Source organism: Cupressus sempervirens, chromosome 5 (genome assembly GCF_028749045.1).
Source record: "Cupressus sempervirens isolate cs-2001-9-10 chromosome 5, ASM2874904v1, whole genome shotgun sequence".
NCBI lineage: Eukaryota > Viridiplantae > Streptophyta > Pinopsida > Cupressales > Cupressaceae > Cupressus > Cupressus sempervirens.
The window spans coordinates 610,659,761-610,731,849 of record NC_143122.1 but is presented as its reverse complement, the minus strand read 5'-3'; positions in this window follow the sequence as shown (position 1 = coordinate 610,731,849).

Genomic DNA, 72,089 nt, shown 5'->3' with positions numbered 1-72,089 from the left:
ATTCATTAAGCATCAGGTGTCCCAAAATTCTATTCAAGGCTCGTGGTGGGGTAATGGCTTACCTTCTCTTTCCCATCTTCAATTTGTTGATGATTCTTCTCTTTCCGGTCTTGCTAGGATCAAGGAAGCTGAAGCCTTTCAACATGCTTTGGACGTTTATTTGGCAGTTTCAGGCTAGAAATTTAATGAGCACAAATCTTCCATTTACTTTTTTAACACTCCTGATTCTATTCAGCACAGGATTGTTGGTATCCTACGATTTCAGATAGGATCACTTCCTTTGACTTATCTTGGCATTCCTATTGCTATTTCTAGGTAGCCACGTCTCTTCTGGAAAAATTTGATTACCAAGCTTCAGGATAAGGTAAATGATTGGACTCATAGATGGCTTTCTACTGCTGCCTGGGTTACTATTCTTCCAGCTGTTATCCAAGCTCTTCCTACTTATAGAAGCATGGTTCACGCTGCACCTATTTACTTTCTCAAGGAGTTTGATGCTCTTTCTCGACAATTCCTTTGGAGTGGTAATTTGCATAGTACTAAATGGAGCTTGGTTAATTGGGCAACTGTTTGTAGGCCTAAAAAGGAGGGTGGTCGTGGTCTTCGATCTGCTCTATTGAGTAGTCAAGATTTGTCTGCTAAAATTTATTGGCAATGTTGCTTTGGAAAACATCAACTTTGGGCTCATATTATCACTCATAAATATTTTCATGGTTCTGATCTTTGCTCTATTTCTGCACTTCCTCTTGAAGGTCGTGGCTCAATGGTTTGGCATACTTTGAAAACAGGTGTGATGTTGGTGAAGAGGGTTCTATTCTAGATATGTAAAGGAGGTTCTCAAGCTTTGTTTTGGTCTGATGCTTGGGATGGATTCCCTTCCATTTTATCCATATACCCTCATCTTTAGCCTCTTTGTGACTCTTTTCTTGCCGCTAGATGGGATAAAGTGGCTCATTACAAGACTCCTTATCAATTGGGACCTGTTGTTGGTTACAGATGGAAGCATTCTTCTGATTGGCCTCCTAGAGGTACAGACATGGATCATCAAGAGCTTTTTCAAATTCTGGCCTCTAGAGAGTGTTCTTCTTTGCTTGGTCCAGATGTTTTGGCTTGGGGTGGTACCTTGTCTGGTAAATATCATGCCTCTGCTGGGTATCAGGAGATAACTAGACAATTATTTGGGGATGCTGAGGTCCCTTGGTGGAAGCAAGTTTGGAATAAAGTTTCTTGGTCAAAGTGTAATTTTTTCATGTAGCTAGTGGCTTACAACCGTTGTCTTACCTGGGATAATCTTTGTAAATGTGGATTTTGGGGCCCCTCTTATTTTGTTTTGTGTGGTAATGGAGAGGATTTTGTCTCCCATCTATTCTTCCATTGCTCCTATTCTACTCAGATATGGCACCTTTGGTGGAGCGCTTGGGGTTGCTCTTGTCGGCATGCTTCCTCTTTGCCTAAGTTCTGGGCTTGCTTGGGTAGTGCTCCCTCCAAGTCTTCTTCTCTCCATGCTGCTTGGATTGCTGGCCCATCTTTCATGCTTTGGCATATCTGGTTGGAGAGGAATTGTCACATATTCCAAGATGTTCGGCTTGGTGTTTTGCATCTTTGGTGGAAAATATCACATTCTCTTCAGGAAACTATTCTTGTGAAGTGTGAGCTTGATGGGGGTATGGATTAGGTTGATCTTGCTATCTGTAATCGCCTCAATTTTCATCTAAAGAATGAGCCTGCAACTCATAGGTTTCCTTCTATGTCCAAGCAGCTTCACCATCAGAGTAAGGGTCGAGTTAACCGGGATGGGCACTAGACTCCTCCTCCTTGTGGAGTTCTGAAAATTAACACTGATGGTTCTTCCCGTGGGAATCCTGATCCGGCTGGTATTGGCGGAGTGGCTCGTTCTAGTTCTGGGGATGTTAACTTTTTCTTCTTAGTTCATAAGGGTGATTATACTAACAATCTCATGGAAGCTCAGGCTATTTTATATGCTGTGGAACAGTGTTGCTTGCGGGGATGGAGTAAGATTATCTGTGAGTCTGATTCACAGGTGGTAGTGAACATGCTTTCTTCGCAAGAGCTTGAGGATGTTAGTTGGCAGCTGGCCACTATTGTTAAGAAGATTCTTTTCTTCTCTTCCTCTTTTCAGTTCATTAGGTTCATGTATATTCCTCGTGAATGGAATAGAACTGCTGATTGTTTAGCCAAATAGGCTTCTAGTCATGATCTAGGTTGGAATATTAGGGATAGGAGGCAACTGTCCTTTGAGATGGTGCAAGAATTTGATAATCTTGTTGCTCAGGATCGAGCTCCTTGTTGAGCTCTCCTTCTTGTATTCCTTTCTGTCTTAATAAATTTTTACCCCTCTTTTTGTCAAAATTTATTTTAATTAATAAATTTTATATTAGATTAATTTTTTCTTCAAATATAACTTTTTGGTTTTTATAATTTATTTAGTCAATAGAATATTTATTAGACATTTTTAAAAAAAAAATCTCTTATTTATTTTTAATAATAGATTTTTTGATAGATTTCTTTTAAATGATTTTTTTTCATATTTGATAAATTTAATTTAAATAAATAATATTTATTAATCTATTTAAAAGATTTTAGTAAATATTATGTTATTTAAATTAAAAATTATTAATAATCTAATTTGCTCACATAAGATTATAATTTAAATATCCACTTTTAATTATTACTTTTGTTTTCTTATTTATTTAAAAAATAATTACTTGTGATCTCCACATTAGATTATGTTGTGATATCTATTTATTAAGCTTTTAATTTTTCAAATTGGTTTAGGTTTTAATTTTTAAATAACTTTAAATTATTATTTTTATATTAGTTTAGTTTTTTCTTTAATAGAGATGTCGTTATTATAATTACTTGTGATCTCCACATTAGATTATGTTGTGATATCTATTTATTAAACTTTTATTTTCTAAATTGATTTAGGTTTTAATTTTTAAATTACTTTAAATTTTTATTATAAAATTAGTTTAGTTTTTTCTTTAAATATTATTTTTTCAGTTTCTATAATTTATTTAGTCAATAGAATATTTGTTAGAGATGTCATTATTATAATTACTTGTGATCTCCACATTAGATTATGTTATCACCTCTATTTATTAAACTTTTGATTTTTTAAATTGATTTAAGTTTTAGTTTTTAAATTACTTTAATTTTATTTTTGTATATTAGTTTAGTTTTTTATTAAAAATTGTTTTTTTAGTTTGTATAATTTATTTAGTCAATAGAATATTTGTTAGAGATGATGTTATTTTTCATATTTTTTTTTTTTGTGTTTCTTTTATTAATTTTTTTTAATAAATTTTTTGATGGTTTTTTTTTCCTAAATGATTATTTTTTTCATATTTGATAAATTGAATTTAATTGTAAAATATTTAAATTATTGAACATGTTTCTTAAGCAATATTCAAATTTTCTAAATATTGAAAATTTTATATCTATGTTTTGATCTTCAACTTTTTTTTTTATATATTTTTATTTTTAAAAAACTTATATTTACATTATTTAATGTTCATTCTACATTTTTCTCTTAAATCTCATCTACTATCGGCACACTCATTGCATGTACAAAAGCATGTGACTACTAAATTATGTACAATTAAATTAATCATTTATGAAAAAAAAATCATAAAAAAAAAATTCCGTCAAAAAATTTATTACAAAGAAATACAAAAAAAGAAAAGAAAAATAGCGACACCTCTAACAAATATTCTATTAACTAAATAAATTATGGAAATTAAATATATTAGTTTAGTTTTTCATTAAATATTATTTTTTCAGTTTCTATAATTTATTTAGTCAATAGAATATTTGTTAGAGATCTCGCTATTTTTCATTTTTTTTTTTGTATTTCTCTTATTAATTTTTTGTAATAAATTTTTTGATGATTTTTCTTTTTAAATGATTATTTTTTTCATATTTGATAAATTGAATTTAATTGTAAAATATTTAAATTATTGAACACGTTCCTTAAGCAATATTCAAATTTCCTAAATATTGTAAATTTTATATCTATGTTTTGATCTTCAACTTTTTATTTTTGTATTTTCGTTTTTAAAAAACTTATATTTACATTATTTAATGTTCATTCTACATTTTTCTCTTAAATCTCATCTCCTATCGGCACACTCATTGCATGTACAAAAGCATGTGACTACTAGTTAAAACTAGTTTAGATTTAGAAATATTGTTGACAGTTATTATTTACTAATATAACACAATCAATTTCAAAGAAAACTTTCTAATTGAAAAAAGAAAAGTGAGCATATGAGAGAAAAATATTTCAACCAATGAAGTTTTAGATACATAAGATTTTTATAAACTAGCAGTCACATGCTTTTTACATGTGACAAGTGTTCCGATGGGAGATGAGATTTAAGAGAAAGATATAGAATGAACATTATATAATGTAAATATAAGTTTTTTAAAAATAAAAATACAAAAATAAAAAATGTTGAAGATTGAAATATAGATATAAAATTTACAATATTGTGACATTTAATAAACCATACATAAGAGCCGCTGGCATATCTCAGATTGCAGTTCAAAGGTAAAACCACGAATACCCACTTGAGGTCAACACAACTTGAAACTGCATTCAAACAGATAATGTCTAATGACTTTTTTTTATACTCACAATCTAGTGAAAGATTTGTTTATTTCAAATCTTATCCTGGCAGCTCCATTTTTCTACCTTCGGAAATTGTTGTTCAAGACATCTATGCACATCTTCTATATTCTGAAACTCCAGTTTCTTCTTTCAAACAATTCTATCCCACATGTTTTGTAAAGTGACCTTTTAGATCTGGAGATTATGAAATTGTGAGCATAAATACATCACCTCCAAAATGACCTATAATAACCACACAAAGATTAATATTCTTTTAATTAGTAATAAGTGTATCCATTTACAGTTGTTAGTCTAAGGCAAAGACTATAGTTTTCGACTTGTCACTTTGCATTAATCGTCATGTGCCCATTTCACAATTTCTTCGTTTGACTTATGGTGTATCAAAAATGTGCCATTAAACAAGATTATTTCTTTTTTTATTCCTATTTTCTAATTGGGCAACTTGCTCTTTTTTGGGAGTCTTTTTTTTGGTAAGAAAAAATACAGAATTTAGGTCTACATTCCACCTATTGTATGCATGACCTTAATAAACGACACTACTTCTAGAAAACTCGTATCTGGATATGTGGCTCAATAGAGAGCAATGAATCAAATGTAAAAGACTCTTACTTGTTCACTTGTTTGTCTTCTCATTACAACATTTTAATCATCTCCAGATACTCTACAATTTTTGTTATATTCTTTGTATGTCATAAATTTCTATTTTGATGTGCCTGATTTTATTTCCAATTTCAATATTAGGAATTATAGTTTCCTTATCGAGTCTATTTTTCAGAGAAAATTTGTTAAAGTCATCTAATCCATTGCGCTTTAAAGTTATCTGTAAATATTTTACTTTATTTTTTATTTGGGAAAGTTCAGCTGTGATGTTCTTTCTTCTATTTCTTTTAGCCCTTTTTCCTACAACAAATTATTTTATAATTTCAAAAATCATAAGTTGACTTACTAGTCAATTATTCAAGGAAAAATTGTCAATCTTTCAATCATGTACTTCTCCATCCCTCTTCATTGAATTTATTATCAAGGCTTTGGATTCTTTGTTACTGTGAATTCTTTCATATGTTATTAACTCAATACCATCATTTCTATCAACATCATCCTATTGAAGACCATGGGTTGTAGAAAAAGATGGGTTTCTATAGTAGAATTAGTATTTATCATCATAGGTTTAGTGGGTCTATTAAACAAAATCTATTTTTAGCATTTGTGTTATTTGTTATTTTAGGTCTTCATTCATGGGTTTTCCACAAATAAAGTACACTCTATCTGTGATTGGGTATGTATTTAGGTTATCTTGTAAGGGATACCTGCAAAATCAGTTCATATTTTTCTTTTGGGCTCCTCAATGGCTATGGTACTAGAGGTAGGGGCTCTGCCATTATCCTCAAGCATCATAGCATTTTAAGGCTTCCAATATAGTGGTTTGTGCATTATTCCTACATAGAAAGACCTTCAAAGAGAACATGACATTGGGCATGTCTACATGTAGGGGCCTAAGGATTGGAGATCTTGAAAATCATATATTAATTGCATATAATGGGAAGAAATTATGTCTCTCCAAGGGCATTATCTATGAGGTACAAGAGACTATTGCGATAGGTATGTTTCCAATGAACTTAGTTTCCATTTTTCTTCTTATTGTACCTCTCCTCATTAATATGACCATATGGTAATGCTTACATGATTTTTAAGTTGTATGTGATTGCCTCTGGTTCTTTATCTTCATAATTGTGTTGTTGTTGGTTTGTTCCTTTTAAGTCATGGGGTTTGCTTTAAAATTCACATTTTCCAGGGACAACTAACCATTCATATATTAGATTGAATTACTATCACCAACATCTTATATCATATGTTTGAGCCAAGGTCCAATTGGTTGGAAAGTAATATTTTATTATGTTTTCAAAAATTATTACCAATAATAATTGATTGCTTATAGGTTGGGATGGTTTCTTCTATGGATGTGTGCTATCTGATCCAAATGTCATTGCCCACAAAGGCTCACTAGCCTTGGTAGTTAAATTGATAGCTCACAATTATTTGAATAGGTCCTTGTATGTTAGTTCAAGAGTCATGTTTTGCGAGTGATCATATCTTCCTACATTATGTGCCAACAAGTTAGCAATAATTTCCCATCCTTTGGAACTACTATTCCTCAACAACCATAGGAGGGGTAGAACAACAATGATTCGTTCAACACATGCATGCCTTTCTTCACTATGAGAGAATAAATTCATAGGAATTATTGTAATTCCACTTATCTAAAAAAATATAAAAAACTAAACAAGTACCAATATTACACCTTCTATTGTTATTTTTGGCATGCTTACGTTGGCCTATTTAAAAGACCTCACAATCTATTATAGTTACTTATCCAATTAGCAATTGCTTTGTAACTGCTAGAAGTTAATAACAAAACCTGAATGCAAATTAGCATTGCATTGGCATTATTATGTGAGTTATTGCATGATGTTTGTCAAGTTTTAATATTGTGGTTATTGGTTTTTCTTTCACATTTGTACCTAATGTATAGTTGCTCCCAAAAACTAAAACTAACACCCTCCATCATAGACATCTTCATCCCAACATGCTTTTCTCACAAACCAATATTTAATCTCAATAGATTCCCTTGACCACTAGTTTCAAAGCTTCTCCAATCCCAGACTATAACAGAAGCATGAGAATAAATTATATGACAAGATTTCTAGATCTTGAGAAGAATGTATTGGGAAGATGCACCCTTTACTTGTGTGATTGATGTTTGCTTACGAAGGACTTTTCATGGCTACAATATAGCTCTTTAGATATGAAGAGAATAGTATGTGTGTGTAAGACGAAGCGACTGAAAGAAGTTCAAAATCCACAACCACCTACTATAGTGAGAAAGGAATGTATAATATATGTTCACAAAAAAACGTAAACTACAATTGAAAAACCCAAGAGCCATCTTGGTATATTATTAAATGCTAGTATTGACCTCAAGTCTCTTGCAACTAAAGAAGAGACAAAAATGTACACAATAACAAAATAAACCATGTATTGTAAGGCATTTCCCTTGCGGTTGTTGGTGGAATGCCTCTCATCAATCAACAAATTCTTAAATCCTCCATGACAGCAATACAATTTTCTTTATCATACTGGAGGCAGGGATTGTAGCTGCTCAAAGGTCTTGTTTCTATAAGATAGACACACAGAATAGACACACAAACCATTTGAAAAAATTTCTTAATAAAATGTGGTGTTAATGAAATGGAGCACTCACAATGGCTCAATATTTCTTGACAATGGGAAACATTCCATACACATTAAGGATTAATATATATCAGACATCAAGAAGCAAGATTAGTTTAAATTTTCTATATGCATCAGCTTTAAAGACATAGTGCAAATGTCATTTAGACTATAACTGCAAAATTTGATAATATAGGGTAAGTAGGAAAACTACAATTTCAAATCTGTCATTTATTAATACACAAAAACTTGTCTCAAACGTATTTACCCAAAAACCTTCATTCCTCATAAAAGCAGCCCAATCCACTAGAAGGAATCTGTGATGATCCTCTCCTTACAATAATTTGATAGAACTAATTTTAAAATTTGATAGAATTATTTTGAAGATCCTTTTACTTTTCTTTATCTAAAGCTCCATTTGATAATACTTTTCTCCATCTAAAATTCCATTTGATAAACCCCATTTGAGTTACAGTTTATCATGATTTTTCCTCTAAAATCCCTCCATCTAAAACCCTAGTTGAATTACCCAACTAAAGCCCTATTTAAATTACACTTACACTAGCACTTGCACTAGAAAGAGGTCCAAGGGGTACGCTGATAGGTTTTATTAGAAAAAAATATATGAAAATATGTAAAGTTAAAAGAAAGATTTCAAATTACCATATCATTATTTTTATATACAATTGATAGAGACATATACACATGACTAAACTATTGGAAGTTGAGGCATTGCACAACTTCAATAATATATTTAATGTACAACATCCCAATTCAAGAGTTAATTTGAATTGTGAAATTTGAAGCATTTTTGTTGGTTTTCATTTTCATATAATTTTGTATGCATGGAAAAAATGCTTCAATGAGTCATACATTACTTACAGAGATGAAGCATATGGAAAATGCTTCAGTGAAAGATGAAAAAAGAAAGAAAGAAAAAGAGGAAATTGAGAACTTGAAGCTGCAAATGACAGAGATAAATTATGTGGAAAATTCTCATACTGAGAATAGGGGAAAACAAGAAAGAAAAAGTGGAAAATGGGAACCTAAAGTTATGATTGGCTGCAAAAAATCCTAATTGACTGTCCCCAATGATTGTGGATATTGGAAATATGGAAAATTTGTTCACTATTTAATGACCTAATGTGCAACCCAAAGACGTCATGGTGAGTGAGAAAATGCCAAATCATGGACTGCTTGTCCTTTTAGATCTAATTTGCCATATCAAATTTGGTTGTTGTTACTACTTGTTCAAAATAAATGCATAGAACTATGTTGAAGAAACACTTTATCTATTATTTTTAAAATATGACAAAATTAATAGAGTCATTTTTGTGTTACCCACTTACTATTAATACCAAACTTATATAACAAAAATCATTTATTGAATTGGTATTCGAGCATGTTATCCTTATTAGTTGCATAACATAGGTGACTTCTCTTGTGTGATTGCATAGCAACATTGTTAGAAGTCATTTCTTGAAGAACAATGTATTTCTATTACCATTATAGAGAAAAAATAAGAACAAAACACAAGAACAAAAACAACATTATGAAAAGAGTATATATCCTTTCGTGCATGTTGTGTAGGTGAAAATATAAGCATGTTGAAGAGTAAGATTCGTAGTGTGTTGTTTCTTGTTTGTAGATGAAAAATTACCAAGAGTAAATGGTTGATTATTATTTTGTAATTTATTTGGTAATATTGAATGTAAGATTTGTTAGATAATAATATCATAGGTGCAAGCATAAATCAAATAGAGAGCACAAAAAAGAAGAAGATATATGTCATTAAAAACCATAACATAATAGATATAATTGACAAAGAACAACTATGTACTCAATTTATGGGAAAAGACAAGTTTTACAGGGGTCTTGAAACCCTATTTACATGTAGTACTAAATGGTATTAACCTATATAGGTCACACAAGTGAAAGCAATATTGACCAACATTTTATAGTGTGTAAATGTCACTTGTACTATTTCAATGAATTCCAAAATATAATATCGTCTAAATGTGAATTGTACCATTACAATTAATTTTAGCATATTAGAAAATGTTGTATATGTAAAGACAAATGAAAGATATCTAAAAAAAAGTAAGTACAAAAGTAATATTTCTTTTTGAACAAGAATGGATAGAAAATAACCTAATCTTGAACAAAGAAAGCATATGTATTTTTGCATTTCTTTTGGTTTAAATAATTACATAGAAAATGCATTTTAATTTTACACTCTCCACTTTTAGTGTCAAAAAAGAAAAATAGACAACATAAAAGAAATATGTAATGCAATAAAATGATGGCAAAATTAAAGTTTTTATTAGATAGCACATAATAAAACCTAAATTTATAATCAAATAACATACAAAATAATTGAGTATATAAATAAAAAAGAACTAAACTTAATCATGATTTTAAAAATATTTCAATTGCATTGATAAATATGAAATGCATTTATAATTTTGAAAATTTTAATATTGCAAAAATCTATACATTTTTCTTCTTGCACATTTAACGTGAAACTATGAGTGACAAAGAAAATAGTAAAACAATAATTATAAATAAACTACATTGTCATTATTATAGTTCACATTTTAAAAAAAAATTAGTTTTTATAGTAGAAATCAAACTAATAGAAAAAGAAAAATGTATATATGAAAATTGATTTGGGTAGGGGAAAATTTATTATAAGAATTAAACTTTTTTCTACAACTATATTTAACTATAAAAATAAATTTTAGTATATTAAATAAATAAATCAAATTTAATAAAGTTATTTTATCAAATAGACATATTAAATATAATAAAAGGTTAAAATGAAATTTATGTATTATAAGTAAATAAAAAATGATAAGATTTTTCTATCTATGAAAACAGATTTTGATAGACAAAACCTTATACTTAAATTTAATTTAATTATTTTATGAATTTTTAGAATCATTAAATTGTCAGATTATTAATTTGATGTTGATTTTGCATATGAGATAGTATTCAAGTAGAATAGTTCATTATTAGTAGGAGATTTATAAAACTTATCAATATGGTGAGATTACCAAGCAATTGGAAGCTTTCCGTTAGATGCTCTACAAATATATTGGTATTCATTACTATGCACATACTTTTGAAAAGATTAAGTTGTACGGTAGCAATATAATATAGCCCTCTATGAAGATTTCTATTTATTTCTTAACTTAGAAGCTTCTCTTGTAATCTAAGATTGAACTATACTTAAATGGATAAGTATATGCATGTACAAGAAATTCCTTGTACTCTGAAAGTAGAGCCATCGAGGCTCAATCACAAACACGCAACATGGTACGATGGCCATCTGGATAGCCTTGCCCACACAGATCATAACGTGGCATCGTTTAACCCACACAGATCATAACGTGGCATCGTTTAAAGTTTTGATTTGCATGCAAATTAACACCTACTAACTCCTCTGCTCTATGCTCTCCACTCTTTCTTAGCTTTCACATGAAAGTTTTTACTAATACTTTGGAATAGCTACTAACAGTGGCAGTCATGGTCAAAATGAAGATCGAATCTGGGAAATTGTAGAATGATTGCCAACCGAGGAAAGGTGGAGAGAGGTGGAAGTTATGAATGCCAGCAATTTGGATACATCTTTGTAAGGTAGTGGATAAATTTGTACCCTAAACATTTTTTAAGGATTGATTAGAAAAAGAATTGAGTTGGTGTTCTTAGCAGAGGGGCACTCTGGATTGGGGCGCAATTGCAATAAAATCACATTGAATTGGTTTTATATTCGCAAATCCCTTCGTGAGTTAGGAAACACTCCGTCTTTGGTGGGATTCCACTTTATTCAGAGCCCTACATAAGCTAGATCCCATGGAGATTTTTTCTTGACCTCTCAACTGGGACTGGCAAAGTAACCTGCTACTTACACATTCTACCAAAACTCAAGTCTTCAATGGAATTCAAGTACCAATTATTATTAGAGTCTAATGGAAATATTAGACTTTCCTAAATTGTGTGAAGAGGGCAGTCCTCCCACAGAGTTAAATTCCTATTGTCACGAAAAATACTAAATTGGGGACTAGACCAGATTTCCGATGTATGGTTAATGAACAACCAATTGCATCTGACTCCACTCGTCCTTATATTTATTTCGGAGCGGCATTTGTTGATTTAAATGGAGGAGGAAAGAGCTCAGTCAGTAAGTATAGAGTCTGAGAATGGTCAGCGATAGGATTCAAAGCCGCCATTTACAGAAACAGATGGATGTTGGAAGCATCACAAGCAAGTAGAACTGAACAGATTGAATCAAGAGATTCAATTTCTGGAGATCAGTTTAAAGCTTAGTAGGTTACTTCATTTAGCTTTTTCTTGACTTTAATGGAAAGGCTACTTTCTGAGCATGCCAAATTGGAATAAGACAGAGATAGCAATCCTTTGTTTAATTGTAGAGAACTTGGGACAGAACATGTCACTCACAATATGGATTTTCACAATCCCTACCCTCAATAACAGTACGCCCTTGCAACCCTTTCTAGAATACAGCATACCTTGGATGTAGACAATGACAATACGCAAATTAGTGGTCATACTCCACATCGTTTACAGTGGAAGACTCGGTTGTATTGGCATATCGGGTGGCTTGCTTGGCTTAAAGCAAAAATAACTGATGGGAGCTCAAAAATTCAATGGTTCCTAACACTCCATGCTTTGACTGGCATGAAGCGAGCATAGAAGATCAAAGGTTTGTTCCTTTTGATTGCCCTACAGACCATGCCACTCATCCATGATCTTCGTCTCTCATCTCAGCATTTCACAATCCTATTTACAACCTGACAGTAGCTTGCGGGCTTCAAATCAACTGCTTTTATTCGTGTCCTATGTAGGGATTTTGGAAGTTGTAGTTTAGGATCACAGTCAACCCAAAGAGCGGGTCATCGCAGCCACTGTTCATTCTTGTGAAGGGATATCTGAAGGTTGGTTCTGTAGAGAGGATTTCATAGAAAATTTGAGGTTCTTTGGGAAAATAGTTTAACTTCTAACTCTCTTTAACATTATAATTTTCTTCATTCTCTAAAATATATATCTCATCTTGTGATAGAAGCTTGTGACAGAAGTACAAAATTCTAGTGAAAAATGGAGACAGGAAAGAAGGAAAAAAGGAAAATAAAAACCCGAAGCTACAAATGATGACAAATATGAAGTGAGAATGGGGAAAAAAGAGGAAAATGGGAACCTGAAGCTGCAATTGTCTCAAGCTAAAGCTGCAATTGTCTGCAATAAGTCCTAGTTGATTGTCTGCGTTGATTGTGGATATTGGATATTGGAAACATGGAAAATTGGTTCACTATTTAAGGAACTAATTTGCAGACCGAATAGGTTACCCTATGTGCAAAACTGTCAAATCGTGGATCACTTGTCCTTTCAAATTAGAAATGGATGTTGTAGTAGATTTGGCCTGTGATATCAGATGTTGCTGTTGTTACAACTTGTTCAAAATGCATTTAACCTTGCCACACAGGTCGAAACAACATTCATGAGAATCAGGAATCAGTAACATGAAATCTTAGAGGAGATCAAGTTTTAACATTAATGAAAATCGATAAAGTGAAATCTAAGAGGAGATCCAAATTTAAGTTTTAACATTAATGATGATAGATTGAGCTAAAACAATTATATCCTTTTGAAATCATTCATCCAACAAACTCAATGCATATAATCAAATGCAATAACATTTATCAGTAGTGAAAGCTATCTAAGCCATCCAAACCATGATTGTGAAATTGTTCACCGGCAATTATTTTACGGTGTCAGACTATTTTTGAGACAATTTCTGATTACAAGTAATCTCACAAGAAAAGCCTATCTGCTAATTACAACAACTTATATACAAATAATCTCACAAGAAACGTCTATCAGCTAATTACAACAACTTATATCATTTATCATTAGTTTTGAAATAATCTCACAAGAAACGCCTATTGGCTAATTACAACAACTTATATCATTTATCATTAGTTTTGAATTTTGAAGAGAACTTGGAGAAGCCTATCGGCTAATTACAACAACCACCTTTAATCTAAATAGAGTCATTATCTTTAATTATAAAGATAAAAAGTAGGAAATGCTACAAAAATTGAATGTTTAAAGTTACCTCTCCTTTAATGATTAATAAGACTGGTGATTCTTATAGTGAATTTTAGCATTCCAAAGTTCTAGCAAATCTGGAACAACACTAGTGTTTTTGAGTGTAATCCTATTGATTGGGATCTATACAACAAAGCATTTTGTCCTTGTGTGGAATTGAATATACAATAATATGGATCACTTTCAAAGGTTACCAGAAGACTTGGTGAGGGAATTTGTAATTAGGGTGTCATACATATTTCACAATAAGCTCAGGTGTGTATCAAAAATGTTGTCTTGAGTGGGTTGGGGGCAGAGAATATGATGATTAAATATTTGTGACAGGAACAAAAGATGCTTCTTCAAAATTTCAGCTCTATGATGATGAGCATGATTTGAGTGTATTTAGATGGAGGTAGGTGTTCAGAGAGAGGTCAAGAATCACAACACAGAGTTCCTACAGTTCTCTTGTGATCCTTGAAATTTGATATGAAGCTTTAAGTTTCGTGCCTTCATGGAATTCACTATGTTCTAATTCAATTTGGTGGGGTAGGGGAGGGAAGTGTGGAAAGTTTAACCCTCTAGGCGTAAGAGCAAGTGTTGAAACATTAGAGATGTTGAATTTTTGTTTTAAAAAAATGTAAAAATAAATCTAGTCTATGATGAGTTATATTCAAGATCAATCTTTTCTTCTCCAGGGTTTTACAGTTGTGCAAGAATTGTAGCTCGAGAAAATTGTAGTATTGAAAATGTGCATGTAGTCTACAGTTTATCTAAGGACCCAGGCCTTCTAGACTTTAGAGTAGGGGAATTTTGTGAATAATTAAATCACAACTTTTAAAATTTTCATTCGGGACTAACTATTGCCGAGTGCTAGTTTTTCTCGGCACCTTAAGGAGCCGAGTGACAGGAGGGTGTTGAGTGAGCTCAGCACATGAAAGAGCCAAGTGAACTTGGCACTCAAAGGGGGACTTGGCACCAATGGATGCCAAGTGAGCTCAGCTATAACTATAGAGTTAAAACAAAGACCAAGATGACTGACAAACTTCCAACGTGAATGCTACCACCACTAAAAATCAGAGATCCAAAACTTGAAACATTCAAGTTTAATCTTCTTAAATGAAATATATAGAAGAAGAAACAATGGATTCACGTATGCCTACTTGCTTACTATTTAACTTTGATTCAAACTATTACAAAATCTAGGAGCATTAAACTTCAACCAAAAAATCCTAAAATAACCCTAAAACTTCAAACTAATAAATACCTTAAAAACTTTGAACTAACAGCTCTAATGGTTGCATACAATAATGCATGGAGCAATCAGTGCTTCACAGGTCGAATCCAATAAACCACAAACTTACAGAATAACACAAAGAAGTACATGCAATTACAGGCACTAAATTAACTTCTTTCTGTCTCTGCACTTGACTTGATCTGCTGATCAACTTCTCTCTTCTCTGCAACTTCTTAATCTGCTCAATTGACTAACTGAATGAGAGAGAGACATTCCTTTTTTTTGTCTTCTACCAAATATTTTCTCCCTCATTTCCAAATTTGAAACTCACCTACTTGCATTCAATTTTTTGTCTATTTTGTAGTCTGTCAAGAGGTAGGTGAGTGTTTGGCTCCAGGGACAAATGACTGAATGCAATTAATATTCCAACACTCCCGCTTTGTCTTGAGCCAAATAAACAAGGATCACTGCTGATCCAAATCTACTACACCAAAACACTCTCTTAGGTGTACAAAATATCCAAGGCCTAATGCCTTAGTAAAAATGTCTGCTAGCTGCTGCTCAGACTTGCAATATTCCATTTTGATATCCCCATTCTCCACCAACTCTCTGATGAAGTGATATTTGATCTTTATATGCTTGCTTCTCCCATGGAAGACTGGATTCTTGGACAATGCAATTGATGAAATGTTGTCACAATAAATTGTGGTTCCATCCTCTTGCCTTTCATTCAAATCTGTTAAGATCCTCCTTAACCAAATTTCTTGACATGTTGTTGCATTTGCTGCTATGTATTCAGCCTCTACTATAGATTCAGCAACAATAGGTTGCTTCTTGGATGCCCATGAGATTGCACGTGATCCCATATGAAACATGTATCTGGAAGTGCTCTTCCTATCATCTATTATTCCAGCCCAATCACTATTTGTATAACCTATCAACTTGAATTCATTTGCTATAGCATACAAAATTCCAAATCCCTTGGTACCTTTCACATACCTTAGGATCCTCTTTCCCACTTGCCAATGGAAATCCTTTGGTGTTTCTATAAATCTAAAAATCAAACTTACCGCATGCATCAAGTCTGGCCGAGTTGCAGTGTTGGATCCACTCTCTTGTTAGAGTCTTCCTTGCTTAACTTTAGGCCAATTGCTATTGGTGTGGGGGCTGGCTTACTGTTCTGCATTTTGAGTCTCTCCAAGATTTGCCCTGCATATTTTTTTTGAGAGATAAAGATGCCATCATGCATTTGTTTTACTTCTATTCCTAGAAAGTACTTCAAGAGACCAAGGTCTGTCATCTCAAATTCATTTTTCATGGCCTCTTTGAACTCACCAATTAAAGCCTTATCATTACCAATAAAAATCAAATCATCTACATACAAGACAACAATCAACACATTTCTATTTGCTACCTTGATGTAGAGAGTAGGCTCACCATTGCTTTTTCTAAAGCCATTGCTCATCAAATATGAGTCAATCCTACTGTACCATGCCCTTGGAGCTTGCTTGAGCCCATAAAAAGCTCTCTTCAATCTATATACTTTGAGTTCTTTACCTACAACTTCATAACCAGTTGGCTGCTCCACATAGACTTCTTCCTTCAATACACCATTCAAGAAAGCAGACTTCACATCTATTTGAAATACCTTCCATTTGTGTTGAGCTGTAATTGCTATGACAACACACACGATTTCCATTCTTGCAATTGGGGCATATGTCTCATTGTAATCTCTACCATACTATTGTTTGTAGCCCTTGACTACCAGCCTTGGCTTATATCTATCAATCTTGCTTTCAACATTGCATTTGGTCTTGTAGACCCATTTCACTTCAATCACTTGTTTTTTGTGAGGCAATTTAGTTAGCTCCAATGTCTCATTCCTTTCTATAGCATCTATCTCCTCATCCATGGCCTTACACCATTTCTTCTCCTCAATAGCTTCTTCAAAATATATTGGATCACTATGAGAAAATAATGCAAAATTAACACTCTCATCATAATCTTCATACCTTTCATCTTGTTATATTTCCCTAAGACTCTTGGTCTTTCTTGGTAATAGGGAGGAGAGTGTGGGATCAGAATCTTCACTACTGCTGCTTTGCCAACTAGCTCAGTCTTCATTTTTACTTGGCACTGACACTCGCTCATGCCTAGAGGAGCTTGGCACTGACTGAGGTTGCCTGTCTTTTCTTCTATACGCTCTTTCTTCTTGTTGTTGATCAACATCCTCTTCACTCATAATTGGCAAATTACTTGAGGTGCTCGGTGATTAATCAATTGGTCCATACCATGACTGATTTTCAAGAAATTCCTCATATCTTAAGAGAATCATCTTGTTGTTCAATGAGTCATACAATCTATATGCTTTTGATTCTGAGCTATACCCTATGAAGATGCACTTCATACCTTTGTCATCCAATTTCTACCTTTGCTCTTTAGGCACATGTGCATATGCAACACATCCAAACACCCTTAGGTGTTCTACTATCCATCTTCCTCGTGACCATGCTTCTTTTGGAATTCTATCACAAATTACCTTGGTAGGATACCTATTAATTAGATAAATTGTTGTTGCCACAACCTCTCTCCAAAATTCAGTTGGGAGACCTTTCTCTTCCATCATGCTCCTTGCCTTTTCAACAATGGTCCTGTTCTTTCTTTCAGCTACTCCATTTTGCTATGGTGTATAGCTACCTGTTAGCTCTTTCTTTATGCCATGTTTCTTGCAAAAATTTACAAAAGAATTGGAGGTATACTCCCCTCCTCTATATGATCTTATGACCTTGATATAGTGTCCACATTCTCTTTCAGCCTGGGCTTTGAACTCAAGAAACTTATCAAATGCTTCAGATTTAGATTTCAAAAAATAAACCCATGTCCTACGATTGAAATCATCAATAAATGTCATGAAATAAATACTCCCCCCAATGGAAGTAACTTGCATAGGACCGACTAGGTCACTATGAACTAACTCTAATGGATATCTAAGCCCTCTTAGAATTTTTAGAATTAAAGGGAAGCCTATGTTGCTCACCAAAATTACAAGCCTCACACTTGTCACATGAATTTTCCATTTGTGTTAAACCTTCTACTATTCTTTTATTTGAAAACAAATTTAAACTAGCATAGCCAAGATGATCATACTTGAGGTGCCATAGCCATGAAGGGTCTTCAATCACACTCCTTAGAGCTGATTGTGTGGGAGGTGCAACACCAACTTGAAATGAGAAACAGGTCTCTATCCTCAAGAGAAACATTATGTTCTTTGTCATTTGAACTACTGCAAGTAAGTTCTTGCTCCAATCCTTTTCATGAATGAAACACCTGTCATTCTCCATCAGCACTTTGTATCCATTTTGAATGAGCTGACCAATTCTCATCAATATGTGTTTCATACCAGGGGAAATATACACATTTTTTATTTACTTCTTCTCACCTTGCTTGGTGCAGACCATAATAGATCTTTTTTCCACTACTGGTAGGGTTCCATTGTTACCCATTTTAATCTGAGATTTTAAACTCTTGTCAATGAATGAAAACAAGGTTTCATTACCACTCATGTGGTTGCTACATCCACTATTGAGGTACCAAACCTCAGGGCTTCCTTCTTCACCAACACTACACATGAGGAAGGCAGTGGCATTAATTCCACTTCCCATGTTCACATCACCCACATTTGTTTGTCCTGACTAATCATTTTGCTTCTTCCAGCATTCACTTGCATAATGCCCATATTTATGATAGTAGTAGCATTCTACATTACTCCTATTTGAGTTGTAGCTTTTCTTACCTCCTCTTGAAGTATTTTGTGAGCTACTTGCTCCATCTGCTCTTCTTGAGCTTTCTACTGCAACATTTCTTTGTCCTCCATTACCTCGACCTTTGCCTTTGGAGTTTCTGCTTGAGCCATTTCTTCCTCTCCCCCTTCCTCTTGGATTTGACTGAGCCTTGAATGCTTGCTCTTGGGAAGAAGAAGATGCAGATTTGTTGATCCTATGCTCATGGATTTGAAGAATACCCGTAAACTCATCCATTGTCAAAATAGTGAGGTTTTTTTCCACTTCTATGGTCATGACCAAATTGTCATATTTATGAGGTAAAATCCTCAATATTTTTTCCACTATCCTCTACTCTTGATAGTCTTCTCCATTTGACTTTACTTGGTTAATCACATTAAGGTCCTTGAACTAAAATTTGCAATTGATTCATTTTTCTTCATCTGAAGGTTTTCAAACTCCCTCCTTATATTTTGTAGCTTTACTGTATGGACTTTATCAGTTCCCTTGAAGTTTGTCTCAAGGATGTCCCATGCTTCCTTTGCATAATTTGCTACTGCAATTTTGGGAAAAATTGTCTCTGTCATTACTGCCTCAATCAAACTTAATGCCTTTGCATCCTTTCTCCTTGACTCTTTCAACTGAGTCTTCTGTGCATTTGTGAGAGTAGCATACTGAGTTGGGTCTGTCACATCATTGAACCTATTAATCACAAATCTCATAAATCATTCGCAACCATTATGGTTTTCATTTTCTTTGCCCAAGTATCATAATTTTGTCCATTAAAGAGTGGTGGCTACCGCCATATCTTTCCTGCATCTCCTGCCATGTCAAATATCCCAGAAATTTTTTCCCTAACTCACTGTGGATGTGGGGCCTCAAGGCTCTGATACCATGTGAATAATTAAATCACAACTTTTAAAATTTTCACCCGGCACTAAATATTGCTAATTGCTAGTTTTTTTTGGCACCTTAAGGAGCCAAGTGACAGGAGGGTGTCGAGTGAGCTCGACACATGAACGAGCCAAGTGAACTCAACACTCAAAGGGGAACTTGGCACCAATGGATGCTGAGTGAGCTCGGCTACAACTGTAGAGTTAAAATAAAGACCAAGTTGAGTGACAAACTTCCAATGTGAATGCTACCACCACTAAAAACTAGAGATCTGAAACTTGAAACATTCAACAATAATCTTCTTAAATGAAATATATAGAAGAAGAAACAATGGATTCACGTATGCTTTCTTGCTTACTATTTAACTTTGATTCAAACTATGACAAAATCTAGGAGCATTCAGCTTCAACTAGAAAACCCTAAAATAACCCTAAAACTTCAAACTAATAAACAACTTAAAAAATTTGAACTTGTAGCTCTAATGGATGCATACAATAATGCCTAGAGCAATCACTACTTTACAGGTCAAATCCAATAAACCACAAACTTACAAAATAACTCAAAGAAGTACGTGCAATTGTAGGTACTAAATGAACTTTCTTCTGTCTCTGCACTAGACTTGATTTGTTGATCAACTTCTCTCTTCTCTAGTCTTCTCTGCAAGTTCTTAATTTGCTCAACTGATTGACTGAATGAGAGAGAGACATTCCTTTTTTTGTCTTCTGCCAAATATTTTCCCCCTCATTTCCAAATTTGAAACTCACCTACCCGCATTCAATTTTCTGTCTGTTCTGTAGTCTGTCAGGAGGTAGGTGAGCATTTGGCTTCAGGGACAAATGACTGAATGCAATTAATATTCCAAAAAATTTACTCTTACAGAAAAGCTAGAAGAATGTCTAGTTTCTATATGGTATCATCTCAAGCACAACATTTGTTGGCCATCATGCTTTCGGATTTAGGGTTTGTTGATTATTATGTAGTGGAGAATGAGAAATAATTACAAGAGAATTATTAATGTGTTTTCCTTGGAGCTTGCTCGGGCTGGCATTGAGCACTCAAGAGGAAATGAAGGTATTTTTTGTTAGATTAATATGAGTCATTTGCTTCCCTCAAATGATCTCGAGGGAGAAGTAAAACTGTGAAAAAGGATAATGTTGTGATATCCCCGTCAAAATAACAATCATATAATTAAAATATCAAAATATAAATAACAATATAGTTTTGATTTATTATAATCATACTATAATATTGCATCATATATTACTATTATAATATGAAAATATGAAAATTAAAAATTATTATATTTAGATTAATAAAATATAAAGTAAATATATTACAGAATATATTACATAACATATCAGACACACAGATAGAAGGAATAAAATATATTTTCTTCACTGCTTTTGAGATGAGAAGCAAGTTTGTATGAAAATTAATCAATTATTGCATAGAGAAAACACGCAACTCTAAACCAAATCTGTGACAAGGAAACAGTTATTGAAAAACAAATGTGTACGAAAATCAACCAAATCTTTGTATAGAGAGAACATGAACTCCAAAACAAATCTGTGACAAGTACTTTCAATGTATGGCCTGGCTTTTGCATCTGTCATTTGAACGATCCTCAAGGCACTTCAAATGATGATATATACTTATATATCATATTATGAAATGAATTCTGTAAACTTTGCTTTCCTAAAATTTTCTTGGACTATGAATTGATAAATATTTGGACATGCATTTACTTCAATGGCTTTTCCATTAAAGGAAAACACTTATTGATAAACAAATTTGTATGAGAATTAATCAAATGTTGTACAGAGAATATTAAGTCAGAAGATTATTGAAATATAGAAGCATTGAATCAAGTTAAAAAGTTGCAAATGGCCATCATTAAGATGTGAAAGTATTTTGAGAAATGATTTTATGGAGTGCGAAATTAGAAGGTTTGGAATTGCTCAAGACCAAAAAGTTAAAAAGAGAAGAGATTGCTAAAATAATTGAAAAATATGGAAGCTCCACATTTAGTGAGCAATAAGAAGTTAGCCGATGAATTCAGAATATTACACAAAAGTTCCCATTCCATTGAATCAAGGAATAGTTATGCTAGACTGCAGGTTGCAATGAGTTCAAAGCGTCCTTGAACTCTCAGTATTTTTCTTACGGAATGCCAAAGACCATATAGCTAAAAATATTCCTCTTCACCATTCTACCGAGGCACAAAAATTACATGGAGGGAATTGTTTCATCACAGGAAAGCTTTGAGTTGCTAAGAATAATGTTGAGCACTTGGGCTGCAAGCCACAACCCTCTTAGCAGACATAAAGATAGAGCTCTGCACCAAAATGGGAAGCCTTGTGATAGTGTGTTGGAATGGATATAAGCATATTGGGAACATGTAAGATGGACTGATAAAAGGGTTTTAAAAAATTCCAGGCTGATACACAAGGCTGCCATCTTGCCCATGTTGAATATGGGAACTTTAGAACAGAGTATCCACATCCATTAAAGCATATCAGATCGAGATGATGTCATATTATAGAACTGAAAAATGGCAGTGGACAATGCGATGAAAATGTGTTAGCTTGCACATGATGGAGCATCATTTGTTGCACACTTATTATTAGCATTAACACTCCCACTTTTGTTGCCCTATTAAATTGAAAAGGCATGATGATACACCAAAATACTGATAAAAAAGCATAGAGAACAAATGCAACTGTGCTTCCACAGAAAAATGCAAGGGGTGATGCTCAAAGTGTCAAACCTGATGCATAAGGAATGAAGGTTTTCACTTTCAAATTTTATCAAGCTATTTGTTATGCATACAACCAGGGAAACGTATAGGATGGAAGATTTCAAAGAGAGAGATAGTGTGTAAGGAATTCAAATGAGTTATAAAAACAACACTACCCATTCTAAGAAGAGATTGTTGAATCTGCAAGTACAGTACAGATCCACAGGGAGTAGATTCATACTATAAGCATTAGAAGCATTCATGGATTTACATTTTTTCATGTTAGATTTATTAGTTGCTATTATTCCATTTAAATTATTTCAATTTAAAGTTATTCCTAAACTGGGGTTTCCCCCCACCATAAACACACTCCTTTATTTTGCTAGATCTCAGATATGTGAAAAAATTGCATATCTAGATACCCATGTTGCTCTATTACAACCCTCTTTGAGGAGGTCAACCTTGAGAGATCATGGAACTATTTCTGGGTTTTGTCCATAGTGCCATTTTCAGTAGCAAATTTAATAATCAGCCTTTCTAGAGGTTGTTTGGTAGGCCATGTTTTGTTTTGCATCTCAGAAGGTATTTCATCTTCCTCTCTTTTATTTATATATAGTTTATCATGTTTTCATATTTTTATAGCTCATCTCTATCTTACGTATCTTCTTTCTTAAATCCTCTTAGGGAGGAGGTGAGAGGAAAATAAATATAGGCTGTTCATTCCTTCTTCATTAGGGTTTGCATTGATACTTCCTTGTGTATCAATCTAACCTAATCCATGGGGTGGATCTTGGTCTTCCCAGTACTAAATGTGCTAGGGTGATTTCTTCCATTTTATCCCTACACATCGCTATATGAGGATACCCAAGAAATGTAGTGTAGGACTCAGGCCCAATTTTTGGAAGCAAATAAGTATTATAGTGCAACGAGTTTGGAGATTAAAAACACTTTTTATCGATGGAAATATTGGTTCAAAAATTATGAGAATCATTAAGAGGTCTGTCATTTTCATGGAAAAGTAAGAGGAAACTATCAAGCCTTAGATTTACTAAAACCTCAGTGGATTAATTTTGCCATCCAAAAGTTTAAAGTGGCACATCTAGGCATAAAGCCATAGACTACACAAGAATTCAATTGTGCTAGTCCCAAAGTTTAAACCTCACTAGATTAATTTTTCCATCCAAAGCAAGAAATTAATGATTGTGGACTTACAAAAATCCTACCAGTTTTGAACCTTAATACCTAAAGATGCATAGGTGCGCAAGCTCCCAAGGTATGCAGGTACAAAGATTCCTGAACACTTGCATTGACTTCATTAGTTTAGTGGCAGTTCAGTTTTTAGGTGTTTTCATCCACCAAAAGAGTGCATTCATCCACCAAAAAAAATACTTGAAGTATTATTGGTTGAAACAAGAAGATTTAATCGCTGGAAATAAAATAAACTAGCAGTTGCATGTTTTTGTACATGCAACGAGTGGGCCAATAAGAGATGAGATTTAAGAAAAAAATGTAAAATGAACATTAAATAATGTAAATATAAGTTTAAAAAAAATAAAAAAATTAAAGATTAAAAATAGATATAAAATTTACAATATTTAGGAAATTTGAATATTACTTAACAAACGTGTTCAATAATTTCAATATTTTACAATTTAATTCAATTTTATCAAATATGAAAAAAGAATCATTTAAAAAAAACCCATCAAAAAATTTATTAAGAAAAATTAATAAGAGAAATACCAAAAAGAATAAAAAATGAAAAATAGCGAGATCTCTAACAAATATTGCATTGACAAAATAAATTATAGAAACTGAAAGAACAATATTTAAAGAAAAAATTAAACTAATATAAAATATAATTTAAATTTTTTTAAAAACTAAAATCTAAATCAATTTAAAAAATCAAAAGTTTAACAAATAGAGATCACAACATAATCTAATGTGGAGATCACAAGTAATTATTTTTTTAATAAATAAGAAAAGAAAAAAAAAAGTTAAAAGTGAATATTTAAATTATAATCTTATGTGAACAAATTGGATTATTAATAATTTTAATTTAAATAACATAATATTTACTAAAATATTTTAAATAGATTAATAAATACAAAATACCTCAAACTCATTTGATAAAAAATCTCCTCCTTTGTCAGATCTCAAACATTTTAGGCATTTAATTGTGTCTTTCTCAACTCTTGCTAAGTACCACTTAAAAATTTAGAAAGCATCATATTTCTGTTTCAGAAACATAATAGTCATCATTCTAGAATAATCATCTACAAGCAGCATAACATACTTATATCATTTGTAGCTTTGCACTTCAATTGGTCCACACAAATCATTATGAATAATATCTAATATTCTTTTATAGATATGAGTCTGAATCTTAAAACTTGACTTTGTCATTTTGCGTAACTGACATTGTTTACAAATTATATTGTCAGACTTCTTCAACTTAGGAAAACCTCTAACTCTTTTCATATTACTGATACTTAATAAATATTATTTATTTAAATTAAATTTATCAAATATAGAAAAAATAATCTTATAAAAAAATCATCAAAAATTCTATTATGAAAAATTAATAAGAGAAAAAAAAAATGTCTAATAAATATTTTATTGATTAAATAAATTATAGAAACTAAATAAAAACATTTAAAAAAAAAAAACTAATATAAAAATAAATTAAAATAATTTAAAAACTAAAATCTAAATCAATTTTAAAAATCAAAAGTTAACTGAATAGATCACAACATGATCTAATGTGGAGATCACAACTAATAAATAGAAAAAGAAAATCAATAGTTAAAAGTAGAGATAACAACTATAAATATCAAAACAAGAGTTAAAATTGGAGGGAGATAAAAATTGGCTGATAAATAATTAATGGGAAAGATTTTCAATTTTTTGGCCAAACTCTTGCAAATTTTCCGTTAAAAATTTAATTTTCAAGAACAAAGTTCCCACAAATAGCCTATCGGCTAAATAAATAAAAAATAGAACATTGCAACCAAAAAATAAAATACTTATTATTGTAAGCTAATAACTATTATTTTATTTTATCAAATTAATTTCTTTTTATAAATAAAAAATAACTTTAAACAATTCTAAATAATTTTTAACAAATGTAAGCCAATAACTATTATTTTTATTTGATCAAATTGTTTTTTAAAAAAATAGCTTTTTACAATTTTAGATTTTTAAAATATTTTTCTAATTGTCAAAAAAAAGCTTTATTGATTTTGTTAGAAGTATTATTATTATTTTTTTCCTAATTGTCAAAAAAAAGTTTATCACAGGCTATTTTTCTCAGGTATCTTTTTTATTTTTATTTTTTCTAATAGAAGCTATCGGTATCACCTACTTAAACTTGGTCTTTGTTGGGATTTCATATTTAAGAGCGAACCAACAATATGGCGAGAGAAATTGATGAGAAGAATTATGCAACTGTTAAAGAGGGATGAAAAAAGAACAATGCCAGTCGTATGTGTTGCCTTCCTCTTTCAAGATTGTTCTCGTCAATTTCTCATAAAAAAGGCTGCTCCCCACAAAGAGATTGTTTCAATTTGAACAATGACATGATTGAGGAGATTTTGGGAAGGCCTTCCATTGCCATCGTTGTTGAGAGCCAAGACCATTTGCAAAGCCTAGAATACCGCAATTTCATCCCCCAATTTCAATGCTCATGTGGATCCCGGTATAAATAATCACTATTTTGTGGCGTAGGTGGATGCTAGAAATGTAGCCTTGTTCAGCATCGCCCTCAACCGCTATTTTCAAATGCCTCTTTTCACGACTACAAATGATTTTGATCTTTGCATGTGCGCAGCAGAAGTAGCAGGGCTTTACCTCTTTGTTGTATGGAAGAATTATAATTATAACATGATCATAGTTAACCCCACAACCAAGCAGCAGAGGCTCTTGCCTTTTCTTCCAATCTATTGGGACCAAATGGCGGTGGAACTCATCACCCATCCAGACCACATTTAGATTATTGCTTTTGGGTTCGATAGAAGAGAGCGCTCATATTTGTGTGCTCTGATTTACAATTCATTTACGAATAAGTGGAAGAATGTTCCTTTAATGAGGGATACGGTTCACTTTAGGAGCTGCTGCAGAGGGATGAGCGTGCTACACAATGGTGTGGTCTACATTGCGACTTTCTTTGGTACTCATCTTGCTTGGTATGACATTAAATCCCAAGAGTTTCAGTTGAGGCGGATTGTGGTATGCTTTCCAGAGAGGTCTTTTCATTGCTATGCCATGCCTTCGATAGTTTTGTGTGGTGGAAAGCTTCTTTTTGTGGCGCCTGTAAAGCAAGAGGATGTGGGAATATGGGAGCTGAATTCAGATGATAATACAACATGGTCTGATGTCACGAATCAAATTTTGACATATTTTTTATTCGGACTTATTATGTTGATTGATCTTTTGACTAAGACTATGTATGACTCAACTTGAGTGGAATACCTTTATATATATATTTTAAAGACTTTACTATTTGATGATATTAGATGGATAAATTTTATTTGTTGTAAAAAAAATGATTTTGTTACATGATTGATCATACAAGATTTTGATATGATGGATAAATTATCATTGTTTTTATCCGTTTATATTTGATGATGTATGAATAATGTTAAAAATTTGTATTTAAGAAGTTATTTATTTGCCATGATGATGATGTTACTGACTGAAGGCAGAAGGGTGGTTGAGGTAGAGGAGTTTAGCTCCTTGGCAGGGTTGGTTCAGAATTTGTATGGTATAGTCGTGCGCGCGCACACACACACACACACAGAGTTATTTTTATTTGAATTTAAATCATTTGCTTTGAATTTTAATTGATCTAGATGGATTAAATGTTTTGTTTATGATAAGGTAGCGTAAATGAAAATAAAAATTAAAAAAATGAATGATTAAATATTATTTTCTTTAGAAATATTATAAGTTAGATTATTATTATTATTATTTTTGGATAAAAGGGGTAAAAACTTTATTAAAGAACAGAAAGAACCATTACAGAGAAAGCACAGACCTAGGGTCCCAAGAAAGCCAAAGCACCTCCCCACACATAACTAGAACAACCCTCACCATCATCTATCACCATTCTCAATGCCATCCACATCTAGAATATTTATTAGGTCCAGACAACACTCCTGAGGGATTAACTCCCACCCCTCAATTCTCTGTCCCTCAGCATACTCAGAAGCCCACTTTGCTAAACAATCACCAACCCTATTCCATTCCCTTGGGATATGGATGAAAGTCACCATTTCCATTAGAGAACAAATCCTTAAAATTAGTTGGACAATCCTAGCCAATTGCCAGTTAACATCAACCACTTTCTACTCAATAAGTAGATTGATCAACACTTGAGAATCAGACTCACAAACTATCCTTTGCCACCCCAAAGCATGAGCTCTCTCAAGAGAAACAAGAATAGCCAGGCCTTCAACCCAGTTGATGGTCTGAACCCCTTCATAGATCGAAAAGATAAAGATCACAGTGCCCCAAGAGTCTCTACCAATCCCGCCAATATCGGCTAGACTAGGATTACCCCTCGAAGAACCATCAATATTGATCTTCAACGCACCAAGGGGAGGGGCCTACCACTTTCCAACTCTGTCAACTTTTTGCCTCTCACGATGCCATCTCTTATCCCTGGCCAAGGCTAAGAGGATCCCAAAAACCCCAATCTTTGAACCAGCGCCGCATCACTCTTCTCCAAAGGGAATTCCACATCACACTTAGCTGTAATTGTCTCTTGAACCATGCCTAGAACCCTTAGCCAAACTTGCTGCACTAACCTCTGCTCCCCACAAAATATCCTCCGATTACGCTCCAGCCAAATCTGCCACAACAAGAATATAGGCCCCACAAGCCACACCTCCTGCAGAAAGGGAGCCACAGAAGGGGGTTGACCCATTCCTTGCCAAAACTCAATCAAGGAAGAAGCATGAACACATGGAGTATTCCAAACACCCCACCAAAGGTGCCAAAGCTGCATGGCAAAAGGGAAACGAAAGAATAGGTGGGTTGAATCCTCCTCATTAGCCCCACACATAACACAAATAGACGGGCCAAGAAATCCTCTCTTTCGAATATTATCCCAGGTCAAACACTTATTCCAAGCCAACATCCAAACAAAATAGCTACATTTTGGCCACAAAAGCTTATTCCAAACCTTTTTCCACCATTACATTTCAGGTCCAACCAACTTATGAGACATCAACCTACTATAACCATAAGCAACAGTATAGATCCCCTTAGGATTGGGAGACCAAGCAAGCACATCATCTTCCTGGAGAGACCAGCATCTTCGACTAGATAGAATATTATGCAGCACATCACACTCCTCCTGTAACCCATTAATTGGCCATTCCTCTGGGGGCTTCCATCTTGCCATCTCTAACTAATCACAGAGATAAAAGGACTTGAAATCCCTCACACGAATCTAGCCAACCTCTTGAAACTACTGACAAAGAAGCCCCAAATTGGGGAACTAAGAACTGATGGGAGGATACCCATCCCAAGAATCTGACTAGAACTGGGCCGCCTCCCCTCCCTTGCAGATCCAAAATAATCCGTCCTTGATAAGCTTTGCACCTTTCTTAAGGGTGTCCCAAATTTAAGATCCCTTTCCCATAAGGGGGTATCTAGAGATGTCAAGAGGGAAAATTCCTAGAAGGTACTTATGAGAAATAATTCTAGCCCAGCTCTTATCCTGCTGATTACACCACCGCCAATACAGTTTAGCCACCAAAGCTTCCCCAGTCAAAGCCGATTGCCTGAGGCCCAATCCACCATATTATTTTGGGCTACATACCACTTCCCATCTAACCAAACTCCATTTAGAGGACTACAAGAAACCAACCCATAAAAATTGGTGCACCACAAAATCCAGATCCTTCAGAAAGCCCATAGGAGAAAATTGGAGCATAGATTTATAAATGGGTAGAGCTTGAACTATAGACTTAATCAACTGGACCTGACTAGCAAAAGATAGCTAGCGATGAGTCCAATGATTAACTTTTACCAAAAATTTATCCAAAATAATCTGCCAGGACTCTATAGGGAGTTTACTCATCGAGATGGGAATACCGAGATACATCAATGGAAGACTCTCAATCTCGAATCTTAATGTTTGGGCAATCCTTTGTTGAATAGGGCCCAGAGTATTGAAGAAGAAGATAGAAGACTTTCCTTCATTAATTTGGTGACTAGAGGCAATCATGTACACATCCAAGATCCTTCAAAGATTAGAGGCCTCCCTCATAGTGGCCAACCCCATCATAGCAGTGTCATCCACAAATTGCAGGTGAATTTGCGGAGGTAATGCACCCCCCCACTTCCAACCCTGGATAAGGCCCAATTCCACATCTTGTTTAATCCATCTCCCCAAACCCTCAGCCAAAAGAATGAAAAAATAAGGAGAGAGAAAATCCCCCTGACAAAGACCCCTCGAGGCTCTAAAAAGATCATAATGACTACCATTGATAAGCACTGAAAAGGATACTGAGGTAACACAACTTCTGACCCATTGAATCCAATCTTCTGCAAGTCCAAACACGCTAAGAACCCGCCAAAGGAAGGACCATCTAACTCTATCATATGCCTTAGCCATGTCCAGTTTAATAAACATCGCCTTTTCCTTTGACCTGACCATAGGGTGGATAACATCAGTTGCAATGACAATCCCATCAAAAATTTGCTTACCGATAATAAAACCACTTTGCTCTTCAGAGATCAAATCAACAATCCCCTTCTTCAATCTGTCAGCCATAAGTTTAGAAATAATTTTATAAATAACATTGCATAACGAAATGGGCCTGAATTGGCTCAACCTATCCACCTCCTCCATTTTGGGGATAAGAGAAAGAAAAGTAGCATTGAGAGCCCTTAACATCTGCTTGTTCTGTTGAGATTCACGAACCACTGCCAGGAGGTCAAATTTGACGATTTCCTAGAATTCTTGGAAAAACTCAATCGGGAAACCATCTAGACCAGGAGCTTTCCCCTTCTTCATATTAAACACAATCCCTTCAAGCTCTTCTAACAAAATCTCCCTCATGAGTTGCTGATTCATATTTTCAGAAACAAGAGAAGGGATACAAGAAAAAAATTTCTCCTCCTCAGGAGACCCCCCTTGCAGGTCCTCACGAAATAGAGACTCAAAATAATGCACTGCCTCACTAGAGATATCCAGGGAGGAAGAAAGACAATCACCCCTGTCATTAACCAATCCAGTAATAGAATTACCCTGTCGTCTAGCTTTCACAGAGTTGAAGAAGAAAGCAATATTTTTATCCCCTTCCTGTAGCCACTCAATCTGAGCCTTTTGTTTCTAGTACAATTTCTCCCACAACTCCCATTCTTCCAGCAATTTCACAGCCCGAGCCTCATCTTGAAGTAGATCAGCTGTAAGCCCCTTCTCCCTAATTCTCCTTGTAATATCATCCAGATCTACTTGGGCCAACACCTTAGCTTGGAAGACATTCCCAAAATACAGACGATTCCACCGTTTAAGCTCAAATTTAACATATTGAAGGAGTTTAGCAAAGACATACATTGATGTGCCAAAAGTTGGTCTTGCCCTCCTGCACCATTTAGAAACCAAATCATTCAGTGAAGGAAAATTAATTGATTGCTAACAATTTTAAAATTTATGATCATGATGGAAATCGCATTAGAAGATGGAAGTGATCTTGAGTTGGTTTAAAATTTTGTTTAATAGAAGTGTAAATTTATTTATATTCTAAAGCCAAGTGTAATTTTTTTAAAATTATGAATCACCTTGTTTGTTGCTTGGTGCAATAATGAGGGGAAGAATGATTTGTTAAAAAAAAGAACTGCACAAAAAAATTTGATAACTACGAGTATCATCAGGAAGAAGAAAATGATTTTATGGGGGGAAAGCGACATTAAAAAGGGAGGCTGAATTGAAGAGGGGCACGTTTTTCTTTTTAAAAGAAAGAGGGAAGACATTTTTGTAGGGAGAGGGGGAGAAAACGTGTGGGAAAAGAGGAAAAGGATTAATCCTTCCCAAATTCTACAAGGTGAATTGGACATATGCAAAGGGAGGACAAATTTGATAATAAAAAAAGGAAGAGAGTTAGTGGGAAAAAGATGAGAGGAGGACACAACAACAATAGATATAATTTGATTTTGAGAAGCTTTAAGGGTCCCATGCTTTCCTCAAATAGTTTAGGTTCCCTTTTACTTTTTCTTTCCATTATTATGCTATCAGTATGTGGTTAAATTATCTATTATTAGCAATGAAATTATAAAGGAAGAAAGTTTTAGTTGCTGTTTGACATGGTAAATTATTCATAGATAGCAAAGATGTAGTCGGCTTTCAAATCTATTCTGATATAAACCAGCAATATGCCCAATTTTAATTTTTTTTTATAGATGTACACTTGTACAATTCTAATAGGGTGAAGGAACAAAACTTAAACAATGAAATACAATTTTTTTTTCTATCATTTAAAACATCTTGCAAGTTATGTAAAACTTTTAGATTGGAAAGAAGTATTATAAGATTTGAGCCTAAAATCGATGCCACTCCATCAATCTTTAGAGAGCTATGTGCAAAACGAATTTTCCTGCATAAATCGATACACATCAATAGATTGTGGGTTTATGACTGCTATTGTTGATCATCTAACAACTCACAATCTCACCACACAATAGCTAGTAAAGGCACCCAACTTCATAATTCCTTTATAAATTTTGTTTTATTTTTCGATTCCTAACCCTTTACATAATATAGAAGAAAATCTTACACTTATAATTCCTCCTTGTTCACATCATATTTTTCCCTAGTCTGGGTATGATTTCTCCACACTTGTGGCTTTGCATATATATGTTTTAATTTATTTTTGTTATCTTGGTTATTAAACATAGGGACTGGGTAAACTAAATTGTTTCCTAAACTATAAATGTAATGAGATCTAAAATGAGTTTTAAAAAAGTTCTATATATAAAAGATTTTAAACTTTCCTTTGGAATTGGATAGACATTTAAGATGTAAACTTCCATGACAATTAGAAGGAAGTGTAAGAAGCTGGTCAAAAGTTAGATCTTTTATATTTAATTATTATTTCTTGTTGTGTAGATATGATAAGTATGGAGATTTTTATTTTATTTATTTTAATATGATATGATTAAGTTATTCATTTGACTTATCTCTACTTCTTGAGGAAGAAATTTTAGTATGGAAGGGTGTTGAATGTGGGCAAAAAGGGGAGGGTAGATTTCTGAAAGTCTTATTATCCTTTCATTACTACTTTCCAATACTTTTACATTACATTGGTTATTTTCTTGGCCAAGCTTAAAAATAGTTATGCATATGATTGAGATGCATTGGTTATTTATATATATTTTCCCTCTTCCACATCCTTTTGTATGTTTCTATTAGACATATGTGTAAGTAGATTAGGCACAAAGGCTACACCAGATCTTTTCGATCCAATTATGCTGAGTTGCTAGCTTTCTCGTGCTAGGGTCGAGTAGTTCTTCTTAACCGGAGAACCTCGGGGAGCTAACCACTCCATGGTTGGGAGGTAAAAGAGCCTAGACCACTCCTCTATCTCACGATAGCAGATGGACATAGTTCTGATGGCTCGGAGACAAGATTACATGCAGATGGACACTAAGGTTCGATGGCATGTTATTTTTATATGATTATGTTATATATTTTTTATATCATATGATGTGCTGATGTTATAATCATATTCAACCATGTAGGATTTACATAGTCTTGACAAAGGATGTCATGTTCACCTGATTCATTTCCAACATTTATACTTTGCTTTATATATGGTATCGATATGTAGTCAACCTTGTATTATCAAGTGTATTTAGAGAAATTGGTGATATGTAATAATGATTGTGGTTTCAGTTATTCTTGACAATTTGTCGATATGTATAGATTTCCATCTAGAAATGGACATTGATTTATATAGTTTTGTGAATTAAATTGAGTTTTGAATTTTCAAATTCTATTTATTTCCCATATATTTTTGCATCTTGAGGTTGTTTGCATATGTGGAAAATTGTTTTGGATTTCGGTTCTTACATGTGGTATCAGAGCTATGTTAAACACTAGGACCTAAGGTCTTATTGATGCTAATGTTGCATAGTTTACTCTTGGTACAGGGGTGACCTATCATCATGTATTCTTGCAGAGGGAATAGGGCTGGAAGCAACAATGGTCCTCAGGATGAGCCTTGAAACCAAAGGCTTGACTAGATTTTGGCACTCCTCACTCAGCAAGGACAACACATGGATGACATGGAAAATGCCATAAGAGGATGACAGGCTGAGGAGGAAGAGTTCAGAGAAGATTTGTGTCATTAGGAAGAAGCACAGAAGAAAAGAGAGGAGGACCAATTGATTGACGTTTAGAGGAAGCAGGAGGAAGATCGAAGGGTTGAAGACCAATAGAAGGAAGAAGCTAACCATAGGATGGCTGGGCTAGTTCATGATAGGGTCCAAATTGCAGAAGATCTCAGCAAGGACCTAAAAATGGTTACACCTCCTACCTTTAATGGTAAGACTACAGGTGAAGAAGCAAAAGCTTGGATAGCCACCATGGAAAAGTACTTTCATGTTCGTAATTTCACTAGGAAGTCCAGAGTAGTATGGGCTACCTTTTAGTTGGTTGATGAAGCAGCAACATGATGGGAAAATGTAATGGCTGAGAAGAAATTGCAGCATGGTGAGATATCATGGGAAGAATTCTTGCAACAATTTCGTAAGTGGTGGTTACCTCAACTATTTTATGACAAGAAGGCATCAAAGTTCTATAAGTTGATTCAAAGAGTCATGTCAATCACACAGTATCATGAATAATTTTGCCATCTAGTTAATACTTAGCTCAGTATCAGAATGATGACTTGTTTAAGACTCACAAGTTTTTCATGGGGTTACGCCCAGAAATCTATAATGAGGTGGAGATGCACAAGCTAGAGTCTATGAACTATGCACTGAGAAAGGCACTGAAACATGAACAATGGTTGAAAGATATAGCTCCAATAAAAGCCTACAATAACCAATATTTCAAGAGAAAATTCTAGGATAATAACAAGCAATAGGGTGGTTGACAGTAGATGAATAACATGAAAGGAAAGGGACAAGAAGAATCACAAAAGGGTAATAACAGGAATTTCCAAGATTAGAACAAGGGTAGAGGAGGTAACAACAACAAGAATAACAATGGTGGCAATAATAGGAACTAGAATAGGAATGATAAATCAACAACTCAAATAGGACCTCATAATGGTTGCTTTGTATGTGGAGGTAATTACTATACGGCTAGATGCCCTCAGAGGAGTGCACCTAGCAATGGACTGAAGGTTCAACACTAGATCCATGCAGCTATGGACCATAGGCAAGTAAAGTTTCAAGTAGCTCCTTTGCAGTTGACTGGTAAGCTCTATAGTTGTGAAGTCTCTATTTTGATTGATACTGGTGCTACAGAGTCTTTTGTAGATCCTAGTGTAGTAGCTAAACTTCCAATTAGAGTTGGTTACATAGAAAACCCCTAGTTACTTGAGTATGGAAATCAGACAGAGCGTAGAGTAGAGCAATGTCTATCCTGTAGTGAGTTAGAACTTCCAACTTTTCACATGCAAGTAAATTTATATGTAGCTCCACTTGGGTCATACGATGTCATACTTGGCATAAATTGGCTTACTAAGTATAAGGCTAAAGTAAATTGTGAGGATAAGCTAGTTGAATGCTTGGATGACTATGGAAATCTAGTAGTAGTGAATGGGATTAAGAGGCCGATAGTGCTTAGAAATATTTCAGCTATGTAGTTTAAGAAGGCTAAGAGGAAGGGTTGTCAGCTTTTTGTTGCACATATTAAAGATCTTGAAGATCCTATATCTTCCATAGACGATTATCCAATATTGTAGGAGTTTTAGGATGTCTTTCCTGAAGATTTACCCGAGTTACCACCTAAGAGAGAGTTTGATTTCTTTATTGATATTAAGCTAGGAGCTGACCCACAATCTAAGGCACCTTATAGGCTGACCACCACCGAGATGTATGAACTCAAGGTTTAGTTGCAAGAGTTTCTGGACAAAGGGTTTATACATCCAAGCGTGCCACCATGGGGAGCATCGATGATTTTCGTAAAAAAAAAAAGGATGGAACCTTGCACCTATTCATTGATTACAAGATGTTAAACAAGGTTACCATAAAGAATAGATATCCACTTCCAGGAATAGATGAAATTTTTGATCAGATGAAGGGAGCTAAGGTATTTTCAAAGATAGATCTACAATCTAGGTATCATCAACTATAGATTAAGGACAAAGACATAGCTAAGATAGCTTTTAGAACATGGTACGGGCATTATGAATTTGTAGTTTTGCCCTTTGGTCTTAGGAATGCACCTGCAGCATTCATGAATCTTATGAACAGTGTGCTCCGAGATTGTCTAGATAAGTTTGTTGAAATCTTCATTGATGACATTCTAATTTATTCAAAATCCATGAATGAGCATGAGGAGCACTTGCATATTGTCTTGCAGCACCTTTGTGATAGGAAGTTGTATGCGAAGCTTACTAAGTGCACATTTTATCAGAAACAAATTCACTACCTTGGGCACATCATCAATGCTGGTGGAGTTTCAGTAGATCCTTCCAAGATTAGGGCTATTCTTGAATGGCTGGTTCCTTAGAATGTGAGTGAAATTCAAAGCTTCATGGGTTTGGCAGGCTATTATCAGAAATTCATTGAGGGATTTTCAAAAATTGCAGCACCTATTACCTCATTACAATGGAAAGGGAAGAGATATGTATGGACTGATGAGTGTGATAGAGATTTTTAGTTGTTGAAATAGAAACTCACCTCCGCTCCTATTCTTGTGATTCTCGATCCCAATGGACATTTCATCGTGATAACCGATGCTTCAAGTGATGGTTTAGGTGGAGTTTTGATGCAAGAAGGTAGAGTTGTATCTTATGAGTCTCGTAAGCTAAAACAACATGAGGTTAATTATGCACCTCAGGATCTTGAGTTGGCTTCCATTGTTCATGCATTGCAGATGTGGAGGCATTAACTTATTGGTAAATTGTTTGAGCTAAAAATAGATCATATGGGTTTGAGATACATCTTTACTCAACTGAATTTGAATGCCAGATAGAGGTATTGGCTCAAATTCCTTAGTGAATATGATTTTAGTTTTGAGTACATTAAGGGTAAAGAGAACAAGGTGGCTGATGCCCTCAGTAGGAGAGGACATATATTTGTTATATCTCCTACTAGAACATGACTAAAAGAGAATTTTATTGAAAACCTCACAAGTGATGATCATTATGAGATGGTTAAAACTGCATTGTACACTAATCCATCTGATCACCATTTTGATAGATACAATTTTGACATAGAGGGTCTTCTGAGATATCAGTGTCATATGTATATTCCCACCAGTGCAGGGTTGAGGAAAATTGTAATGGAGGAAATGCATAGTACTCCTTATTCAGGTCACCCTGGAGTGACTAAGATGGTTGCAGATATGAGGCCACTTTATTTTTGGCCAAGGTTAAAGCATGATGTGACTGCTTTTGTTGCCCAGTGTTTAGAATACTAGCGAGTTAAGGCTAAGCATATTCATCTAGCTAGATTGTTGTACCCTCATGACATAGTAGAGTACAAATGGCAAGTGATTTCTATGGATTTTATACAGGGTCTACCTATGACTAGGTGGGGGCATGATGTTATATTAGTTGTGGTTGATAAGTTGACCAAGGTAGCACATTTTATACCAAGGAGTTTGAAGGATGGATCATTAGCGTTGGCAAGGAAGTTTGTGCAAGAGGTATTCAGGCTACATGGTGTACCTGAGACTATCATCTCTGATAGGGACATGAGAATGACATCAAGGTTCTGGATGACCTTGAATGCTTCACTAGGGACTTAGTGAAATTACTTATCATCCATAGGTTGATGGCCAGATAGAAAGGGTGAATTAGGTCGTAGAAGATTTACTTCGTATGTATTGCATGGATCATTAGTATAAGTGGGAAGAATACCTACCTTTGGTTGAGTTTGAATAAAATAATTCTTACCATGTATCTCTGGGAATGGCTCCTTTTGAGGCACTTTATGGGCATAAATGTCGCACGCCTATCAGTTGGGATAGGGTGGAGGATCGAATTGTGATTGTTCCTAAGATGCTTAGGGAGATGGAAGAACATATGGTTATGATTTGTGCTCGTCTAAAGGAAGCTGTAGATAGGCAAAAGAGTTATGCAGATAGGAAGCATACTTTTAGACAGTTTCCGGTTGGGGACAAGGTTTTCCTGCATGTGCATCCACATAAGAGTTCAATCTCTTTTGGCAAGTCTTCTAAGCTTATGCCGAGATATGTTGGACCTTTTGATGTTTTGGAGGTCATAATTCCTATGGCTTATCAACTTGCTCTACCACCAGCTTTGGCCCATATCCATAATGTTTTTCATGTTTCATTGTTGAAGCCATATCATCTTGATGTGTCTCATATTCTTGATTGACGTGCCTTGTAGGTTTAGGATCAGGGGGTGGTGCAGGTGTTACCTACCCGCCTCATGGATGAGCATACTATTTGAGTGCACGACTAAGACATCTTGTAGTATAAGGTCCAATGGGACCAGTTCTTTGTTGATAGTGCTACATGACAGGATGTTGATGATATGCATCAGTGTTTTCCACATCTTTATCAGTGTTTTCCACATCTTTTTACTTAGATTAATAGTTTTTATTGCTATTGTAGTTACTTTATGTTATGTTGAACAATGGATGTTGATGGACATTGGGTTGATGTCTCTTCCTAGTGGGGAGGGATGTCATGACTCAAATTTTGACATACTTTTTATTCAGACTTATTATATTGATTGACCTTTTGACTAAGACTATGTATGATTCAACTTGAGTCGAATACCTTTATATATATATTTTAATGACTTTAATATTTGATGATATTAGATGGATACATTTTATTTGTTGTAGAAAAAGTGATTTTGTTACATGATTGATCATATGAGATTTTGATATGATGGATAAATTATCATTGTTTTTATACATTTATATTTGATGATGTATGAATAATATTTTAAAATTTGTATTTAAGATGCTATTTATTTTCCATGACGATGACATTACTGACTCAATGGATGATGTCGAGTTTGTGAGTGTGTAGGTACTGAAGGCAGAAGTGTGGTTGAGGTAGAGGAGTTTAGCTTCTTGGTAGGGTTTGTCTAGAATTTGTATGGTGTAGTCGCACACACACACTTAGTTGTTTTTATTTGAATTTAAATCGTTTGGTTTGAATTTTAATTAATCTAGATGGATTAAATGTTTTGTTTATGATAAGGTGGTGTAAATGAAAATAATTTTTTTTTAAATGAATGATTAAATATTATTTTCTTTAGAAATATTATAGGTTTGATTATAAAATAAATATTAAACTCTCAATTTATTTTTCCTTAGTAATTACAAGCATGAATTTGAAATGGTAGTAGTTAGTCAAAAAAATTAAATGATAATTAATAGTTTTTCTATTTTGAAAATGGTGGATTTGAATTAGATGTGGAATCTTTAATAGAACTTAAAGTTTATTTAAAGTTCTTGAGCCAAGTGGTAGTCGTAGATCCAAACAAGAAAAATTAATTGATTGCTAACAGTTTTAAAATTTATGATCATGATGGTAATCACATAAGAAGATGGAAGCTATCTTAAGTTGGTTTAAAATTTTCTTTAATAGAAGTGTAAGTTTATTTATATTCTAAAGCCAAGTGTAATTTGTTTAAAATTATGAATCATCTTGTTTGTTGTTGGCTGCAATAATGAGGGGAAGAACGATTTGTTAAATTAAAGAACTGCACAAAAAAATTTGATAACTGCGAGTATCATTAGGAAGAAGAAAAAAATTTTATGTGGGGAAGGCAGCATTAAAAAGGGAGGCCAAATTGAAGAGGGGCACATTTTTCTTTTTAAAAGAAAGAGGGAAGACATTTTTGTAGGGAGAGGGGGAGAAAACGTGTGGAAAAAGAGGAGAAGGATTAATCCTTCCCAAATTCTACAGGGTGAATTGGATGTATGCAAAGGGAGGACATATTTGCTGATAAAAAAGGAAGAGAGTCAATGGGGAAAAGAGGAGAGGAGGACACAGGAGCAGCAAATATAATTTGATTTTGAGAAGCTTTAAGGGTCCTGCACTTTCCTCAAACAATTTAGGTTCCCTTTTACTTTTTCTTTCCATTATTATGCTATCAATATGTGGTTAAATTATCTATTATTGGAAATGAAATTATAAAGGAAGAAAGTTTTAGTTGCTGTTTGACATGGTAAATTATTCATAAATAGCAAAGATGTAGTCGACTTTCAAATCTATTCTGATATAAACCTGCAATATGCCCAATTTTATTTTTTTTAGATGTACACTTGTATAGTTCTAATACAATGAAGGAACAAAATTTAAACAATGAAATACGAATTTTTTTTCCATCATTCAAAACATCTTGCAAGTTATGTAAAACTTATAGATTGGAAAGAAGTATTATAAGATTTGAGCCTAAAATCGATGCCACTCCATCAATCTTTAGAGACTCGTGTGCAAAACGAATTTTTCTACATAAATAGATGCACAACAATAGATTGTGGGTTTATGACCATTGTTGTTGATCATCTAACAACTCACAATCTCACCACACAACAACTAGTAAAGGTGCCCAACTTCATAATTCCTTTATAGATTTTGTTTTATTTTTCGGTTCCTAACCCTTTACATAATATAGAAAAAAATCTTACACTTATAATTCCTCCTTGTTCACATCATATTTTTCCCCAGACTGGGTATGATTTCTCAGCACTTGTGGCTTTGTATATATATATAGAAAAAAATCTTACACTTATAATTCCTCCTTGTTCACATCATATTTTTCCCTAGGCTGGGTACAATTTCTCAACACTTGTGGCTATGTGTATATATATATATATATATATATACATACATACACACACACACAAAGTCACAAGTATTTATGTTATCTTGGTTAATAAACATAGAGACTGGGTAAATTAAACTGTTTCCTAAACTATAAATGTAATGAGATCTTAAATCAGTTTTTAAAAAGTTCTATATATAAAAGATTTTGAACTTTCCTTTGGAATTGGATAGACATTTAAGATGTAAACTTCCATGACGAATAGAAGAAAGTGTAAGAAGCTGGTCAAAAGTTAGATCTTTTATATTTTATTATTATTGCTTGCTAAAATGTTGCAGAACATGTATGTGTAGATATGATAAGTATGCAGATTTTTATTTTATTTATTTTAATATGATATGATTAAGTTGTTCATTTGAGTTATCTGTACTTCTTGGGGAAGAAATTTTAGTATGGAAGGGTGTTGAATGTGGGCAAAAAGGGGAGGGTAGAAATATGAAAGTCTTATTATTCTTTCATTACCACCTACCAGTACTTTTACATTACACTGGTTATTTGCTTGGCCAAGTTTAAATATAGTTATTCATATGATTGAGATGCATTGGTTATTTATATTTGTTTTCCCTCTTCCACATCCTTGTGTATGTTTCTATTAGACATATGTGTAAGTAGATTAGGCACAAAGGCTAAACCAGATCTTTCTAATCCAATTGTGCCGAGTTGTTAGCCTTCTTGTGCTAGGGTAGGGTAGTTCTCCTTGACTGGAGAACCTTGGGGAGCTAACCACTCCATGGTTGGGCGGTAAAAGTGCCTAGACCACTCTTCCGTCTCACGATAACAGATGGACATAGTTATGATGGCTCAGAGATGAGATTACATGCAAATGGACACTAAGGTTTGATGGCATGTTATTTTTAAATGATTATGTTATATATGTTTTATATCATACAATGTGCTAATGTTATAATCATGTTCAACCATGCAGGATTTACATAGTCTTGATAAAAGATATCATGTTCACATGATTCATTTCTAGTATTTATACTTTTCTTTGTATATGGTATCAATATGTGGTCAACCTTGTATTATCAAGTGTATTTAGAGAAATTGGTGAAATGTAATAAAGATTGTGATTCCAGTTATTCTCGACTATTTGTTGATATGTATAGATTTCCATTTGGAAATGGACATTGATTTATATAGTTTTTTGAATTAAATTGACTTTGGACTTTTCAAATTTTATTTATTTCTACATCTTGAAGTTGTTTGCATATATGAAAAATGTTGTGGATTTCGGTTCTTAGATCTCATTCTCTTATTTCTCTTACTCCTCTAATTTGATACAGAGACCATTTCGTGCAATGGAATTGGCAGCTGCATCAGATAAAATTTGGCTTACAATTAAGGGATGTAAAAATTTGATTACCTTTGATATGCGCTCCCTGAAATGGAATAATGTGTTTTCGGGCTACGAGATGAATTGGGGAATTGGCAGGGCAGCTTGTGGGACATTGTCCATTCGCAACAAGCTTCCTTTGTTCTAGTAGAAATCACATTTTCTTTATCATACATGTAACCCTGCATTTATGTATATCTTAGATTTTTGGCTAATTTATGTATGTCTGTGTGCATATGATCTTTCTTTTCATTATGATGAAATGACTATTTTAATTTAATGCAGTGGTTGTCTTGCCCCTAGAGCCAAATGTTCACCTACCACCTGACAGACTCTAGAACAGATAGAAACAATAACTGCAGTGGGTGAGATTTTGAAATCTGAAAAGAGGGGGAGAAAAAAAAATGACAAAAGGAATGCTTTTACATTCATTTTCACGAGGGTTCAACGATATTCAACAGATCAAAAGTTTAGCAGAGCAAGGTAGAGCAGAGAAGGAAAAAGGAAAGAAGTTTGTGCTTGCAGTTGCATGTGTTTCTTCCTCTATTCATTATGTAAGTTTGTTATTGTTGGATTTATCATGTTGAAGCAATGATTGCTCCAGGTACCATTGTATGCAGCCATTAGAGCTGCAAGTTTAAAATTTTGATGTATTGATGTTGTTCAAGTTTTAGGGTTATTTTAGGGTTTTTTGGTCAAAGCTGAATGCTCCCAGATTTTGTAATATTTTTAATCAAAGTTGAATAGAAAGCAAGAAGGCATACTTGAATCCATTGTTCTTCTTCTATTCATTGCATTTGAGAAGTTTGTTTAGAAGCTTCAAGCTTTGGCTTTCTGGTTTTAATGGTAGAAACATTCACGTTGAAATTTCTCTAAGTTATAATTTTTCCAATTTTAGCCGAGCTTACTCGACATCCATTTTTGTCAAGCATTGCCCTTTGTGTGCCGAGCTTACTTGGATTCTTCTTGTGCCGAGCTAACTTGGCACCTACTGTCTATCACTTGGCACCTTCACGTGCCGAGCAAACTGCCACTCGGCTCCTTATGGTGCCGAACAAACTGGCACTCGGCAATAGTTAGTGCTAAGCAAAGTTTTTTAAAGTTGTGATTTATTTCTCACATGGTATCAGAGCTTTGAGGCCCCACATCCACAGTGAGTTAGGGCAAAGTTTTTTCTGGGATTTTTGACATGGCAAGAGATGTAGGAAAGATATGGCAGCGACCACCACCATTCAATGGACAAAACTATGATACATGGGTAAAGAAGATGAAGACCATAATGGTTGCAAATGATTTATGAGAATTTGTGATTAATGGGTTCAACGATGTGATAGACCCAACTCAGTATTCTGCTCTCACAAATGCACATAAGGCTCAACTAAAAGAGTCCAGGAGAAGGGATGCTAAAGCATTAAGTTTGATTGAGGCAGCTATGATAGAGATAGTTTTTCCAAAGATTGTAGTAGCAAATTATGCAAAGGAACCTTGAGATATCCTTGAGACGAACTTCAAGGGGACTAATAAAGTCCGTACAGTAAAGCTATAGAATATAAGGAGGGAGTTTGAGAAGTTTCAAATGAAGAAAAATGAATCAATTGCAGATTTTAGTTCAAGGACCTCCAATGTGATTAATCAACTGAAATCAAATGGAGAAGACTATCAAGAGTAGAGAATAGTGGAGAAGATATTGAAGAGTTTAAATCATAAATATGGCAATTTGGTCATGACCATAAAAGAGGCAAAAGACCTCACTATTTTGACAATGGATGAGTTGATGGGTACTCTTCAAACCCATGAGCATAGGATCAATAGATCTACATCTTCTTCTTCCCAAGAGCAAGCATTCAAGGCTTAATCAAATCCAAGAGGAAGGGGGAGAGGAAGAAATGCCTTAGGTAGAAACTCTAGAGGCAGAGGCCGAGGTAATGGAGGACAAAAAAATGTTGCAGCAAAAAGCTTAGGAAGAGCAGATGGAGAAAGTAGCTCACAAAATACTTCAAGAGGAGGTAAGAAAAACTACAACTCAAATAGGAGTAATGTAAAATGCTACTACTATCATAAATATTGGCATTATGTAAGTGAATGCTGGCAGAAGAAAAATGATCAGTCATGACAAGCAAATGTGGCTGATGTGAACATGGGAAGTGGAAACAATGCCACTGCCTTCATCATGTGTAATGTTGGTGAAGAAGGAAGCCCTGTGGTTTTGTATCTTGATAGTGGATGTAGCAACAACATGAGTGGTAATGAAACCTTGTTTTCATTCATTGACAAGAGTTTCAAATCTGAGATTAAAATGGGTAACAATGGAACCCTACCAGTAGTGGGCAAAGGATCTATTATGGTCCACACCAAGCAAGGTGAGAAGAAGGAAATAAAAAATGTGTATTTCGCCCCTAGTATGAAGCACAATTTGATGAGCATTGGTCAGCTCATTCAAAATGGATACAAAGTGTTGATGGAGAATGACAAGTGTGTCATTCATAAAAAGGATGGGAGCAAGAACTTCCTTGCAATAGTTCAAATGACAAAGAGCATAATGTTTCCCTTGAGGATAGAGACATGTTTCTCATCTCAAGTTGGTGCTGCACCTCACACACAATCAGCTCTAAGGAATGTGATTGAAGACCCTTCATGGCTATGGCACCTCAGGTATGGTCATCTTGGCTAAGCTGGTTTAAATTTGTTGTCAAATAAAAGAATGGTAGAAGGTTTGCCACGAATAGGAGATTCATTTGACAAGTGTGAGGCTTGTATGTTGGGTAAGCAACATAGGCTTCCCTTTAATTTTGGAAATTCTAAGAGGGCTAGATATCCATCAGAGTTAGTGCATACTGACCTAGTCAGTCCTATGCAAGTTACTTCCATTGGGGGGAGTACTTATTTCTTGACATTTATTGATGATTTCAGTTGTAGGACATGGGTTTATTTTTTGAAATCTAAATTTGAAGCATTTGATAAGTTTCCTTAGTTTAAAGCCCAGGCTAAAAGATAATGTGCACACTATATCAAGGTCCTAAGATTAGATAGAGTAGGGGAGTATACCTCCAATTCTTTCATAAATTTTTGCAGAAAACATGGTATAAAGAAAGAGCTCACAACCAGCTATACACCATAGTAGAATGGAGTGGCTGAAAGAAAGAACATGACCATTGTTGAAATGGAAAGGAGCATGATGAAAGAGAAAGGTCTCCCAACTAAATTTTGGGGAGAGGCTATGGCAATAGTAGTTTACCTAATTAATAGGTGTCCTACAAAGGTAGCCCGTGATAGAATTCCAATGGAAGCATGGTCACGAGGAAGATGGATAGTTGAACACCTAAGGGTGTTTGGATGTGTTGCATATGCACATGTGCCTAAAGAGAAAAGGCAAAAATTGGATGACAAAGATGTGAAGTGCATCTTCATAGGGTATAACTCAAAATCAAAGGCATACAAATTGTATGACCCATTGAACAACAAGATGATTCTCTCAAAAGACGTAGAATTTCTTGAAAATTAGTCTTGGTACAAACAAACTAATGAGTCACCCAACACCTCAAGTAAAGTGCCAATTATGAATGAAGAGGATGCTAATGAATAGCAAGAAGAAGGAACAAATAGAAGAAAAGCCAAGCAGCCTTAGTCATTGCCGAGCTCCTCTAGGTATACCAAGAAAGACTAAGAGTCTTAGGGAGATATACCAAAATGAAAGGTATGAAGATTATGATGAGAGTGTTAATTTTGCATTATTTTCTCATAGTGATCTAATTTATTTTGAAGAAGCTGTTAAGGAGAAGAAATGGTGTAAGGCCATGGATGAGGAAATAGATGCTATAGAAAGGAATGAGACATGGGAGCTAACTAATTTGCCTCCCAAGAAGCAAATGATTGGAGTGAAATGGGTCTACAAGACCAAACTCAATTCTAAAGGCAAGATTGATAGGCATAAGGCAAGGCTTGTAGTTAAGGGCTACAAACAACAGTATGGAAAAGATTATGATGAGACATATGCCTCGGTTGCAAGAATGAAAATCATGCATGCAATCATAGCAATTGTAGCTCAGCACAAATGAAAAATATATCAAATGGATGTGAAGTCCGCCTTCCTAAATGGTGTATTGAAGGAAGAAGTATATGTGGAGCAGCCACTTGGTTATGAAGTAGCATGTGAAGAGAGCAATGTATATAGATTGAAGAGAGCTATTTATGGGCTCAAGCAAGCTCCAAGGGCATGGTATAGTAGGATTGACTCATATTTGATGAGCAATGATTTTAACAAAAGCAATGGTGAGCATACTCTCTACATGGTGTATTGAAGGAAGAAGTATATGTGGAGCAGCCACTCGGTTATGAAGTAGCATGTGAAGAGAACAAAGTATATAGATTGAAGAGAGCTATTTGTGGGCTCAAGCGAGCTCTAAGGGCATGGTAAAGTAGGATTGACTCATATTTGATGAGCAATGATTTTAACAAAAGTAATGGTGAGCAATGATTGTTGTCTTGTATGTAGATGATTTGATTTTTACTAGTAATGACAAGGCTCTAATTGGTGAGTTTAAAGAGGCCATGAAAAATGAATTTGAAATGACAGACCTAGGTCTCTTGAAGTACTTTCTAGGCATACAAGTAAAACAAATGCATGATGGCATCTTCATCTCTCAAGAAAAATATGTAGGGTAGATCTTGGAGAGATTCAAAATGTAGAACAATAAGCCAACCCCCACACCAACATCAATAGGTCTAAAGTTGAGCAAGGAAGACTCTAGCAAGAGAGTGGATCTGACACTATACAAGAGTATGGTTGAAAGTTTAATGTATTTGACTGCAACTCGGCCAGACTTGATGCATGCAATAAGTTTAATTTCTAGATTCATGGAAACACCAAAGGATTCCCATTGGCAAGAAGGAAAAAGGATCCTAAGGTATGTGAAAGGTACCAAGGGATTTGGGATTTTGTATACTGTAGCAAATGGATTTAAGTTGATAGGTTATACTAATAGTGATTGGGCTGGAAGTATAGATGATAGGAAGAGCACTTCTGGACATGTATTTCATATGGGATCAGGTGCAATTTCATGGGCATCCAAGAAGCACCCTATTGTTGCTCAATCTACAACAGAGGCTGAATATATAGCAGCAAATGCAGTAGCATGTCAGGCCATTTGGTTAACGAGGATCTTGACAGATTTAAATGAAAGGCAAGAGGATGGAACCACAATTTATTATGACAACATCTCATCAATTGCATTGTCCAAGAATCCATTCTTCCATGGTAGAAGCAAGCATATTGAGATCAGATATCACTTCATCAGAGAGTTGGTGGAGAATGGAGATATCAAAATAGAATTTTGTAAGTCTGAGCAGCATCTAGCAGACATTTTCACAAAGCCATTAGGCATTGAAACTTTTGTACACCTAAGAGAGTGTCTTGGTGTAGTTGATGTGGATCAATAGTGATCCTTGTTTTGTTTGGCTCGGAACAAAGGGGGAGTGTTGGAATTTAATGCGGTGGTTGTCTTGCCCCTAGAGCCAAATTCCCACCTACCACCTAACAGACTCTAGAATAGATAGAAACAATAACTGCAGTGGGTGAGATTCTGAAATCTAAAAAGAGGGGGAAAAAATATGACAAAAAGAATGTTTCTACATTCATTTTCATGGGGGTTCAGTGATATTCAATAGATCAAAAGTTTAGCAGAGCAGGGTAGAGTAGAGAAGGAAGAAGGAAAGAAGTGTGTGCCTACAGTTGCACATGTTTCTTCCTCTGTTCATTTTGTAAGTTCGTTATTGTTGGATTTGTCCTGTGGAAGTAGTGATTGCTCCAGGAACCATTGTATGCAGCCATTAGAGCTGCAAGTTTAAAGTTTTGACATATTGAAGTTGTTCAAGTTTTAGGGTTATTTTAGGATTTTCTGGTTGAAGCCGAATGCTCCCAGATTTTGTAATATTTTTAATCAAAGTTGAATAGAAAGCAAGCAGGCATACTTGAATCCATTGTTCTTCTTCTATTCATTGCATTTGAGAAGTTTTTTTAGAAGCTTCAAGCTTTGGCTCTTTGGTTTTAATGGTGGAAACATTCACGTTGAAATTTCTCTAAGTTATAATTTTTTCAGTTGGAGCCAAGCTCACTTGACATCCATTGTTTCCAAGCATTTCCCTTTGTGTGTCGAGCTTACTCGACTTCTTCTTGTGCCAAGCTAACTCGACACCTAATGCTTGTCACTCAGCACCTTCACATGCCAAGAAAACTGCCACTCGGCTGCTTAAGGTGCCGAGCAAACTGGCACTCGGCAATAGTTAGTGCCAAGCAAAGTTTTTTGAAGTTGTGATTTATTTCTCGCAATGACTATGTTCTTGGCTTTTTTTAGACTAATTTATGTATGGTGTTTGCATATGATCTTTCTTTCAGTTCAATGAATATATTTTTGATTTAGGGAGTGATTTATGTATGCACGTATGCACATGATTTTATATTTTTAGATATATTTTTAAAAAAGTTATTTTAGAAATTTTCTTTCATCACAAGATATGTTTTAAATATAATTGTTGAAAAGACTTAAAAAAATTTCAAGAATATACAATACTATGTGTAAGACCAAATTCCATTCTCTTGTAGAGAATAGATTTATTGAAAGAATAACCTTTGAACACTATTTATAGCACATGGAATTGCAAGAATAAAGAAAAATTCTACAACCATTGTGAATAACCTCTTTATTTATGTTGCCAAGAGGACTTTGAACCAATGTTTGAGCTTACCTCATGGAGTTCTAGTCACGTTATCAATGATTTATTCACATTACCAATGATTTATTCACATTGTCAATGAATTATTGAACATTGATATGAAATAGAAAATATTTAAAATTTTACTTAAATATATCTTTTATTTTTCAATAATTTTAGGGTTGACTTATGGTAATTTGTATACACATTTTGCAAAACTCAAACAAAGACACCAATATTCTATGGTCTTTATTTGGTAGAATTGTACATCAAATTAAATTAGCAAATAAATCTTAGAATATTAAGAATTATAGTTCTCTAAAATATAATAAATTAACATAACAAATTAAATGTACCCACACATAACTCTTGTCAAATTAGGCATGCCCATATTGAATATTGTACCTTTTGTAATTAAAACTTCCAAGCCCTAAAATTTTGTAAAGAATCACTTAGTTTCTTATTGTTGTTACAGAGAACTATTATGAGTTGGACAAAAGAAACTTGCATAGACCACCCTAAACTGCACAGCTTACATGTATTACTTTGTGTAGATTAAATCAGAAATTGAAAAACACAGCCTTAAGCTCAAAACAATGTACTCAAATACAAAAATGGCTACTCAATTTGAAATACAAACTCAACCCACAAGATGTCCAAATTTGATAAAGTGTTTAACCATTTGTTAAAAATTAGTGCAAAAATAAATTTAACAATGGCCATGGTCCTCACTAGCAATGGATGTTCAAACACTGTCTACAACTAGATTTAGTTTCAAGACATTTTTACTTGCAATTACAATTATTAGACTACTGCAATAGCCTTGAAGCTAATTAGTGTGTATTTTACTAGTGCAGGTTTATTGTGTGCACTCAGATAAGTTTTCATCGTATTCAATGTTATATATTTAATCATACATCTGTAACACATGAGTTATCATTTTGTAAATATGTTCTTTGGACATTCCAATTTGAATAGCTACTACAACAACAATGATGTTGAGTGCCTATGTTAACACAAATATCATGTGTTATCAAGTGACATCTATTGAGTGAAGAAGCTTGGAATTGTCTAACAAGTTGACTGCAATGCATTCATCTTCTCATTTATGTTAACTGTTGCTTGAATGCATCTTAAACAATGCTTTCAAATGTATTGATTACTTTGATAATCACAAGAATGTGAATCTGTTGATCTATTTTATCAAAGTTTTTATAGGCCCCATTATGGTGAAACTGTTTTGGACAATTATTGAATTGTCTTATTGTTACTAACAGTTTCTTTTATGAATATGTTATACAAAATTGGTAGAGATTTTCCAAGCAAGATAGATAAATTACATTGTATGTAACTGATTCTCAAAATAAATTCTTGTTGCTTGAGGCATCTTAGACAATGCTTCTGAATGCATTAGTTACTTTTTTGCTGGCTTGTATTATGAAGGCATAATACAAAGAATACAAGTCTATGCAGATATTGAAATATTTGTAAAAGCAACCTTACATTACGAATATAGTAAATGATTAACTTGTATGTTAGACTCACTATGCAATTTTCTAACCTTGTAATTCATATGTCATTAGTAAACTACACGTTTTAATAATTTCACGTAGATTAATTAATCCTCTGCACATTCTCCTACTCTTTTATATTAGATAGGGACTCATACCACACACAATCCTTACTATTCATCTTCTTTTCATTTTTCTTATATTCAACCTTCAAAATAAAACTAATAAGAAAAGAATTTTAACATACCTTTTATCACGTTAACTTGCTTTCAATCCTTGATTTTCGTCACTAATTTTAATAATTGAATGGTATTTCTTTGCAATGGAATAAGAAGTTGAACTCTTCCCTTCCATACCAAACCAATGTCTCATTTTAATTCTCAATAATAGATAAAAGGGAAAAAGCAAAGCCAAAAGCCACACTATAGAAATATCAAATGCTAACTCCTTTTATGATTCATATCTCCCAATAATGAATAAATATGTTGAATATTTAGTTTGATTTGTCATTTAGTGAGGTTATAGCATCTGTATAAAGTCAAATAAATTATTGAAAAGAAACAGAAACTTTCAAGCAATTATAACGAGTTTTCTTAAACAAGATTTCATGACCTATGCCAGCTTCTTCCCCTACATGTGCTACAATAGTGATGTTACAATAGGATTGAAAAAGATATTTTGTAGAGTTCATAGTTATAGTTGACTTTGTAGAAATGTATGCTTGATGTGGATGCTTAAATAAGAATGCTTATTCTCATAGAATGAAAAGATTGATTAAATATATATATATATATATATATATATATATATATATATATATGTAGTCACAAATGCTGAAACAAGGCCCTTAGTTTTTAATATAAAAAAACAGAGATTGTCCTTTTGTTAAGTGTTGGTGTTGCAAACATATGGTAGAAATTTGTCAAAGGCTAGAGGCATTTACTCAAAGAAATGTGGTGTCATACTCACAATGATTCAATATTTTGTTTTGAGAAAAGGAAGCAGTCCATATGTCGTGAAGGATTTATTCCTTCCAGACATCAAGAATCAAGCTAATGAGTTTTAATTTTTGGATTAGATTGTGTATAATTTTTTACCATCAAATTTTCGGATCATACTACAATGATCCTAAACGTTGATGGTAAAATATTATACACAATCTATTCCAGAAATTAAAACTCATTGTCATGGATTGTGGAAATCTTATAGATCTAATCAAGATAATGTTAAATGCTTTATATAGGCATTAGCTTTAAAATCATACAGAGCAGTTGTCATTGTGAATGTAACTCCCAAATGTGATTATATAGGGCAACTGAGCAAGCTGCAAGTTCAAATTTACCATACGATAAGACATATAAACCAACATGAAACCCATTCACCTCAAATCACCATATTCAAACCCTAGCAATTGACCAAAGACCTAGTTTAAAACCATCATTCTGCATAAAAACACCCATAGGAAAAGGCTTGTTATGATCCTTTCTTTGAAGAAATATGACAGAATTAATCCTAAGATTTGTGTGATATAATGCAATCTCTTCAATATCAGGTGCCTTACAATGTTGCAGAAGTTTTGTACTTTTGTCAATCTAAAACCCCCATTTGAGTTACAGTTTATCAGCTTTTTACTGATGATGAAAAAACTCCTGAATAATATTCTTATAACATGCGAACACCCTTACATCACAACAATTTATATCCTCATGAAATACATAATTTGTTTAATGTTATTCTGGCTGAGAACAATAAGAAATTCACGTCACTAGGCCAGAAGTCCTTTCTGGCAGTTATCTGTATTGAATTTGGTAAAAGTATTATAGAACTACCTGGTGAGTTTTTCTGTTTATGAATGTGATTATTTCTTCCTTGATATATTTTTACGAAATATTATTGTCACTGTATATAAACCCCAAAACAAATGGTTGGTATTATGAACTATAAAACGGCTGGTATTATAAACTATAAAGGAAACTTATTTGTTGCATTTATGACCAGAGCAACCTATAGAAACAATTAGCATGCTCAAAAACAATTAAAAATCAATGTCAATATAAGAATGCCTGTGCATGACCTGGGTCAGAACGATGTTGGTAGAATAAAATATCAGTACCAAGTTCATAAAATAAAATGTGAAAATGGATTATTGGGAATTGAATAAAATTGAACTCAGAAATACACCGTTCCTCCCAATTGTTTGCAGCAATCCATCTACCTAAAACTGTGAAGATGCATAAAATAATAAACTCTTACATATTTTCTCAACATTGAATTAGGGTCCGTTTGGCTGCGGGCATAGGAATGGAGAATAGGCATGTAATATTGGGAATAGGAATGGCTATTCCAATAACAGCTATTTTTTGGAATGGGTATAAGCTTATTTTAGAGGCAAAATGAGAATACAAAAATCGTATTCCAAATTTTTATATTCCTATTCTATCAACCAAATGTAAAATAAAAATCATATTCTAATTTTTCTATTTCTATTCCATCAACCAAACAGGCCAAATAGTATGTGCAATAGATTGAAGTATTACTAGCAAGAGAAGAATTGAAGCGCTGATTTGCAACTTTGCAATACCCATATCGAGCAATGCAGAAAATGATTGAAATGAAGTATATTTCTTACAATTAACAGATTGTAAGAAATGGTAACGGAGAATTGAAGTTTTTTCAATAACTAAATTCGTACATCATTAGATCTGGTAGTAATTTTATGATTAAATTGTACTTTAATAGATTTTTGAAACGGCACTTCCAGTTAACTTTCTGTTTTTCATGTTATTTATAATTTTAAGTTTTTAAAATATTAATTTATGTTAGACTTACATTTTAAAAAAATTTAGCATATCTTTAAATAGCCATCTACTAATCATTTGTTTTCCTACCTTCTTTTGTTTTATTGATTTTATAATTTTAGATTTTCGTATTTGTAAAATTATTCTGAACGGCTCATCTCATAAAAAACAATTCTGATCACAAAACGGTAAGCACCTTAAATGAAATCTGACAAACCGTGTACATGCATGATGACTTTAATTTCAATTAAAAAACGGAAAAACAGTATCCTATATATAGTTCTAAATTATCAATTACATTAATGACGTCTTCTCATCCAAGTTAAAAAAAGAAAAGCAAAGCAGCACGATTTTTGACCAACTCTCTTTACATGCATAGTCAAATCTAAAAATAGAGTCATTATCTCTAATTATAAACTTAAAACGCAGTACATACAAAGATTGAAATTTTGAAGTTTATATATAAAGTTACCTCTCCTTCAATGTTTGATAGACTGGTGAACTTCAGAATATTAGAGCTGTAGTAAACCGGGAACAACACTTGTGTTTTGAGTGTAGTTCTGTTCATTGGGGTTTATACAACAAGTGTATAGTCCTTGTGTGGAATTGAATCTACAATAATATGGATCACTTTCAAAGGTTACCAGAAGACTTGGTGAGGGAAGTTGTAATCAGGGTGCCATACATATTTCACAATAAGCTAAGGTATGTATCAAAATTGTTGAAAGAGATTGTAGGATATCATGGTGAACTTTACAAGGAAAGAACCAGATTAGGAGTGTGTGAAAAACTTGTATGTTTTCTTGACCAATCTGGTGAGTGCAACAGAATAGCATTCTATGATCCACTCTACAACTCAGTGGCCAGAAGCCCATCTATGCCCACTGAATTTCACTTCACAGACTATTCTCGTTGCTTGTGTGTGGGTAAAAAATTGATTGTTATTGGTCTGCAATATGAAAATAAACCTACGAGTACTATCATGGTATTTGATTTTATGTCTCACACATGGAAAAAAGGAGCAGATGTTCATGTTCATGAATTTGGGCATCAAATTGCTTGTTGTGCATCCCCTGAAGGACTTGTTTACATTGCTGGAGAAAATCAAGAAGTGGCAGTTTATGATGTTTTTGAGGACAGATGGGAGCTTCTTCCAGAGATGCAAGAAAAGATTGGTTGGGCGAGAGGTTATTATATTGATGGGATGTTTCATGTTGTGAGTGTTTATGCAAAGCGATTTTACAGGACAGATAGATTCAATCTAGTGAGTCGGCACTGGGATGTGTTGCATGATTTTGAGCTGCTGAGATGTTATTCTCCATTGTCTTTTGTAGCTGATCAATCTGGACAATATTTATATTCATTTCAAAGGGATAAAGTGATGGTATTCGATTGCTCAAAGAAAGAGTGGAAAGAGGAGGAATGCCATGTTCCACCACATCTAGAGTGGGTTGGGAGCAGAGAATATGATGATCAAGTATTCGTGACAGGAACAAGAGAGGGTTCTCCAAAGTTTGAGCTCTGTGATGATGAGCATGATTTGAGTGTATTTAGATGGAGGTGGGTGTTCAGAGAGAGGTCGAGAATCACAGCATGGAGTTACTACAATTCTCTTGTGATCCTTGAAATTTGATATGTAATTTTGAATTTCTGTGCCTTCATTGAATTCACTCTGTTGTTCTAATTGATGTCTATAGTGAAAATCTTGGTTTTCAAAAATTTGAATGGGAATAATTTGAGCTTCTCCCTCTCAACTGGTGTTTTTTGGAATTTTTTTTTTTTTTTTAACTCAATGGAAATAATTATTTTGTAAATAAATTAAACTGATTTATCTTTCTCAAATTTTATTTTTTTCATATTAAAATTTTATAAATTTCTATTAACTAAAATTTATTTTTAATATATTTAAAATTTGTTCACATTATTTAATATTTAATTAATGCTGATAGGCATTCTACTACAATGGCAGAATGGGTGGAATGAGATAGTATGAGCAAAATTTAAAATTACAATGTTTGGAAATCTTAAAATCATCAATTTTTTTTACAAATTATAATAAAAAGCCAAAAAAATAGAGATAAAGGAAATATAAGTAATTTTGGGTGTAGTAAATTAAATTTTAATCATTTTGATCGGTATTCTTTTAGATAGATTTATTTAAGATATCTATACTAGTATTTAATATTAATTTTTTTTATTAAGTAACTAAAAAAGTGTCTAATTAAGCATTTTATTTAATAATTACAATGTATTGTAGTTATTTATAAGTTATATTTATAATGAAATTAAATAATTAAAGTTTATTTTAATCAATTTAGAATTTAATTAGATAAAGGAAAGAAATTATGAATGACCCTTTTAAAATAGTATTGATTCAATTTGTTTTATTTCTATAAATATAGATTATAACTATATTTGGTAGATATAGTTTTTAAGTATTTTTATTTATATATACATAATTAATATTTTATTTAAATTTTTATATATTAAAATATATAAATATGATTAAAAAAATACATAGATCATAAGTGTTCAATATTTTTTTCTTTTATTTTGTTATCATAGATTATTATTATATTTTAAACATATTTCTTATAAATAATAACTATTTTCTCTATTACTAATTATTTATTTTTCAAAATCGTTTAATAATATTTACTAATGTAATAATATTGTCTACTATAATTATAAAGATAAAATTTTCAAGTAACAAAGATGCATGTTTTGGAATGGTCTACTATATTGTCTATTATAATTATAGTTTTGGAATGGTCTTGTTGAACGCTTCCAGAGAAAACTAGCGGGCTGAAACGGCAAGATTCTAAGTAACGCTAGGAAACTCCAACTTCTCTTTGTTTCTCTCAGGGCATCATGATTAACTTTTTTTTCATTTTTAAAGTCCTTGGAAAATTCAAAGATATCCATGAAAAAATCCAGTAGAACTTTTCGTGGTTCGGCACTGAAGAACGAACTAGGATGAGTTTGGTTGGATAGGAAAAAGTTTGTTGTCTTAAGGACCTTGGAGGTTTAAATATAAGAGGGATTAGACATAAGAATAAGGCTCTTTTAACCAAAGTTGGCTGAAGGTTGATGAATTTGGCGGGTAATTGGTGTAACATTGTGAGGGCCATGTACCTTGGAGGACAATTGTTTCATCAAGCCCTATGGACCCAAGCTCTCCCCTAGGGCATTCAAATTTGGAATAATATGATGCACACACATAAAATTCTAGAGATGGGTTGCCATTGGACTGTTCGGATTGGTGACACCATTGTACTTTGGAAAGATCATGGATCCAAGATTACCCACTCAAGAACACTAAATTCCTCCCATTGCATGAGTTATGCACCAAAGCTTATGGATCCATGATCTGAAACTATATCACCTTGCATCGCAAATGGATTGGGATCCAATACTAGGATCCTGTAGGGGTGGGTCTTACTCTAGAACTTCAAAACCTACTAAAAAATTATAGTATCCCCCTCATTTCGGTTGAGGACTCCATGGTTTGGAAGCTTACTCCCTTGTGGGACTTCATGGTGAAGTTGGCTTATCTTTATTTCCTTGAGGGTGGGGTGGCCCATGAGTATTGGAGAAAGGTCTGGCACCCATGGATCCTTCCAAAGATTTTTTTTTTTAGTGGATGACTTTACATGGGTCTATCCTTACTGTGGGCAATCATCAAAGGGGAGGATGTTAGCTTGCAAACTCCTATGTCCTTTATCTTTAGGATGCAGAATATACCACACCTTCTTATTCACTGCCCTTTTTCCTTGAAAGTGTGGAGGGAGGTACTTTTCTTATGGGGAATCCAATGGTGTGTTAATGAAGGTCTACAGCAATTTGTTCACTGGAATGGCCCGTCTTCCCACCCATATCTAAATAACTTATGGTTAATAACTCCTTATGTTTCATGGGAAATCTAGAAGGAACAGAATAACAAAATATTAAGGGATAAAGCTGCTACTAGTTTGGGGGTGGCTCAATAGGTTTTCAGACTACTAAATGAAAGTAGTGGAATTTGGTAGCGGAACCCCCCAGTAGACTTGATATGCAATGGGCTTCTACCTAGGGAGTGGGCCAAAAGGTGGCATAGTTTGATAACTCCAAAGCCTTGTCTAGGGTGTGGAACTTGCCTCCTAAGACATGGTTTAAGCTTAATTTTGATGGCTCGACCATGATGGAAAGTTCCACTGCTAGGGTGTTTTACACAATTCTATAGGAAAAATGGTTATGGCTTGTGGAGGTGGCTCAAATAATGAAGCTGAAGAGATTAAATCCTTGCCTAGTTCAACCATTACATAGTAATTTATTGCATGAACATCCCACAAATATGTAATCACCACATTCAAAAGTTTGATCCCACCAAGGGTTGTAATGCTTTCATCTGAATTTTTCACAGGCACAAACTGGGCAAAAACCCCATCCTGTTGGGAGGAAGGCAGAAGATTTTCATGAATGCCCTTCTCCGCATCAAGTTTGGCAATGAGGAGGCGTGCCTGGCTCAAGTCCTTCAAATGTCTCACAGCATTTCTAGGTGGGTTCAAAGGCAAGAGAATCAAAGTACCATTTTGGAGATCTTTAAAGAAGCTTCTTGCTATTTCATTTGCATATTCATTCTGCTTGTTAATGGCGATCTCTATGTGGGAGGGATGGTACAGACGTTTTAAGCCCGGGTCATTTTTATACCTAGCAAAAAAGCCCTTTTTGAGGTGGTGCAGGTAGGGTTCGTACATGCGGTATGCTTCATCTGGTAGAATATTATCAGCGAGGCCATTAATAAAATGTCTGTAGAGTAACAATGGAGATTGCCTTGCAATTGGGCTTTCATTCCTTCTCTCCAGAGGGTTATTTCTCATATACCTCGAAGGCCTTGAAAGGTAATCATGGCGGTGCTTGTTGTGTCTGTCACAGCTCAGATGGGATTCTATGAGACTGTTCCGAATTGGGATTCGGTCCCGTGACCACTTTTCATATTAAGATGATGCGGATCTGTGCCTCCTATGGTAATGGCGGTGCCATTTTCGGGGAGTAGAATGAGAATGAGAAGATCTGTACTTGCTCTGGTAATATCTTGAAGGTCTTGAAGCGTACTTATGGCGATGGCTGTTGTCTCTTTCACGGCTTCTGCTACGGCTCAAATGGGTTTCTCTGGATCGCTGTCGTAGTAGGAATCGATCTTGTGACCTCTCAGTTGAAGATGATTGGGATCTGTGCCTGGAATGATAATGGCGGTGCCGTTTCCACCAGTTAGAAGCAAAAAGGGAATGAGAACAGTAATGTTGCTGAAGAGAAGGAGAAGGGGAAGGAGAATGGTAATATTGTGGAGATGAAGGAGAAAAGCCTTGTTTTCTTTGGGAAGAAGAAATGGAAGTCATGTTGCTCTTGATTATCAGCTTGAGGCGGCTTGGAACTCTTTGGTATTCACCTTTTCTGGAGTATACGAAGATTTTGAGAGACTTTTGATCTACAGGATGGTAAATGAGGAGGTTGAAGGTCTTATTTATGCACTTCAAGACATATGATCCAACGATAGAAATTAAGAGGCAAAATCAATGGTGGAGAAATTTTAAGAAAGTGTGTGAGCTATAATGCACGTGATTTGATAATTTGGATGGATGAGCTGAGTTGTAAATGTAATAAATAAATAAATAAATTTGTTTTTTAAAATGTCTACCATATGAAAAATAGATCAATTTACTTAATTTTTTAATTTGAGAGAAAAATCTTGAATTATATGGAAGATGAATCTAAGATGGACAAGAATTGACAAGCTACATGAATAAGATGGATATACATTTTTATTTATTAAGGATAGTAATCTAATTAATACATAATTATTTAATTAATATTAGAACCAATGGTCAAACTACTTATTTAAATATTTGAATAATTTTTAAATTATTTAATCTAGAGAGAAAAGATTTGTAATAGGAAATGATTCAAATAATTACTATGATGGTAAAGGAGATCTTTTTTATTACAACATACTTTGTAATGACATCAAAATTGTTTCCTCTTTCACATGATAACCACATTAATCATCTAATTTGACCTTAGCCCTAAATGAAAAATAAAACAAGATACTAATTTCATTTATTTGGAATGAAAAATTTAATAAATCAATTTATTAATTTAATAAGAAAATATAAAATTTTATATTCACCTTTCATCTAGCTAGACTTCTTGAATGACTTTCCACAATTCAGAAGATTTTTCACTTCCTACTATGTTATATGCATATATGTATTCCAAGACATAGATTGGATTGGGGCATGGAAGGATGATTCTGAGGAAACTTTGGATAGCAATAATGAGGAGATTATGGAGGAGGAACAACCCCAACCCCCACTTTATGTCAATGAATTAAATCACACTGCTTGATTTTTTACCTCAAGGTTTTGGATCTTAAACTACAAGATAGGAACCCACGTAATCTTTTTTTTGAAGCGACATAAATATTTACAATATTTTTAAGGTGTTCCCAAAAAGGGACTATAAGTCTGTAATAGATGTAATTTCTTATGTATCAACTCAATCAATCATAAAGTCTTTAATTTGTAATTGATCACTTGGATATTTCAATAATGGTGTGAGTAAATTGATGGTTTGGTTTACATGCTTAGATTCAATTGAAAATGTATTTTTGCATTTAAAAGTTTTCTCCAAACTCTAAATATGGTTTTAGTAGGTGTTAAGATATTCCCCCACATTGGTGGTATTATTAATTAGATTAACCAATTGGCAACAAAACACATCTCAATTAATATAGGAAATGACATAATGTTATGTTAAACTTGGAATTATCAATAAAATGTTCCCATAGAGAGAAATTAATACTAAGGAACAAACACTAATCACCCAGTTCAAACAAAGCATACCTATAAACTAAATAATCATAATTCAAACTAGACAAACACAGTCATATAGCTCAAACTTCGATATTCATCAAGGAGGATCCAAAAAAATTTGATTCCAGAACTAGCATCTAAAAATGGAAAATGAACATTATCCTTGAATTAATCCAAGGTATAGTAGACATTTAAGATTACTTGAATATAAGGGGTATATATATAATAAGATGTTTCTAATGAAACTATAAATATTTTGTTGGAAATATTTTTATTTTTGGCTACAACAAATAGTTCTACATATTTTATAACTCCTCCTTGTTTGGAAGAAATGAGAAATATCTCATCAGGCATAAAACCTATAAATTTACATCAAACAAACATACATTAACATGCCTACAATATTTTTTTTAATGTTATAGTAAGTGAAATGTAAGAAAATAATTTTAAACAAGATGCTTGATTCAATAATCCAAAATATATTTTTTAGAAATTAAAACTCTCAAAATACAATTAACCCTTAATTGGTCATTGGCTTATGCAACCCATTGTACAAAATAAAGACACTAACATGAAAATACTGATAGATAAGGATTTTAATATTGAGGAAAAAAATTTGGAGTGTGGTCTACAAACAATACAACCATTACAGAGGAGATTGTCCCTTATGTGGGGGGCCTACCTCTATCAAACATACCCCAAGCATTTATTGCGTGCATCTATCCTCATCGTATATGTCCTCAACAAAAGGGCATATTTCTTGATCATCTGCTTGAACAATAGGGACATAAATCCTAAAACTAGCATTCATCATTCTAGCCCAAAACCTTCAAGAAAGCTCTTGCTAATGGATACAAACTGTCACAAGTAGCCAAGTTCATCAAGAACAATGGAGATTCAACAAAAATCTCAATAGATTGCAGATATAGAGGCTTGACTGCCTCTAACCATGCTATTGTTGTTAAAATGAACTTCAAGATGGCTATTGAAATAGAGGCTTAAAATAATAGATTGAGAGACTCAATTATATTTTTGGTATAACTTCCATCTAAAAGACGTGCAATGAATAAATTATTGGCCATGTCTTTAACCAAAAGACATAAAGGTAAACTAAAATTTGCCCATCAACATGACATAAATGTGATTATGAACTTCAATAACTTAAAGGAAAATAAATATATGGCACAAAGACCATCTCAATAATCTTTTCTTTCATAGAGAAATGAAGGGGAGATTTGATATTTAATTTTTTCCATGTGTGACTAAATAAAACCAATAGATTGTATTACATGTAATCACACTTGACAAGAAATAATTAGATAGTATCTAAAACATGAGTGAAATAACCAACAAATATATTTCAATTAGAGGAATACACATTTAAACCAAAATATTTGAAAAAAATCCATTTAAAATATATGATAGCTCTAGAAGATCAAGGAAAAAACTACTTTCGCTAGTGCATGAGGCACTTTCTGTGGAATGTCATGCCATTTGGTCTAAAGAATATCAAAGAGCTATGACAACTATTTTCCATCAGATAATGCATACGAACATGGAAGACTATGCAGATGACAATTTGGCTAAATCTAAGAAAAGGAACACACACCTAGATGACTTGTGCTTGATATTGGATTCTATGGTACAATTTAGTTAAATCCTAAGAAATGTGCCTTTGTTGTCACTCCTAGTAAATTGCTGGGCTATATCATATCTTCTAAGGGAATTGAGTTAGATCCTAAAAAGCTCCAAGCAATCATGGAGATACCATATCCTTGTACTATTAGTCAACTAAGGAGTCTTCAAGGATACCTTTAATCAATAAGGAGGTTTATTTCTCAGCTAGCTAATAGATCACAACCTCTCAACAATAACTTACATAAGGGATCCACATGTGTGTGGAATGAATAATTTGAGAAGAACCTTAATTAGATCAAAGAATACTAGGCTAAGCCTCCTATTCACATGCATCTTATCTTGGGAAAACCTTTGATTTTGTATATCTTAGCTACATCTTCTTCCTTCGAGGAATTATTAGCACAAAATGATGAAAATGAGAAGGAACGATCTATTTATTATATCAACATAAATCAACTCACGTATGAGGTTAACTATAAAAATATTGAGAAGGCTTGTCTTGTGGTAGTGTTTGCATCTCAAAACCTTTGACACTACATGTTGGCTCATACTACACATTTGGTTTCCAAAATTAATCCCCTCGAGTACCTTTTTAAGTAAATCTTCTCTCACTAGCCGACTTGTTAAATGGGTGATGATTCTTTCAAAATTTGACATTTAGTATGTTGAATGTTAATTTATAAAAGGACAAGATATTTCTAATCAACTTGTTGATTTCTCACTTCAAGGCAATGTTCCTATGCAAATTGGCATTCTTGTTAGAAAGTAAAGTCCACCAAGATAAATGCAGGTGGGGGGGGGGGGGGGGGCGGGGGGGGAGGTGAATCAATTATCCAATCAAAACAACTTTCATTAACCTTATTAAATCCAAAACATGTCAACAACTATAGAAAGATCACCATACACAATAACACCATATTTGTTAACTAGGGAAACCCTTGATTAGAGGGAAAAATCTAGTGGGGATGGTAGCCACAAAATGATGTACTAATATAAGTTTCTTCTAAGAGGATAAACTATGTTAGGAGTCAATGAAATACATCTAGTACATACGAGTCCCTATTAGGAGACTCTTTAGTAATTTTTGTCCCTCTCGTGAAAATCTTAATCTTAAATGGAAAACATGTGTAATGGTCATTTAATTATTTCAAATTTTAATTTGTCACTTAGGCTCAAGCATTTTGGTGTTTGAAAACGTTACCCATTTCCAATTACCCTGATGAGAACAAAACATATCTAAGGGCAGCTAACTCCCATTATCAACACATCCATTCAGACACCAGGCCAACTATAAGGCATGACCCTTCTTCTTCTTTAGGCTCTACAAAACCTAGTCGGGTGGACCTACAGATTCTTTATATGGTACCAGTTATCAAAGCATACACTGAATCTAATACAAAGCAGATAGAAACCCTTATTTCTCCTAATAACTTATGAAATAACATATATCTGCAGTAGCTAGATGCAAAACAATGAAATTCATAAGCTGAGTGAGGGCATTCTGTTTATAGCTCTTCAACATGAAAGGGAAATTCATTTGATTAAAGATGTTGATTCAACAAAACCTCAAAAATGCAACAGTATAACCTGTGATCCTATAACTGATCAGTGCCTGATCCATTGGGCAATTCCATGAATTCAAAACATACATCTGTGACATCAAGATGTATCTCATATACCCAGACATCAGATCTATCCAACCACCTTGTGATTCAGACATCAGTGTTCATTCAGGTCTCATTCTCACAAAATATCCTTCTCAAATAACAAGTAACCTTGTTTAAACATATCGAGCATTTACTTGGCCCTTTGGTCCAACAGAAAAATACATCAAACATACAACCTGAAAGGGATGCAAATGGGTCTCAAATCTTTGTTCCAAAACCACATAAGACTTACAAATTGCTGAGACACGAGACAAGAGCCAGAACAAAACTAGTGAAATTGTTGCTCATATGTATTCATTTCCTTGAAACTATACATTCAGATGCATAAAATTAAAACATGAAAGAACCTAATATCTCATAACTATCTATATTATCTCTACAATGCTGTTCATATGAGAGTTCTGCTGAAGAAAGTGGTGTCACAGTCATGGAAACATGTCAAAATACTGGAACCAATGGTCTCATAGCGCAAAAATTGGAATCCCTAATGGTATCACAGCAATGAACTTTTTGTTCCCATAAACTGGAACCCCTAAATGATAGAAAGAAAGAATGATATAGAAGAGAAAAAATTCTCGGATCTGTTATGAAGACGACAAGTGTCCAGTTGAAATTCAATCCTGTGCAACTGAGTAACCTCTTTCTTCTTTTATCCCATCTGATTTGATTTTCTGTTTCATCATTACATTGCAACTACTTTGAAATATCTCTGCCTAATGATGAAATCCTTTTGCATCTAAAATATCTGAAACATTATGCAATTCTAGTGAAATTATGAGTTTTTACTAATTTTAATGTAACCAATTCAACCCCAACTGCATTATTACCATCTTTTATGCATATCTAGGTCATTATCTTGACAAAAAATCAAAACTAAACTTCCTGGTTTGAATATAGTTGCGATTCAGGTACCTGATGGAAAACCTCGTGTAGCTCAAACTGATTGATACCTGTGCAAAAACTAATCTCAAAATCAAAAAATTCAAACTTTCATGATTTCGATGGTATATGATAAGGCATACTTTGCCTTCTAGAAATTCCCAGAATCTTGATTTAAAAAACACTCCTCTGGTTAAGATTGTTCAGGTCTATATTTAAAATAATTTCAAAAAGTTTAAAGTTTAAACTTTAGGGAATAAAAATTTTAATTTAAAAGACCCTACATGTCACGTCAGTTAGTTGGCAAAATAATTTTAAAATGAAAATTTTAAAATCATTTTATTTTTCCTAGCCCTTCCAACTTCGAGTCAACTCTAGGTTTGACCAATGCCACGTGGCGCACTCTGATTGGACACTTGATCTACATCATCCACCACGTGTCATCTCCTCGCTACTTCTCCATGCTAATTGTCGTGCATCTTTTGCTTACCGAGTAAGCGAGGACCGCTAGATGTGCCACGTGGTACGATCTCGTTCAACTGCTCTGAACTTGACACATCCCCTCTTGCTCAATGCCACTTGTCATGACCTAATTCGCTGACGACACTAACATGGAACCCACGCAACATTTTGGATCTTGCCGATTTTTTAATGTTTTTCCGGCGACCTCACTACTTTACTAGCTCGAGTTGCCAAGATTTTTCGGCTAGCGAGGTAGCGACCATCGGATTCCTGGGTTTTTCGATTTGCCTTCTAGCTTGCTGACATCATCCTGCTTGGACTGCATTTTCGTTTAAAATTATGTCTTTGACTGCGCAGCTGATGTCATCCTACAACCACCTAGGACCCATCACGGAGCGCTGCCTTTCCAAAAGGCGCCTTTCTTTACACACTCAAAAGATGCAAGCAATAGTATTTAAAATTTTTTTTTACTGTGCCACAACGCATGTGGGATAAATAACTTCCATGGTTTCCCATACTCGTACGTGTGGGTAGCTCTTTTCTTGCATGGGACTGCTCGAGCATAAACACTGGTGAGTTTTTTTATGGGTTTGCGCCTTCTCCTCTAGCATGATTCCTTTTCATGATGCCCTTTGTTTTTGTTTCTTAATGTGCTTCTTTGGCGTGTGTTCTCCCTATTTGGGTACAACTTCTACTTAGCAAGGCATTGGGTTCACATTTTTGACTGCTGATTCTCCACATTTACATGGGTCCCCCTTTTTTAATGTGTTCCTTTTACTACCTTTTCTTGGCGTCTGTTCTGCAGTGTTGGAGGTGGACCTTTTCCAACTATCTCTCTTCATTTGATGTTTCTGCTATTAGACATGGAGTGGCTTTCTATTCGTGGAGGCTTTTGTCTACTGGATCTGCTAACTGCCTCCAAATGTGGGCTTCTCCTCCGTGAATGCTCCTTCTTTGGCATGTTCAGTCTTAAAACTGCGTGGGTCTGCTTGAGAATCGGCTGCTTTCAAGGTAGATCCCTTGCCTCCTCCCATGCATGGATTGCCCTGCATCTTGCTCGTGAACATTTCCTCTCTTTAATGTATGTCCCCTGCCAACATTCTACATTTGACTAGTAGCCTGCCTTTTTAAGATTTCTTGCTTGCGTTTACTTTTCTTATCTTGTTTACGAGTTCTTTTCCTTTCTCAATTTCTCCACACAGAGCTTTGTAAGGGTATTTCTTTCCTCTGTACAATGGCAACGGCTTCCTCTATTAAAACTTTGGCTTCCCTTTGTTTTGTATCTCTTTTTAAGTGCAATGATAATTATAACTATACTAGCAAGTTTCCTCTCACTTGTAATTGTCTATAGAGGCAAGCCAATAAAATTTGTAATATACATCTCCCTTACGTGCAAACATAGTAGTAATGATGAATTAGAAATCCCCTTTTTGCTATGGCCATTACACATATATCCCATTCCGCTTTGCAACAATATGTGTACATGCCAAGACATCAACATGAAAAGAATTGTTATAATATCCTTTTGAAACACCTTCATTCCTTGACATCTCATCAGTTTGAAGTAATTAGTTGGGCCCAAAAAGTGGGTCCGGCTAAATTTTTTTTTGTTTTCAAACGACTAAAGTCTCAAACTGATACACTGAACATCTGATACCCATTTGAATCAAAATCCATGATTGAGACATAATTTTAGCTCATTTTATCACTTATCTGCAACTTTTGACTTTTTGCTAACAGGGCTTCTCAACTGGCTTTAAAAACTGACTCGGACAGATAACTAAGCTCCGAGATCAACAATACTGAATCTCTGTTCCTCATATTCCTACCCTATCGGATCTCGTCTCATGAAGAATTTGGGATCAAAAGATATTGATCGTCAAAGTTGCTTACTCAGAATTATCTACAAGAAAACATGTCAGAAAACAATAAACTGGGTTTGGATTCAGCTCAAAAAACTAGGAAAATGAGCATTTGACGAAATGAAAACTGGGACATTGGTTCTCTGTCATGAGGACATTATGGATTTGCAATTTGGGCTCATGACGAATAATAGGATGTGTTTGGCAAGTGGTCAAAGTGGGCTACTTGGAATTGCAGACTAGAAACATTGAAAAGATAATGATTTTTGCGAATGGAAATGACCTGGTAAAGTGTGAAGACGGATTTGTCAAGTTCTAAAAATTGGCACACTTGTAGTATTTTCAGTATAGAACACAGGGAAAAAAACCATTTGATGTCACCTATCATGGATCAATAGATATGACATCATAAATAGGGGTTTCAATCAATCTGCAAATGCTGACACCAGTAAAAGGTTAGAAATTCCATTTGGAATCGCATTTGAAGATTGATCAAACAGATTCGTCAAGGGCTGAAACTTGAAACATGACAAGTCTCTAACGTCTAAAATGCAAAGAAAAAGGAATTTCAACATTTGGGTCAACTGGTCAAAAGTTACAATATGTCAAACAGGGCTTCCCAGAATTATAAACATTTTGCAATTGTGTGAAAATAGTAACTTACCAACTTCAAGGGATTCAAAACCTAGTCATACAAACTTGAAACAACTCAAAATCTGAAACGTAGGTTCTTGGGTATGGACACTAGATACTCTCAACGTAGAAAGTCACAAAACCTTTCTGGGTATGAGATATTCGGGTGCAAACACAGCCTTTTGTCACTATTTCACACTAAGGTGAAAATTGCAGATTTGGCAATTGCTTAAAACAGGACTTCGCCAAACAGCTCGGAATGATGTTTTAACTTCATGGAACAGGTAGATAGGCTGAATGGAAGGTGTTAGAAACATTAAACACCATTTATGCATTAACTCAACAGCGGGGCACAAACTGACAGCCATGTACAAAGTCGTTTTAAAGCATTTATAGGACTCAAAATTTCAATGGTGCTCAAAATTGACCATGCAATTTTTAGCACCAACAAAGCACATCATTTTTTAACCCTTATTTTCCTACCTCTAACCTTAGCCTTTCATGATTTTCATGTTATATGTTATGAACTATTTGAGTTGTGACCGTGCAATTGTTGTTTTATCATCCAGTATCAAGTTGTTGGTACTTAATATTTAGGTAGGCCACAATGGGGTGAAACAACTAAGTCTACAATCATCACATCTTTGAAGCATTTCATGGTAGCTTGCAGTTCCTGTTTGTGAAGATGCGAAGTTAACTCTAGCAGACATTTCTAATGTGAATCGCAAGCTCGTTGGTGGTTAGGCTTAACCGTGATCAAGGCCACAATGCTACATTTTCTTTTTCTCCACATGTTCACACATTTATAATAGTTAATCAAGGTTTAAGTGGTGATGGAGCAAATCTTATTTGTTCGCATGGTCACATCAGTTTGAGGTTAACCCTAGATTAAGTTTGTGAAGTGGCAAAGCATTGTGAGTCACATTGTCACTGAGGTCAATGGCTAATCATGGGATAAGGTCACACAGTTATGACATAGCATTGTATGGATAAAATTTGATGATGTGGCAGTACTTGATTGGTCAGAAGTACTAATGAGGATGGTAACTATGGTTTTCCCTTCGTTGTCTGATCTTCTAAGATGAATGCATGACCCTATATCGCTAAGAAAAAGTGTACGATGAAAATACATAGCAGTTAGCAATACATTTGTCTAAGAAAGACCAGGTGACAAGTAAGCAGTTAGCAATGACAGTTAAGTTCATTTTTGCAAATTCATGGGATTTCATGTTAGTCAAGGTCCAAGCCATGATAGTGTGAATGGTTTATTGGTGGTTAGGTCCCATGGTTCACAAGATCGCTAACATTTGATGTTAGCCAAGAAAACTACAATGACTATGCAAAGGGTTAGAATCATGCATTCATCGGGTGACAATAGTTAGTTGAAAATGTTGAAGACAAGTTGTGAAGCAATGATAGATTTTTGGTCATGGTTTCACAAGAAATAATAGTTAATGAAGAAAGGTGATTACTGGTACTCAAGGTCAAACATGAAAGATAGAAGAGTGTTCGGGTGGTTAAATGATAAACTATGATTGGTCCATGTGGTGAAACCTAGAGATTGACTCCAATTGACCAATGACATCACTAACTTGGTGTGTTGATAGTAAGAAAGAAATTTCTCTTTAATGGAAAATCTGTTCTTCTTGATTGTCCACAACCACTCTTCAATGTTCCCTATGACTGATAAATGAAAAAGGGGCAATCCATCACTACCTGGTTATCCATCTACTCGATTAAAATATTAATGACTATGAAATATGTCTTCTCAAGGTTCTATTTGGTGAGTGATATGATTCTCCTACATCTAAATGTGTACCAAGATTAGGTCTTTCCAAAATTTGCAGTGATTTTTTTTTTCAATCTTAAATGCAGTTGTTTAGGACTAGATAGAGCACTAAGAAAGATGACCTCCAAATTCCTCTAAAGAATGCTCATGATTCTCTTAAGGAGGTTATTGTCTTAGGTACTACCATTTCCGGTGCTATAAAAGAATTGTATAAGTTTTTTCTAGGTTCTTTCTGAACTTTTGGTTACTACTATTTTATTTACTTTTATTGGTTTCTGGTCCATATAAAACCAACTTGAGTTGGTTGTTGGTCCCTGTAAAACCAACTCCTTACTTTGGTTCCTTTTTGTTTGGGGTTTTAGGTCCCTTTCAAACCTTCTTTTAAGTTAATCAAAAGTATTTTAGTGAATACCTTTAACTTATTATTTATAATGAAACTAAAAATTATAACAATACAAGACTAAATATACTCTTCTCTAAGACATCACTTTTCATAAATACTTATGTCATTAAACTTTTACATCAATTTTTGATATCTTGGACTATGGATTATCAAGGCTATCTAAAAGATCTTAGTATTGTTGACAATATGCACCATTTAGATTCTAATTTTTTTAATGAGATGGCATAAAATCATAATCTTAATTGTATATATCCTCAACAATAGTTATATCAATCAATTTTTTTGCCAACAACAAAATAAAAACAACTTTGACCATGCTATATGATCAAAGCTCTATATTTGAATATTTTTGAAATACCTAACTAATGTACTTGGTAAATATATTAGAAATTATACATGCATACTAGCTTTCTTTTATCACATGATTCCTTATTCTTAAATTTTTCTATAATTTGAATACACTTATGTGTTTATCTCTATCTTTTTATCATATATAAATTCCTAGTAATATCATGCTTTTTAAATGGGCAATGTTTCTTTTATGTGTGTTTTAGATGACAAGTTTGAATATGCATTCTTATTGGATAACTATCACTGAACATATTACATATAACATTTAATCATCCCTAGAACATAAATTTGTAAAACTACTAAAATTATAAGCGTGTCATGAAAATATTTCATTGCTATATCTTAAGAGAATTAAATTGTGAATGAATAGAAAATTTACTATTTTATTGAAGTTGTATGTTTTGTACTATACATTTTTGTTGGTGTAAAAATTGTGTATTATCTAATTGGTTGATTTTGAAGTGACTCTTACATTAGCTTAATCAATCTTACTTGAACAACATATTTTTTATGTCTCATGTGATACAATAAAGACATGTGTCATGATCTAGTTTAATTTTAGAATTCCATTCATATTTTTATAAAAATGATTTACTTATGTATATTATATTATTATTCATCTGCACCTAGTAATTTTTTTCTTCTTCATGAAAAACCAATTTCTTACTTCTTGTGTAAAAAGGTGTTTTGATTCTCCCTTATATTAGACTACAATAAAGTTAAATCACCAATTTGCACAATTACAATATATTTATAAAAATACAAAAAATCCAAGATAAATGCACCATTATAAATAATACCAAAAATATGCCACTAGATAAAAATATGCAATCATTCAATGAAAAGATTATACACTATATAAAAATTATAAATAATTTTAAAAAAAAAAAAAATACACCTACACACTATATGGAATTGGTCTTTTATCGATATAAAAAACACTAAATAAAATAAGGCATTGGGCAATCCTTCATTAAAAGACTATACTAAGACTACTCTTAAAACATTACATAACTTAATAATAATAATTTTTTTCTAAATTTTTATGCTGATAGGCTTTACTCCTTGAGAATCATTAACCTAGATGCTTGGAATTTTTGGCAGTCATACATCGCTAAATGTAAAAATGATGCCACAAAAAATGGTTGGGAAAGGACAAACTATGTTATAAAATACTATGTGAATCAAAGCACCAACATGGACACTGGAATGATAGTGCATTGGCTCAGTAGGACATCGACTCCCATCAATGTAGAGGGGATTCAATAATTGTTATCGATAAACTTTAGGTCATTTGGGAGCTTTCAAGATGATGAAATCTGAAGTTTGAGGAAGGGATTCAAGAATCAATTTCCAGTATCCACCTAATTGCATGTTTTAAGAATCTAAGTTGTTCTTGTAAATGCTTCAAGTCAATGCAACCTATAATTGTGTACATTGCAGGTTGTGTAGGAGGAATTTAAGGAAGGGCTGGAAGATTTGACATGTCTTTTGCAAGAAACTTTGTCAACACTTGTCGGCTATCAAATGAGTGTGGAGATTCATGAGGCATAGTAAGGTTTCATAGACGACAACATGGTATGTAGAAAATGTTTTATTAAAAGGTCTTTAGAAACTTTGAATCCACCTCTATTGTTAGTGTTCTATTTATCTATGTAGTGGAAGTTATAAAACCAAAATTATCAGTAATCTTTCTCCCCAAACTACCAAATGGTGTCAAAAAATCATCAGAAGAAGATAAGCCATGTTTACTAATTTTGCATTTGTTTTTTCTAACTGATATATGCAAGACAATGTTTGTTGATAATGTTTGACAAAGGTGTGATCCTACCAATCTTGTTTTATGAACTCAACTTAAATGAAAACAAGTATATTATGATGTATATTGTTTATATTGGTCTATTTGGGAAGAGAAACATGCCAACATTTCACATATGAATGCTTTTTAAATACTTTTAAAAATTATTTACATATTATTAATTAAAGAGTGCCTAATACAACATACTCTACATTTCAATACTATTATTATTAAATACAAATAAAGTCTATAAAATCATAACCATGTGATTGGGAGATACGTTTTCCACCATAATTTACATTTGATTGTCAAATAGGATGTATCTTTACAAGGATTGGAACAATTATCCATATGCCAAAAAGAATTTTTTTGAAATATTCTAAGCCACTTTAATGGCTAAAATATTAAAAAAATGTTCCACTTTCCTTATATACAAATTAGGGTTATAACAAAAATTGTATTCATGTGTGCCCTAACATTCATCCTTTTATAAAGTTTGATAACTCTTTCCAAAAAAAATGTTGCTCGTCTTTTAGACATAGTATGTTAAAAGAATGATTAAGATATGCACTATAAAGATTTGTTATTATTTATGTTTTCTTGTACATTTGGAATCAAATCTTGAATATATATTTAAATATTTTAAATTTTCTATCTTGTAATTATTAATTATATGATTGTCTACTTTCAAGTCTAATATTATTTATAAAAGCAAGAAATTTTGTATTGTTTCATTATTATAATTTTAAGACAAAGACAAAACAAATATG